General features: G+C 48.3%; 3 protein-coding genes and 1 non-coding gene across 10 annotated transcripts; all 4 read right to left on the reverse strand.

Annotated features, from left to right (window-relative positions):
* Window positions 1–2,582: 2,582 nt before the first annotated feature.
* On the reverse strand, window positions 2,583–28,304 carry LOC122386669 (putative polypeptide N-acetylgalactosaminyltransferase 9). 7 transcript variants are annotated; one of them, XR_006257422.1, is made up of 13 exons: window positions 28,107–28,240; window positions 25,962–26,445; window positions 20,212–20,378; window positions 16,427–16,591; window positions 11,792–11,940; window positions 10,533–10,715; window positions 9,138–9,323; window positions 8,381–8,509; window positions 7,989–8,096; window positions 7,483–7,611; window positions 7,082–7,256; window positions 6,044–6,744; window positions 2,583–3,412 (listed from the first exon to the last, which is right to left on the reverse strand). XR_006257422.1 is itself a non-coding variant. In XM_043376084.1 (12 exons), exons 2-11 carry the CDS (start codon window positions 26,402–26,404, stop codon window positions 7,095–7,097), a joined length of 1,821 nt encoding a protein of 606 aa, XP_043232019.1. In that variant the 5' UTR covers window positions 26,405–26,445; window positions 28,107–28,304; the 3' UTR covers window positions 5,985–6,744; window positions 7,082–7,094. The 7 variants fall into 7 exon arrangements, 5 of the variants coding, with proteins under 5 accessions (XP_043232019.1, XP_043232015.1, XP_043232018.1 ...); XR_006257423.1 differs by lacking the exon at window positions 28,107–28,240 and adding an exon at window positions 26,777–26,899; XM_043376084.1 differs by lacking the exon at window positions 2,583–3,412 and having other exon boundaries at window positions 5,985–6,744; window positions 28,107–28,304.
* Window positions 28,305–30,866: 2,562 nt separating this feature from the next.
* Window positions 30,867–32,600, reverse strand: LOC122386676. The gene is made up of 2 exons (XM_043376098.1): window positions 32,567–32,600; window positions 30,867–31,955 (listed from the first exon to the last, which is right to left on the reverse strand). The coding sequence occupies exon 2, from the start codon at window positions 31,948–31,950 to the stop codon at window positions 31,084–31,086; it is 867 nt and encodes a 288-aa protein (XP_043232033.1). The 5' UTR covers window positions 31,951–31,955; window positions 32,567–32,600; the 3' UTR covers window positions 30,867–31,083.
* Window positions 32,601–35,301: 2,701 nt separating this feature from the next.
* Trnar-ucu lies at window positions 35,302–35,374 on the reverse strand. The gene has a single exon. It is a non-coding gene; the product is annotated as a tRNA-Arg (tRNA).
* A 2,147-nt stretch (window positions 35,375–37,521) lies between these two features.
* On the reverse strand, window positions 37,522–41,810 carry LOC122386703 (cyclin-dependent kinase 5 activator 1-like). Its single transcript, XM_043376157.1, has 3 exons — window positions 40,893–41,810; window positions 40,065–40,211; window positions 37,522–39,303 (listed from the first exon to the last, which is right to left on the reverse strand). The coding sequence occupies exons 1-3, from the start codon at window positions 41,754–41,756 to the stop codon at window positions 39,136–39,138; spliced, it is 1,179 nt and encodes a 392-aa protein (XP_043232092.1). The 5' UTR covers window positions 41,757–41,810; the 3' UTR covers window positions 37,522–39,135.
* Between the last annotated feature and the right edge of the window lie 18,779 nt (window positions 41,811–60,589).

Here is a 60,589-nt window from a genome sequence, read left to right on the forward strand (position 1 = left end):
ACAGACATTTGCGACTCATCATGATGGCTACCAGCATGGCTCAGCCGTTGCCGTCCCTCATGTCCCGAGGTCAGTAGTATTGCCCATCAGGTAATCCACTCATGAGCCTACGAAAAAAAAAAACACAAACAGGACTCATATCGACATCATGCCTAGCACTACAGATAGGCCCGGGCAGCGCTTATCGAACAGCACTGCGGATCCGAAGGTTGGGACTTTAATTGTGAAAAACCGCCCGCCCGCCGCAAAACGCAAACACCGCAAAACGCGCAAAACGCACGCCCAAAACGCCAACGCAAATGTCGCAAAAAAAACCAAAAAAATCGCCCGCCCGCCGAAAACCGCAGAAAAAAACGCACAAAATGCCGCAAAAAACGCGCGTCCGCCGCAGAACGCAAACACCGCCGCCGCAAAAAAACGCCCGCATCGCCTGCCGCCAACCGCGAAACGCCGCAAAAAACGGCCGCACGCCGCGAACCGCAAAACGCCGCAAAAAACGGCCGCCCGCCGCAAACCGCCAAACGCCACAAAAAAAAACGACCGCCCGCCGCCCGCCGCTAACCGCAAATAACGAACGCCGTAAAAAAACGGCCGCCCGCCGCAAACCACAAAACGGCCGCCCGCCGCAAACCGCAAAATGCCGCAAAAAAAACGGCCGCCCGCCTCAAACCGCCGCTAAAACGGCCGCCCGCCGCCAAACGCAAACAGCAAAAATACCCGCATCGCCCGCCCGCCCGCCGTCAAACACAAAAACCGCAAAAAACGCAAACACCGCCGCAAAAAACGCCCGCAACGCACGCACGCCCGCCGCCAACCGCAAAACGCCGCAAAAAAACGGCCGCCCGCCGCCAAACGCAAACACCGCCAAAAACGCAAAAACGGCCGCCCGCCGTCAAATGCAAACACCGAAAAAACGCAAACACCGCCGCAAAAAAAAACGCCCGCCGTAGGCAAAACGCAAACACTGACGCATTAAGACAAATATGGCGCCTTGCGGCAAGTGTGGTGCATTCATATCTGCCGTTTAAGCAGCAATCCCTCAATCAAAGCGCACCCTAATCGTCCCATGTTCGACAAAGTTACGCACATTCTGCGATTTGCGGCAAAAATGGCGCTTTGAGACAAACGTGGCGCACTGCAACAAACATGGCGCATTCGTTCATGTCGGTTAACAATTCATCCACCCACCAAATTTTAGCCCAATCGGACTTAAACTTACAAAGTTATGTACATTTGAATATTTCACTATAAAATATCTCCGCAGCGGAGGTGCCCAGATTTGCACGTGTGCCACGTGACCACCGGTCGTGCAAGCAGGGCTTGTCCCCTCACCGATTGTTCCATTTCAGGCTTCCTGACTGCTGCTGTTTTCGTGCTATAAGGCCACAAGTTGGCTTATACACGATAATCTGGGAGGTACTCGACTCAAACACGTGGCCACGTGGCACGTGCCGGACCTGTGACAGCTTCACCGTTCACGCCACGTAATGACCCATCGACGTAGCCATCAGCATGTAAAAGATTATCCCGGCCGGTGTCACCGTTGATGAACAGTGGACGGCTAAACTCGAAAAACGAGAAAATTTAGGGAAATTTCACCTTTCTAATATATAATTTCCCTAGAATTTTTAATTTCTCATTTTACAAAAAATCCGAGATAGCAGTTTTCTAGCACCGTTCATTCTGTGTCTATACCCGTATTCAGATCGACTCTATCATAAAAACTGACGGCCTGACGGCTATTTCCCCCATTCCTTGCATTTCACAATGTTGGTGTATTTAAGAACAAAAATTGACCCCGTGCCACGGCACGTGCAATAGCACGTGCGCCACGTGACCACTGGTGCGACAAGCTGGACTCATCTGCTCACCGGCTGCACTGATTTGGTGTCGCTAGGTGGAGTGGTTTCGGAGCCATAGGACCCCCAGTTGGCCAATGTCGGATTTTCCCGGAGGTTACCCCATCAAACACGTTTGCACGTGGCACGTGCTTTTCAATCGCCCCATATCTGACCCATACCATGTGGTAGCCGACACCCCGGGGCAGAACATATTGGAACTTTTTCAAAATCTAACGTGGAATTTTTTTGCAAAATCGATTTGAAAATAATTTTTTGAAATCGCCATAGGCTCAGCATGGGGTAACTGTCCTTAACGATTACCCAAAATTTTGTTAATTATATTTTAAATAATTACCATCATGAGGTGGGGTCCCGGCCCGAGATTCGACCCTAAAAATATAATTCATTTCTAACGTGGAGTTTTTGCGCAAATCGCATTTTAAATTTTTCCCCATGTTAACCCTATGGGAAAATGCACGTGCCGATTACCCCAAAACGGGTTAATTATATTTCAAGCGACCGATGCCAGCTGGTAGCTCCCCGATACGGGACCAAACGCTGAAAATGGCAAGAAAATCTATCGAGCCGTTTTCGCGGGGATCAAAATGACCAAAATCGCGGCAGAAACGCTAAACACCCCCCTAGAGAGGTAGCTCAGGTTGGGATTTTCAATAGAAAATCACAATTCTAAAGAATAGTGATTGTCTAATTGAAAAGTCCCAACCTTCGGATACAAATCAACACAGACTGGAATACGTGCTGAACGAGCACGAATAAGGGAATGCACAACACGCTGTCACACCTTAGCCATGGCAGCTTTCAACTCATGCATGCCACTGAATCGAAAGACTAGATTTGTCGACAAGGAGCCGTCTCATTTGCGGGTAGGTAGAAACAGTGTGTGTAGCACCCTATCGGCGCATTCGATGCCAAATTAACACAACCAACATGAGCTGAATGTGGACGCTTGAGTGCCACATTGCTACTTATTTCTAGTGGGGATGGATTAGGAAATCCAGACGCTTGAGCGTCACCTGTGTAGCGTACAAATGCATCGTAACGCAAAAAAGCAGCCCCACGTTGAGCCTATCAAAAGTCACCTCACTTCACACACGTCCCATCACATTCACACATTGTCAACAAAAGCACTTTCAATCTCAGCGCAGTTTAGAGTCATTATACAATGCGGCGTAACGACGAGCATGGTGTTCCATCACGTAGCACTTCACTGGCCCTCGCGCACCAACAGAACCCTAGCTGGATGCCCCTCACCGAACACAATTTATCGTGAATCATAATGACGTCGTCTACATCACCGTGATCACCACGGTCAGTGATGCTTCCCGGCGGGGTTTTCCCCGAGTCTCCCCTCTGATGGCCGTCTGGGATCCACGGCCGCCAGGGTCGCGGTGGGACCTCCACCAGGTCTGAAGGTCGGCTGCGCCAGCTCAGCTCGGCTCACAGCTCCGGCCAGCGCAGCTGCGCCATCCGTGAGCGCTCCGCCGTAACTCTGCAGGCGGTCCCTGATCACCTTGGATCGGGGTAGTCCGTGACGAGCCCCTCCCAGCCGCCTGCGGGCACCGGTGCCGTGAGCTGCCAGATTGCTATTTAAAGCACCGCTTTAACGAGTTGCTCTCTCACACGTATACGAGCGGTCGGCGTTTTTGCTCAAGGCGACGCGTCATATTCTAGGACAAAGTTAGCGTGGGAGATGTTAACTGCGTGCATAATAAACTTCATGATCACCAATCAACAATCGTTAAAGGCGAAATAATGGAAAGGTGTGGCATAATTCCCCATCCAAGTTCGCAGCATTTTTAGCCCAAAGCACATCTCCGAGGGATGCTAGCGCGTAAGCACGAGTTTATTAATAGAAACCTGTGTATTGCGGCTGTACTGAGGGGAAACACCTCAGCCAGAATGGTGCATTCGTAGTTTTTGCAGGCGCGGCAAACGATTACGCAGAAATTATGAATTGACCTTTGTGCATGATACTATTTTAACCTTTAACCCTCGCCCTGGCAGGGCATTTTTCATAACACGGCCTGGCAGGGGGGGGGGGTCGATGCGACCCCCCCCCCTCGCGATTGGCTCCTATGGAACCTAGAAACACTAAATTTGGTAGGTAGGTGGGCCCCCTGGAGTTCTCGCCCCTGTGCAAATTTGGTTGCTCTAGGTCAATATTCAGGGGGGTTTTGGGGGGTATGAATGTAAAAATTTCGCTAAAAACAGGTCAAAAGTTTTTCGCTTATAACTTTTGATCTAATTAAGATAGAGCAAAAAGAAAAACACCAGTGAACTTAGCACGTCAAGGCGCGTCGAATGTTATACTTTTTAGCTTGCTTAAGTGTACTTAAAGTTTTTCTTAAATTTTAAGTAAACTTAAATTAATAAATTAAGTTCAAGTTAACCAAATTGCATCATATTGCATATCATTCGATTCGGCTGATCACCAGGAACACAATGATACCATTTTTAAGCTCTAGCGTCATTATGTGCCAAGTTATTGGCAAAAACGTCATTTGACCTCAGTTGACCTCATTTGACCTGACCCATGGATAAGCACACCAAACAAAGAAGCACCAAGTGACCTGCTGTTAAGTACTGTGGTTTCCAAGCACAAAAGTGATAGAACGAAGCGGATATCTCCAGTATTTTCCGAATTTAGTATTTTCCCATAGGCTTAACATTACGACGTAATGACCTCTAACTGACCTCAGGTCAGTGACCTCAGGTCAGTGACCTCAGGTCAGTGACCTCAAAAAACCCGAACTATATGTTATACAACTCGGTGAACTTAGCACATCCTGAAAGTTTGAAGGAAATCAGTCGAAAACTGTGAGTTGGACAAAAAGAAAAAAGAAAAAAGCAAAAAGAAAATTGAAATTTGACCATGACCTTGTACCGGTTTTTCTGACCTGGTGACCTGACCCAAGGTCACCTGGACCTGAAATTTTCAGATCATATGTAAAAAGGTTGCCCCATAGGCTGTGCCAAATTTGGCGGCGCTGCGCGCCGCCGTTTTTACGCTATCTTCGAAAAACCTTAGGGGGGGGTCGCATCGACCCCCCCCCCCTGCCAGGGCGAGGGTTAACCTCCGGCAGGCCAGGCTGTCCGTTTTCCGCAGTCCAGCATAGCTAAAATGCCGAAATGTTTGCATTAGGTATGTTTTTAACCTAATTGAAGGATAAGATTTGTTCCATTTCAGGATTCAGCCAGATTAGGTCGTTGTCCCTGTCATCCTGTCCTCAAAACAGATCACATGACAGGACCTTGCAATGTCATGCCATAAAGCTATGGTCAAAGGTCGTAGACCTTCTTATGTAAAATCATCAAAAAGGCACACTGATTGTACCAACGATTCGAATACGGAGCGAAACTTTGCAAGAATGCGTTATGAATGACATCTTAATGGTGTGAATGATTAATTTTTTTAATAACATCATCCATAAAGTGATATTTCAGGTCAAACGTTCCCGATTGATTCCGGCTGTGTGCAGACCAAAATGAGTTACCATATTGAAAAAAAAAAAACGCTTACTTATTCGGAATGACTATTGAGAGTCACATTTGGGTACATGGAAGGGCTCTTAATACAATCCGACCTGGCCTTAGTCTCGAAGGACAGCATGCATAGAAGCACCGGAAAACATCAAAGCGCTTTGGAAAAAAATGCAATGATAATCAAATCGGCTCAAAGGAACTGCTTTGTCAAAGGCCCTTTGGCACTAAGCTTTTTTCACCATTGACGCCAAACAATAGTGACCAAATGGCATAGGCCTCTTATTCGCTGTACAAACCACTGCAACTATTAGTTCGGCGAAGCTTCAGCCCGACAAGAAAACTTGAGAGGGTTCTCCCAACCAAACATCCCTGCCTCTCGGTGCAACGTTATCGAAAAACAGTATCCGCATCTCTGGAGGGCTTATATGTATCTCCTACAACCACCAAGGGCAAGATGAGGAAGACTTAACTCTGTGGTCACTCCCATCAAGGACAAAAGTATCGCAATAAGGAGTGGCAAAGAACACAAGATTCAGCCATACGGTAGCTATAGCGGGCTGTATTTGCTGCAAGGGATCAGAAACCGAGTCCCTTTTCCCGAAACATCGGACATGACATCTTCGACTTATAAAAAGGTACTCCAGGAGGAATGCGTAAGGATATTTATTAGCGCTGATGACACCATGTGTTATACTCACGGTCGATGCAGTGAGGCGTTTCACGAGGTACGAGGACAGCCGATGGAGGTCGATTGCCGGCAGTCTGAGTTGCTTCTGAAGGCAGATGCTGCTGAGTTGCATCGTGATACTCGTGAACACTGCACGGCAGCGGCCGACTAGAGCGTCATCTACTGTTGGTACGCTGTGCATAGTTCAGCACTGTAGCCGCACTGCATCACAAGAAGTTCATTTTCTTGACGACAGCGAGACAACGACACTCTCTCATCACCGTCGTTCTTGATGAACCAACTAATATCACCACATTGTGGATATGGAATGCCACTAGATATGTTGACGAGCATATCACAGAGCATTTCAACGCTCCGTTGTCGAGTAAAAGCCAGCCATTTCGCTGCACGGAATGAACACAACCGCTGGCCACAGAGCACTTACCTGAGTCGAGCTTCAATGAGTTTCGAGTCAGTCACACACACTTTATCTGCCCACATCACTCTGTCCAATCCACATCACTGACGTATGCCTATGTAGAGATGCCTTCAGAAGGCAGTCACTGGCACATACAGTCAAGCCCTCTGACCCGGTGTGGGTCGTGGTCACACCTTTGGTCACACCGTTTGACGACTGTGGCGCCACCACGCCAGCGGCAGCGCACCGGCCTACACTGTACCGACTGAGGTGGCAGCTCTGTAACCGGCGACGGTTGACTGGGTGACCCGAAGCTGCAACAGATAACATTTGCTGGGCAATAAATTATACAAATTTCATGTTCATTCATTTCATACTTAGGATAAAAACTAGATTTCAGGTTGATTCAGCAAGCCACAGAGAATTATATTTTACTCGTTGCGTCATCACGGTTAATTTAATTCGTATTGCTCGTAAAATGCATGGTATTTAGGAGCATCCAGCCCAGAAATTGCTTATAAAACGTCCCTTGGATGATCGATCGAGCTCGGCCTGCTACCTGTTTTATTCAAATATTCCTATTAAACGGATAATGTTTCATAAATGAACATTTAAAGTGCACGGAACTGACCAGTGACCAACGCAACTTACCAAATCAGCGACCTTATCGAATGTTTGTTGAATTTCTTAGTTTGGTCTCGTCGAAGTTTGCGAAAACCCAGCGTATCCTCGGGTTACTGTCATCACATTGTTCCATGGTAACGTATTTTCGATCTTCACTAACACCCATGCATTTGTTACTTGACCCATGATGAATAAAGTTTTTCTGAAAGCGTGACAGCATGGAATTACAATACGCACACAGGTCAAGAAACGTTTTGTCAATATGTCATGGCGAAGCTAGCAATTGCCATTATTGTTTTCCAGATGGCAGTTCCCTTCATTAGTCATTGTACAATGCATAATGCAATTCCCTCCATATTGCGACTCAAACAATCTGCCCTACATGGTAATATTGATTTGCATGACTGATATAATATTCATCATCTCACCTTGGGATTGTAAATCCAGAACTGGTTGCCCCTGCTTCCGTGGCACGGGTAGAGGGTCACATTTGTACCGGCATAGTCCAGACATGCCTCGTCGCGCCGTATTTCCCCATCCTTGCTCATCAACCAATACTGGTGAGACAAGAGGCAGGGTGAATGGTCACTTATAGGAGTGCAAAGTAGCCAGCGGGAGTAAAATTAAACAGTTCGGTGGTTGTACCTAGTGATTGTTTTCACTCATGCGACAATGCTTAGGGAAAAGGAACTTCATGGATCAAATTCGTTTTCGTCGAGAATGCATGTCATGATAGGTAAGACACTTGGAAAGTTTTACACAAACCGGAAACACAAAGTGAGATAAGTTATGAGGTGCTTTGACAGTGTTCCATTGATCATTCACCAGGCAATTACCGGCGGTCAAAATAAGCGAAAAATATAGCTAAACCGTTGATGCAGATTTACAACTGCCACCTTGCTGAGCTCGAACAAGAGCTGCGGTGTAATCTGACCTGATTTCCTCCCAAGTTGTGGCACGTGTAGAGTCCAACTGGCTTGTACATGTCGTTCACCGAATCGCACTGGGAGTCCACACACAGTTTGGTCTGCAAATTCCGAATCTGCCGGAAGTTAAAGAATTGAGAAAGCGTCATTGGCATATTCGGACATACGGATCTTACAAAAAAAAAAAAATCTGACCCTCCCGCGTCGCTAAAAAACAGAGGTGCTGCCTCTGTTGCCAGCCGATTGACCTTGCTACAAAGTAAATACCTGAATCATTCGTGAAAGCATGTTACCATTATTGCGGAAAGCATGAACGTATATATTTATATATTTCAATAGTGACACATTTCAAAACACCAATTGACACCTCAGTTAAGAAAAGAACGCAGTTTGTCCGTACCTCCCCGAAGGCCGCCGCCTCGCCAGGTACGAACAGCTCGGGAAACACGTTATCGAGGTACCACTTGAACGACTTGCACTGCAGCCTCTGCCGCAGGGCGCGCCGGGACGACACGTCACCGTAGTCGCCCTGCAGGTAACACAGGCAAAGATGACGTCATAGGTCATGGTCAGGTCAGGTCATGGGGTGGTTTAGTCAGGTCATAAGGGCTATGAAATATGACATCTTAAAACGGAACCCCAGGACGAATTTAAACTCGAGCGGTAGATGATATGCAAAAGCGATAGCCATTTCAATCGAAATAAAAGAATAACCTATTGTTCATGCTTCAAGATCAAGCCAAATAGCACTGGAAGACTAGCCAATCGAGTGCTGCTAAACAAGGTCAAAATACCGAAGGTAAAAATCAGCCCGGACTGGTCATTGTAGCCCTCCATACAGCCTCTGCAGGTTGCGTCCGGACCGATAACATCGTGAGCAAACCGGTCTCCAGAAAACAGCAAGCAACTACACACTTGTTCGTCTTTGGTGAGCTTTGGATATAATATGAGAAACCGGCAGCCAAGACCTCAGTCGGCTCTTTGCGATAGCATTGTGTTGCTACTTGCTAGCGACCAGCCACTGAAGAAGAACGTTGGTCAATTACTTCAGTCAGTAGACGTAATTCGTTCCCGATCGTTTTTTTTTTTCTATACCAGCAAGAGCCCCGAGATTAAATGATAAGCTAGTCCCCTCATTCGATCACGCTAATCCTCACCAGTTCATGGTTGATTCTGTCGTAGAAGTAGTTTTTGTACTCGTCCATCCAGACCTCGGCCAACCGCACGCTGTTGCGGCGCAGCACGTTCACTCCGGAGCGCCACTTGTACGGCGAGCGCTTCCTGAAGATGTGACCCACGTGACTGCAGGGCACGATCTCCAGCCGGCCGCCGCACATCCACACCTGCGCAGACGAGAAAAGGGAGGCTGAACCCTATTCCTGGCGGGGGGGGGGCCTCAGGAGCCCCCCCCCCCTGAGGTTTTTTGGTTATATCTCCCAAACGCGTTGAGCTAGGAAGCTCAAATTTTCTGACTTTTCCTAAAAGGCTTCTACGCAACATGTCTGAAAATTTTGAGTTGATCTGACCTCAGGTCAGGTCACCAGAGGCGGTTTGGTGACGCTACCTCAGAAAAGTTTGCAATCACGCCAGAGCTAGAGTTTTTGACCGATCAATTTCTTCTCTTCAGGGTTTAGTTAGGGTACCAGTATGTGCAATTTGAGTATCTCGGAATTTTGATATCGGTGACCTAAGGTCAGGTCAATTTCGCGACCTCCCCATTATAAGTCAATGGGGGAAAAATCAACTCCCTGTTTTTACCACTAAAACGGGTCGGAATGGCCCCATATACCATACATGACTTCATATACGATCAACCTTCACTACCTTGAGGTCTGTTTTGCTGTTGGGCAGCTGTGAGGTCATGTGACGTCATCAAAGGTCACCAAAGGTTTTTGGCCAATAACTCCGTACAGGAACAAGATACAGACGCGTGGATGGTCTCATTGTGTTCAGCTCGTCAAGACGCATCGAATGATATACATGATGACCTCGAGGTCACGTGACCTGAGGTCAACCTTTGACCTTGACCTTTCGAGGTCAACATATATATCATTCGATGCGGATTGACGAGAGGATCACGATGATGCCCTTAGTTTGTTCCTATCTTGACTAATTCGAAAGTTATTCGAGAAAAACTCTCTCCATATCTAGTGCCGCCATTTTGACTTTTTCGACCCCTGTGACGTCATCTTTGACCTGACCTGAAAATGACCTTAGTAAAAATTGTAGATCTTGGCCGTGCGTATCCGATGCCGTTTACCGCTTGTCGCTATCTTGCTTCGTTCTCGAGATCTCAGGGGGGGGCCGAATCGGCCCCCCCCCCCGCCAGTTTCTTGTCCCGGCGGAGCCCGCCAGGAATAGGGTGAAGGCACATTCGAGACTAGAGCGATGGTCTTAGACGAGCGTACACATAAAAATAAAACGAATTGATGCCCCCCCCCCCCCCCCTTCATTGCACGTCATGCAAGCTTGCAGATTGTTTTACACGGAAGCAGTCACACTAAACATTATGAGTGCTAAATTCACACCTATCAAACCTAAACCAAGCGTACCTTGAAGCTGAGCTCGAGGTTCTCTCCGCCCCAGATGTCGAAGGCCGGGTCGTAGGAGCCGAGCTTCTCGAACCAGCGCCGGTCTATGGCGAACAGGCCGCCGGCCATTGTGGGTGTGGCCACCGGCTCCGAGGGGTGCGAGTGCAGCTTCCGCTCCCTCTCCGGGATGGCGTGCCAGTTGAACTGCTCAGAGACGGTTTAGAACAGAGACATTGTCACTTCTAAGAGTTATCCTACTCAGAGACGGTAGAATGCATGCATAGCGGCACTTCTCACATTTATACTGCTCAGAGACGGCAGGTTAGACTAACATAGCGCCACTTCTCACAGTTAAACTGCTCAGAGGGAAGAATAGGGACATTAAGTGACTTCTAACCGTCAGAAACTGCAGAATAAAGACAAAGCGAACTCCAAACAGCGACAGTCTATGGTTTCTGGTGATGGTCCTTACCAGCATGCCGCGTCTACCAAGGTGCGCTTCTGGCAGGCACGTTATTGCTTATATTTTGAGCATAAGCAGTAACAAAAATTTTTGTTTTGACGATGTATAGAACGCACCAACAAGTGGCAATAATATTTCACATTATTTTCAGCATTCTACTTTACACTTCAAACTCGATGGCAGCAATCTTATTTCACGGATATTTATTTCAATTTTCAGTTCACTTAAGTGTACATACACACACTAAATTACAAAAAGATGTTTAAGAAAATTAAAGTTGTCAATATAGCACTGATCAAACAAACCAATTTCACGGTTGGAAGCGCTTTAACCAAACCTTCAGATAGTCCGTCGACACGAAAGAGCTATAACCTCAATTGGCTTCAGATTGAAAGAACACACGAAAAATGGGATCGATTATTCTTCACATGTTTCAGTTTGCTTTCACGCTAAACACAGCTAAGATTCGTTCAATCAATATCAAATCTACCAATCACTCGTGCAGTTTCCAAGTCCTTTTGCAGCGCACTAGTCTTCTTTACTAAAAAGATTGACAATAAATGTAAAAGAAAAATATTCAATAAACTGCATTATTGCAATGACAATGAATTCACTGGCAATGCATCCGTCCAGCTATTCGCTCACCAAACAAATAAAAAATCCGTACGTCCATCTATCCGTGCATCCGTCTACCTGTCCATCCGTCCATCCGTCCATTTATCTGTCCACTCCTTACATCCCCGTCCGTGCTCTCATCTCTACTTACACCCTCTCTAAACCCTCTACACCCTCTACACCCTCTGTCCACCCTGCTGACCTGCAGGTTCCAGTCGAAGCCGCCGACAGAGGTGCCGCTGGCCCTCTGCCAGTGGTACTCGAACGTGTCGTCGTTGATGACGTCGATGACGGGGCAGACGACGGTGGTGCGGTTCCGGGCTATCCTGTCCAGCAGTGGCTCCAGCCACCCTGGAATCAGGGCGCAGGGCGACGTCACGGAGTGGAACAAGCCTATGCATAGATGATAGAACTCCGATTGGAAGACTTGGGATGTTTCAATCACCTAAACATACTACTGATATAACAAAGGGGACTGTTTGCTTCCTAATTGTGTGCAAAACTACCGGGATAAGTGGATGGTTATAAAGGACTTAACGCAAACATTTCAGTGGATATTCATAGAAAGTTAAACAATATGCTTGAATCTAAGCTAAATTGCTTGATTTGTGTTCCGCAAAAAAAAAAGATTTATTAATTAGTAAATAACCCACATGTTTGTGACATCAGTAAATGACTCATTATACCAATTACGGTCATACTGCTATCCAGGGAGCATCAGCGTACCACGTCATCTGGTATTGCTAATGCCGGGCTTATTACTGTGAAACATTCGAAAACTGTCAGAATAACTGTTTCCGATAACGGTGCTTAAAATCAATTTGAGACGAGTGATGTGAATTCGTACTTAAAATGTTATTTCCAAGGTTTCAGCTAATCACATAGCAACATGATATATGCTGTATGCGTATTATTGGAAGGGTGAAACTTATATTGACATCACTCTTTTTTTGTACATGCTGACATTCCATGATATTCCTGACTAACAGCTTGTAAAGAAAACGCATGTACACGCATTACACAAGTTATATCCGATTACACTTCCTGAGATCACTCTCTCTTTGATCCGACTTTTGTCGCTCGTGACTGGATGTACACTGTAAACCAAATCTACAAGTTGGCTCCTTGTTACAAGTTTGGTTCCAATTCGCATAGGCGTCACCTTGTCGATTCACCAGCCCCAGGCTTGTTGGCTAACAAACTAACAGTTTGTCTACAAGTTTGGTTCCAATTCGCATAGGCGTCACCTTGTCGATTCACCAGCCCCAGGCTTGTTGGCCAACAAACTAACAGTTTGTCTACAAGTTTGGTTCCAATTCGCATAGGCGTCACCTTGTCGATTCACCAACCCCAGGCGTGTTGGCCAACAAACTAACAGTTTGTCTACAAGTTTGGTTCCAATTCGCATAGGCGTCACCTTGTTGAGTACTAGTCTGGGCCTTGTGAACCTACCAACTTCTGGATAGGCATAGCCGTTTCCTTGTCGGTTCAACAACCCCTGGTTTGTTGATGAACTAGCCTTTGACTGGGCATTGCTAGTTTACAAATTGTCAACAAGTAAGTGTACTAACGCTCAGTTCGAACTTGTTCTTCCTTACAATCGCTTTGTTTGCGTTGATAACCTTAAGAACTTACGATTCGCGTTCGTTTTCAATTGCCACGATACTGATTCAGGAAATATTTTCTATACGGACAGGTCATTTTTTGGCTGGAAGTGGTGCACAAAATCATGACTGGCATCAGTTATTGCTCAAAGGCTTGTGCTGACAAGAAACGAAATACTGATGGGTTATATAATCGATGAATGCATACACCACATCCATTCGGAAGTTTCTGGAATCATTAGTATTTATTACGGTCACGTACCTACATCACGTAGTATGTAATTAATACTATTGACTGGAGACAATTCCAAGTGCATATTTTCGAATGGATGTGGTAAATGCATGAGGTATAAGGTATACCTATCGTGCACCGTCAGCATATAAGTCTTTGAAGCAAGAACTGCTGCGTATGTGGAAGAACATGGTTTTGTGCATCGCATCAAGCCAGCAGTATAACATGCCCGTATGACGAATATTTCCACATTGACCATAACAATCATGGCAGTTGCACGATCACGCAGATAATTCGAATAAAGCATGATCGCCAACCAGATTAGCTTTTACAGCCCATATATGTCCATCAGTTAAGTTAAAAATACAAAGAGTTGAATTAAAGGCAAATAAATGTATTTATATATAAAAAAACACCGACCGCAAAACATCTGCTCACATGTGCATGCAAAGGTCTGGCCCACTTACATTGCGCGCGCAGGGGAAGGGAGGCGTCTCGACCGCGGGTATAGGCACGATTAGTGCGTCCCGCAGGCCAGAGCGGGCCTCACTCACAGCACGAACACCACAGTTCACATATTTCACTTTTTACTGCACAAATGCTGGAACAGCCCTCGTCGCTGATCCATGCTGCACGGCGGCCGCGCGACAACTGCTGGTTTGAACGGTTTGATACCGCCGCGCCGGGGCCGGACGGCGACCGCTGATTGGTCCGCCAAGTCTGACGTCACGGGCGCAGCTGACCATGTGTATGCTGACCAGCTGACCAGTACAAGTTAGGCGCCGCACAGTGGCCCTTTTTCAGAATTAGCACGCATTAATTCCCACATTACCTGAAAGTGGTGCAAGACATCACCACGTGATCAAGGACGTATTCCCTGCCAATGCAAAGACAAGAAAAGAAACGAACTGCCCAAGGAGATTCGGCCCAACAGCGACAGGCCGCTCGGCCCAAGATTTGGCGCACGTTCGCACGGCTCGCCCGCCGGCCCAGGCCGCTCCGAACGCAAGTGTGGCGAGCCCGCCAGCCGACCGCGCTGCACTGACCGCCAGGACGCCTCAGGGCGTCACGTGACCGCATCTGCAGCTGTTGCCAGCCACCGTTAATCGGCCCCGGCCGGGCAGCAACTAAGGTCAGCGCGACGCGAACAATACAAACACATAGGCGCTTTTGACGTTAGATCTTAAGCCGACCACGGGACTTGTGCGGCTTGGACATCAAACGCGACAAGAAATCGGACAGTTTTTCTTGAGCACAGCGTTATGCCTATATGACATTTCAATAAGCACATCTTATGGCAAAAGTCAAGTCACATTTAGGCGCCCACCAGGTGACACCAGCTTCGAGCCAGGTCAATGAGCTTAGTCGTATCGAATAGGAGCCACAGCCGCTCGCGGACTGAACTGGCTCACGTTATTCGCCGTAGAAGCAAAATGGCGCAAAATGGCGCTATGCCCTTTGGTGGACATGGTCAGAAGAGATCGGCGATTCGAACGATGTATAATACGATATGTCCCAGAGTGTGTTACTTAACATAAAGCTTCATATGTATGCCGCCATCTCCAGTTAATAATTGTCCTGTTATTGTGTCCACAATATTCGGCAAAAGTGGTCTATTTAAGTTTATACAATGAAAATTGTGGTTTCTAGGGCTTCTACGTAAACTCAGCTTCACAGCCATGCCACTAATTTTTAATATTTTCTCACCGAAAGCCTTACAAATTGATGTTCATCTCACCCTACTTTTTAGGGTCCGCCGGTGGTGTCCGCGCGCCTCTCGACAAACTTCGATTTTGCGGTCAGTTTTACCAAAGATAATGATTTTTTAGGAGGTAAAAATGGCACCATCGGATAGTTTGGAATGTTTTGCACACGATTAGACTGCTTGTTACTCAAAAGAAGAAAAAAAATATTTTGAATTTATGCGTGCTAATTCTGAAAAAGGGCCACTGTGCGCCGGTTAAATAACCATGCGGCAACAAGTTTCCAAAACTGGTTAAGAAACAAACGTTGAAACAAATGTAGAGTTGGTCTGGATATGAGAAGTTGGTGTGCATAGTAACTATTGACTCGTAGTTGTCATCTGACAAGCAATGCACCAGACAACGGCTTGTTTGAAAAGTATCAGTTGGTAAACATACCAAGAGATGATTGGTTATATTACACAAGACTTGTCAATTTGGTTTACAGTGTAGTGTCAGTGACGAAATCTCGACAATGTAATTTTGTTTCCGGATGTGTCATTTCCGTAACCCAGTGCCATTTTTGCGACTACCATTTTCACTGCACGTTGGCATATTCATTATTCACATGAGGGGTTTGGCTGACGCCATCTATTTGAATGTGATCATTTTCCAGGGAGGTCGTTCAGTGCATGGTTCTGATTTCAGATGATACAAAAGCAACCACACAATCGGCACTTCCAAAATTTCCCATATCATTCAAGTAGACTGTTCTGTTTTGGCTTATATCATGTGCTGGCACTGTGCTCGTCTTTTCTGTACACAATAATGCCCAGAAAACCGTTCAGAGTCGATTCTGCTGCACATTTAGGCAGGTGGTAGGTGGTGGTTACGGGTGGAGCGGCATCCGAAAACTGTCACTTGCCAAACAAATGGTCTCCAAACAGCGGCAAAAGCGCCAAGGTGCGTAAAAACCGCTGACAGGTCGGTCAATCACCGTGACCGGAACGACGCCCGAGGGAGAGGTGGGTGGTTACTGGTTCGGCTCTGACCGCTGCGCAGAGAACAATAGATTCATCGGGAAAGGGTAGAAACAATAGTGAACGATTGTCTTCCCAACTACCAAAATAGAGGGACGAATGTTGTGATACATAGATTGCATTGAACATTGATGACCAGTGAATGCCAATGCGACTTTACGATTTACCGAAACCATATCACTCTCGATGCACTTTCATAGGAAGTAACTCACGCTCGCAGTCAGCACGCCCCTGTACAGACTGTATGTGTATTACTGTAGAGTGTATTGTATATCTCACCTTCCGTGCACTCGCAGTGGCTGTCCAGGTAGGTCAGCACGTCAGCATTGGCGTGACTCGCCCCCAGGAGACGGGCGCGGATCAGACCCTCACGCTTCTGAGTCCGCACAATCTTCACACGAGGGTACTGTGACATGTAGTCGGAAAGGCGCTTACCCAGATATTCTGAAAGTGAAAAGCCATCAAAGCGGGCTCAGCAAAAACAAAGATCATCCGCTTTTTCCACAGGCATTGATTGGAGATCAACACCACAGATACGTAAGATCCTCGTGCACAAAACACATAATCTTCGTGTACGCTGTCAAAGTCATTCATCTGAACACCATGCTACAAACGACAGTGCATCGTTCGTTCGTGCGTCAGCCGACAAATTGACACGCCACAGCGAGGCTGACATCCGGCTCCAACCGCCACGAGCTGTCACTCAATCCACCTCTCCCTCCCATACAATCACACAAACGACCCGCCAAACTGACTCGACTCCATATACCGCTCAGGTTCCCTGCCATCTCCTTCCCTGCCACCCCTCCCTTCACTTCCCTCCCATATCTCATATTGCCATTCGCGTGCCGGCCCGGCCGCCAACAGCCGCCGACCGCCCAGCCTTCTGATTGCCGCCCATCCCACCGACCCCCTGACGAATTTGAGCCGCTGTTTGGCAGAGGAGCGCCCTTCGGAGGCCCACACTGCGCGAGGACGATACACTGCCTCTGGATGGGCTGCGAAGTCTGATTGGGCAGCGCCCGTCTGCGGGACGCGTTCTGCCTGAGGGCAGGGTGCCGACCGCGCGTCAAAAGGCGGAGCACGCTGCTGGCGGCTCGTCACGGTAGATTGGCGCTCTGATTGCAGGAGCTGCAGTCAGCGTTAACAATTGCTCTGGCCGTGGAGTCGGTACAAACTGGTATTGTCTGTACGCACTGAACTGTACAAAGCAATGCTAAGAGGCCATTAGGGTAAGGGCGGGTAAGAGTATGCGGGCGATAAGAGTACGCATCAGCTGTTTCGGTTGCTTAGCAACGCGGGTTTGTCGAGTTCATGAAGTGACATGAAGCCGCCAGTGCGTGCATGTCACCAACGGAACGTGGGCGTTGAGCGGCGACGCTGTTGAGTTTAAGGCGATGAATATTATTTTCGAGCGTTATGATATTATTATGATATGGTACAATAATTTTGATACTTGGCAGTTGAGATGAGGTACATTTCCGTGATTGTTGTGGGAAACTTGTGAGGTTATCTGGGGAAATACTGTACAGTGCAATATTCTGTTTGCGAAGTTTTGCACAACGTTTCGGGGTTGTTTTGTGCGCGAATTGCATGTACGGTAAGAGGACGCACTGTTCAGGAGGGTAAGAGTACGCAGAATTATACATTAAATCGAATATGCAGAAATATATAATTATTAATCTATCTTTCAATGACGTTTGTTTTGTAGGTATATCATCAACGGAGCACTGTGATGCAGATGCGTACCCGAAATTCTTCCAAATACGAGTTATTCTCCTTTTTGATTGTGCATTTTTTTAAAGAAACACACGACATGATTATTTCCTGATTTATAGACTTGAAAGATTTATTTTATATTTTTCTTTTGGGATACTAGAATTAACTTAAATGCCTTCTGAGTTTGAAGTTAAGCATTTGGACAATGCAAGCTGCATAGGTGTGTGTTCATATGCTTGCGTACTCCACCCGCCTGGCGTGCGTACTCTTACACACCCCATATGGTAAGAGTACGCAAGTGCAACGGTTCAGAAAATGTCAGTTTTAGACCACTTCCATTTACGCTGAAGGATCGTTGCCCCATGGGTTGATGGCTAATTCAATGAACTTTAATATTCCCTATTTGCGATTTCTTTCCTTCAAATATTAAACAAATGAGAGCAAGAAATCCACTAAGTGCGTACTCTTATACGACTTCACCCTATGTTACGCCTAAAATGATATTATCAAAAGCAACCGTTCAAATCAAGTTAATCGAAGTTTACATTGACTACACGCGCCTGGCTTAACATAAGTCGAAATTTCACCTCTTTTCGCAAATAATTCACCAATTGGCAAGTGGAACAAACTCTTATTGCCACCATCACCGAATCGAAAGGACGCACATCGTCTGTGAAGTGACCCCAGCTGAGGCCCTCCTTAGCAAGACGACCTCGTCCATCCTGACCGAGGGAAGCCGATCTTAGAGCAGGATTCTCGCCTACACTTCGAGCCTCTCACACTCACTCTGAACATTGTCGATATTCTAGAAATTGCTTCAATTTAATTAACGTTCTTGTGGACACTATTGTATGCGATGGTCTCTCTGTTTGCTTCGCTGAACTTTGATGAGTTTCAAATTTGTTGATCGCGTGTTGCAAATTTAGTCGCGATGAATTACCCTATCATACTGTGCTAGTAGGATCTGCTACTGAACCAGTCATCTGACAATAATGATGGTTGTAAGTCATCAAGACGGGACAAAGAACACGAATTCTTCACTATAATGCAATGATGGTGAAAATTATAATGACCAGCGTGAAGCCCCCACTGGCAATGCAATGCACAGTTAATAAAAGGCAGTAATCTCCGATGGTGTTCCGGGCGTCCGTCGTTTGGAGTCTTTCTACAGCACTTCTTAACAAAAAGTGCGAGCATGTGTTTTCAGTAACGGACTCAGCCTCACTAACATCGCAACACCATCGCCCATCGAAGGTCAACAAATAGTTCACTCAGACAGTGGCCTACACATTTTACGCCCCTGTTATTCCATTCGAAATGATCAGCGTCAGCATTGCAGAATGCAGACTAGCACACGCTGTCACCTGTCGATGCTTCCGAAACATTTTTATTGTGTCTCGCCATCGATTACAGGCCCGTCCGACTGGCGGTATGCTAAGCGCCGTCACAAACCTGCACTGGAGCGCCAGATTACGGACTGGACCGGCATACGACCAGTATGGGCAGACGAACCGGGGAGTCCGGTGCGAGTCAACGTACTCCGCCGGGTCCAAACCGGCAGTGCGCCGTATCAGCCGGGCGGGGTTTCGCCGTAGAAAGTCGAGGGAAGGATTATTCGAATAAAATCGCAATTCACGACTGGCGTGGTTGATATCCCTTTAATGCATCTTGCAAGGGATTGCATTTACAAGGCGTGAATATTTAACCACAATTTCTTACGGCATTAAAAGGCTGAAAACATCTTGTTTCTGATAGAGAACCTTTCCAAAATGGTCGAACTTGGTATCCATAGAAGCAAAGAAAAAATAAATAACTTCCACCGACTGGAAAATTAAATGAAACCGAATAAATGAACAATCATGAAATGGCTCGTGTTTCCCCTCGCTCATCCTACGGTACAGACGGAACGCATTTGCCAAACGGCGAAAATGGGGCATACTTTGATCAGCATTTCTGCATTTGCTTGTTTTAAAGACCTTCACTTTACCCGCTGAAATGTTTTATAAGACGTCGCGGTGGCGAGGTGTTTCTTAGAGGGAAATAAGCTGTAAGAAGCGGCGGAGCCGGCGGACGCTCTAGCATATGCTCCTCCGGCAATAAAGAGACGCTGATATATGCACTGCAGGCGGGCCACAGCGCAAATTTCGCTGCCGGACGGGCCCATAAACCCGTAATAGTGTCAGCCTGAATCGGGTACCAGCTGCATTCGCCGCACCTTGGAAACACTCAGCTTATTTCAGAGCGCAGAATAACGCGGCAAAACGTTAGACGATTTGGACAGAAGCAGATATCTGAGGCATGCGTATCATGTCGGCAAATTGAGAACGTTGTCATACTCTACATACCGTGGCTGGAGAAGTCGTCGACCAGGATGAGTTCCGTGAGCAGGTGGGCCGGAGAGCGATCCAGCACAGAGTGGACAGTGCGCACCAGCGTCGACCACGCCTCGTTGTGGAAGCAGATGATTACCGCGGTGTCTGGCAGGTGGCGGCTGAAGCGATTCTCGCGACACCTGAGGACGGAAGCTGGTCGGTCAGAAGGGTTACATGTTGACTGACCTTCAGGATCAGCAGGCCACAGCAGTATTACAGATACGCGTCTTCTATTCAAGCTCCATTTCACCACACGGAACTGATGTGATCCTTGGAACGGCTATAACATCGCTCTGTGTGGTGAGGAATGCACTATGTGTTGGCATGTTTGACGTTTCATGACGCTGCTGGTGGTCTACAGAGGAAGTCAGACGTAGTCCATCAGCTGAACGAATAGATCGTGACCGGAGGATTAGAGATTCTTCTCATTATTGAAATGACTCAGCACCCGGTAGTGCTTTATTATTAGCCTTTTACAGAAACGTGAGCGATGTGCCATTTATGGGAGCAGTCACCATTGCACCCATTGTTTAAAAATTAACAAAGTAGTTTTCAGCAACTGAAAATATGTTACGTCACTGATGTGCAGAGCTGATCAGACGTCGCACGGCACCGATCCTATAGCGCTGATGTTCGATAGTGAAATCTGAGCCTCCTATATGTTTTACTTATGGCCTAGACAGCACGCAGCTCTGATGTCCTGAGAACGCTGAACAGTGGCCGCAACCATTCATCTTTGTCATTTCAGATGATTTACAGTCATCAATCGACCGATCGTTCGCTAAGCTCTGTGGGAAATCGAATAAGCCTTCCCTAATAAGGCCGCCGGGACTCGACCGTTGCCATTTGCCAGTACTGAGTATACACTCCATGGATGGTTGCCAACATCGGCCAGGCGCACGCTGACGGATATCTTCTGTCATTGGTCCAGTAATGCCAGTTAACAAGTCAAATATCGCTTGAGCTCCAATTAAATGGCATAAAAATGTGTTTATCTATCGGAGAATGATAAGTATAAGGAGCAACTGATGCCTATGGTACTCATGGGCAGACTTACTCCCGTTTGACTAACAACCGAGCTCGGGGAAAGGGGTATCAGTGGCTGGTAATCAGTGACAAAGATGGAAAAACGACGGACGTAAAGAACCTGAAAACTTGGGTGGTCATTGACTGCGAATGCCTATAGTAAGCACTATATATATAAGCATTATATATAAGCACTAAGAGTCCACCAGCAGTTAAACCTACCAACCAGCACGCTGCCCACTAAACACATGCTGAACCACGCGCGCCAAACAGGTCCTGTGATTCGAGTATGATCAGCAGAGCAAACATTCCCCACTGCCGGTCTAACTACAGACAGACACACAAACGCCGTGCTGGCGGCTGGGACCAAGGTGAAGGTTACACGGCCTGCTGTCGGCGAGCGATGACGAGCGCTTCCGAGAAGACGCCTCCGGGGGAACGGGACATGAGGAGCGTTCGAATACACCGCTCGTCTGCGCCCAGGCAACGTATTCATTAGGCTCGCTTTGCCAGACGATGAAATGACAGATTGGCGAGGAGCTTGTGCATTGCGCGATGGTGAGTTACGAATAAGAGGAAGAAGGCAGCTTATTATAAATTTGAATGTTAGTAACTAAAACACCACAACAAAGAGCGGCGATCATTCATTTCAATACTGAACAAAACATTCAGCTTGAAGACCAACATAAGGACTTTGCCTTTTCACACCGTTTAACCCTCCGGCGAAGCTTCATCATCAGGGAATGTAATTATTACCGACCAGACGAGTTCAGGACGCCGCGCGGGCACCGCTCTGGCCTTGTATCCACCCACGAAAACTGACGCTACGAGAGTGAAGAGCAGCCCCCAAGGTCACAGCCCCCGTTAACAACCGACTGGTTACCAGTCTGGAATAGACATCGGCCTGCTCCAGTTCGCAGTCGCCTCGATTAACCCTCGCCGGCCGAGGGGGGGGGGGGGGCGGGTGCCGCCCCCCCCCCATAGGGTTTTTTCGCGATAGCTCCGAACACGCTGGCGATAGAGAGCTGAAACTTGGCATACCTGACCTTTGATCCAAGCCGGATCTTTTGACACCAACCGCATTTTTGGGTCAGGTCAGGTCACTGACCTATGACGTCATAAGTGAACCTCTGCACGGTCTTCAGATGTCGCAACTTCGCAACGCCCTCACTGCCAGAGGAGATGTCACAGGGAAATGAAACTTGCAGGATCTAGTATCCATTATGAGTCCCACAACTTGTATATCTCGGATTTTTCCTAAAGGTCATATGAGGTCAGGTCATTTTCGTGACCTCACCATTATAAGTCAATGGGGAAAAATTCAAACTGCTATTCTGGCGCCGGGAACGATCTCCAACTATCTCAAGCACACAGAATCGTGATTTGATGCACTCCTTGCAAGGTTAGATGCGTCACTTTTGCAATGTTGACCTTGCGTGACGTCATTTATGACGTCATCGAGGTCAAATTAGTTTTTCGTCAATAACTCTTGATCAAATTGAGCTAGCGAGTCGGGAAAGGCACCAATGGGCTCAAGAAGGCCTGCCGAATCGAATGATATGCGACATGACCTCTTTCGACCAGCTTCGTGACCTGGGGGTGCTGACCTGACCTTGACCTGAGGTCAACACCCCAAGTTGACCTGACCCGGACAAAAAGTATATCATTCGACGCGCCTGAGCGAGGCGAACACGATGCTGCCAAAATCGGCGCTCTGTGACCGTTTTTTGCGAAGTTATTCACCAAAAACTGAGCCGTACCCTGAGGCACTTGACCTGACCTCAGAGGTCACCGGATGACCTAGGACCTTAAAATCGGGTACCAATCTCTGCGTCTCGTAACGGCGCACACGCTCGTTTTTTCCGCGACGCGCTAGCTCCACCAGGGGCGAAACGGCGAGGGGGGGTCGTACCCGCCCCCCCCCCCCCCTCGGCCGGCGCGTATGTAGAAAACCAATAGGTCCGGCGAGGGTTAAGAAGGTAAAAGAATGTTTTCGCCTTCGGACTTTTGCCTTCCTCCAGGCTCCAGACAACTAACGTGAGATGATGGATTAGTATTATACATATGCGCTCCAGGCTCTATATGATTTTGGAAAGGCATCGGGTCTTAGCTTTTATGAGCCCCATGTTTGTAGAGAATTGAAGCATGAGCGATGAATATGGAAGCTGTTTATATTCAATTCTTGTTTACTTCTTTGAAAAAAGGCTTTAGTCCATCTTCCCTTTAACCATTATTTTCCACTAGCACAATAATAACAGCTCATGTGTGGTAACCAGACACCTAAAATGCATCAACGAGACTAACGAATGCATCCTGTTTCGTTGCACTGATCAAATGCGACAGGTCCGTTCAGAAAAGCAATACACCAAACCACAGAACCACAGAGCCACCAGCATTGTACGGTTTTAGTGATAACTGGAACTGGCTATCTGATGTCACTGAAAAAAAATCCACCAAAAAAGCGTGACGTAAGCCGCAGCGTATACGTGCACCGCAACCCTAAATGAGAAACCGTTATATACGGTCCGAATGGCTGGTTGTACTCGTAAATGGTTGGACTTCGAGTTGTCGGCTCAAAAAAATGACGAGATAGTTCAAACGAAAAAAAAATCGAGATAGACTAGGGAGTGACCAAGATGTGACAGCGATGCTGTCAAGAGCTTTCTCATCTCATCACGCTATATATAGGACTTCCAAGCATGCGTTTTACAAGCATTCTGCAGCGCACACTGTATGCAGCCCTCTGATAGAATCTAAAGCTAAAATTGCCGCTACACTGTCGTTTGGTTCACCAGTCATCTTCTGCCCGGAGCAGCGCCTTGCGCGACGGTTCCAGTCAAAAGTTCGCTCTGCCTACGCTGAGGTCGTCGACTCAGTCCCCGTCGGCTCTCGTGCGCAGACTAAACCGCAAGGTCACCGAGGTCACACACCCTGTGCAGTGTGCAACGCAGCGGCTGAGACCGGCGCAACGCAGCGGAAGAGGCCGCCGTCAGTCGGGGTGGGACGGGAGGCTGGCTCGAGGCCCATTCAATAAACGTGAAAGAAATGATTAAAATTACATCGAACTCTACTTGTTTCTTTTTTTTTGTCAATGAAGAGGCCATACTTCGATCAGTGCTAAGCAAGGGCACTCGTATACCGAGCTAAGCATAACTCGGGTGAGATAACTTGAGTGGCATCACCCCTGACCTTGACAATCAAGAAACCAAGCCAATAACCCATAAATAACGGCTCGCTAATCATTATTCTGCGTTCGGGGCTGTACTTTCTTGTCTGAATTCCGGGTGGGGCCAAAGCCATTGGCCTCCAGGGGTGTGTCAAGGACCATTCATCCCCATTAATCCGGCGGCTTGGTGATTGATCTACCTAACCCGTGCCGGCTTGTCGAATTGTTAATATGTATGATTAACAGTGATGTTATAAAGAATCACAGCTCGCGAAGGAAGGAAATTATGTTCGTCGTGATCGATTAATCAGTGGCGGCACATTGCCGTAACGATCACGATATGGGAGAGCAACTTCTAAGTAAGCGCTAGCTGAAAGGTACCGTCTTCCGAGTGCTTGCGTCAAATGCGGATGTGTTCCTATCGAAACCAAAATGAAACCAGTATCATAAACTTCAAAACGTTGTGACTACAGAATGTCGTGGGGTTTAGTAGACGGCAAATCATTCAAATGCAAGTTGAACTTACAAGATGAACGCATAACTCAGCTTCCATTACCGGCATGACATTAACATTTCTGCGGAAACCTGTTCACAGACCAATGACCCTTCCTCTGCAGCTGATCATTCCAAACGGTACTTTTACAGCCACTTATGAAGCTGTCCACTGTACTCGGCGCACCCGCAGCGCATTGGCAGGCACACCTCAGCCAGTGCCAGCGTTTATCGCATACAATCAGCTGGCGTGCCGACATCTCCAGCTAGTGAACTGACACCTCCAGTCACCAAGCGGGTGTCGTTATAGATGGAAGCTATATCTCCATATGCCTGTGTTTCGCCACGCGAGTATTTCACAGACAGCTCCCCCAGATGTCTTACGAGTTACGAGCCTTACAAACCGGCAAAAGATATTACAGGGAGTGACCCATCTTGAAAAGCAGCCGGTATCCATCTCTGAGCTTCGTTAACGGGCGAGAATACAAATCTTCCCCACAGTGATGGGCTCGGCCGGGGAGCTTCCCGAGCCGCGGGAGGGGCCTTGAGCAGGCGTCACACGGGGTCAAAGGTGGCGCCTCCCAGGGTCACCGGACGGACGCCACAGTGAAGTGAAAAACACGGGCGTTGGACGAAAAGCACGTCCGGGACGCCCATCGCCGGTAAACAGCCTGCCCATAGTGAATACGTGTGCTCGAATAATTTGCACACTTAACCAAGCAGTACCCAGTACCTAGCCAAGCAACAGCCGCCTCACTAGCGAGATCCTTAGCTTCGCATGGGCAGTGAAATTGATCGCGATTCAATACGACAACTGGGAGTGAAATTGTTATTTCGATGTCTGATAAAAGGACTGCACCTCGCAGAAAGTATGTAAGATTGAGGAACCGGAAGAATTATGTGAGTTATACAGGTTTTCTTATTTGAAGACAAGTTTTCCTGTTTGAACGCCAACGATGACATGACATGAACCACCGGGACCCGGCGAGACATCTCATTCGTGAGCCACACGAAAACTTTGGGACCCAAAGACACTTACTTGTCATCACGGACATCCGGCAGGGTCCGGTGCACGGAGATCTGGTCGCTAACGTACTGGTTGAACGCGTTGCTCGACCAGCCCTTCTCCATTGCCTCTTTGTCCTCTTTAGACAGTTTGTCTTTGACCACTATGACCGGTTTCCCCATCTCTCCGGGTCCACTGGGCTCCTGAGGAGGCAGAAGGAATCCCCTCTGTTCGCCGACTGGCGGGTCATCAGCTGGGCCGGACCCCGTGGCCGTCTTGGGCAGCCGCGCAGGCAGCGAGTCCACACCACTACCCCGCATCAGGCGCTGCACAATGCCGCCCCGGCGGCCCGTCTCCAGCTTCTCCAGCCGTGTGACCTGCTGGTCGACGAAGAAGAACAGCAGCAGCGTCACCCACACCAGCGGAATGGTCACCAGCGCCTTGAAGCCGAGCGAGCGGCGTCGGCAGACCGCCATGGTGACCGCGGCTGGGCGGCTGGTGCGACAGTGCCGGCGGCCTGCAACGAACAGTTCAGCGGTGATTAAAGGCAAGATCTGATTGGAGAAGCGCTCTTATCGTCTGTGCGCATAAGCGTGTTTTATATGGAGCTTGTCAATCTGTTCATTAAAACATCCGAGCGAAATCTTTTACAGAAAAACGCAAAATAGGATTATCAAGTAGGTCTATTTTGCCCCCCCCCCCAAAAAAAAACTTACCTAACGTTTAATAAAGGTGAAAATCACCGCCCATCACAGTAAGTCACATTCCGTTCACTTTATTTTACGGGTCAATATTTACCGTATAAAAAAGCACTGAGTGTTAACAGCATGCGTTCACGCTTGACTAACCTTACGAATATGGACTCTGAGCGTTGAAAGGGCACCTTCCACTTACTCTACCCGAACTCTGTAAACGCTGAGCCTTATGGAGCCTGCGCCGTCTTCGCCTGTGCCCGATCACTTATTTTCTTTACTTCATTCGAGTTTATTCGAGTCTCGTTAAATGCCAACGCTATTTCTGCTCGTGATCTTTTATTTGCGGATACTTCTATGAAAAAACATTGCACTCGTATGCCTACGTAGGTAAAATGTTCTTAAATGTTCCACCGAAGAACGTTATGATAGAAACAAAGGACAGTGAGTACATTGATCTAACATGCTTCCAGCTCTATCACTTGCAATCGCATAAGCGTACAATAGACCCAATTAACCTTTGTACGTCATTGTTACCATGCTGTTTTGGGATTAAATGACCGCAATGCAAATAAACCATAACGTTAGGAAAGAAACAATGTACATTTTGTGCTGATTTGGTCCAAAACAATGACAAGTATTTTATCAGTACCGCGTGATCACTGATCAGTGTTCAAGTTCATTGGTGCTTTGAATGTTTGAGCGGTCGAAAAAAATGTCATGTCACTGTTGGGACCTTATACTTGCCCTGTCATTCCCATTTCTTATAGGTTATGTAGACCTATAAGCTGATTATAAGAAGATTATTTCCCAGTTGTCGAAGAAAGTCGGTAGTCACCCTAAACGAAAGGCAAAGTCATTGATAACTGAGGTTTATCAGATTAAAATTAATTGATCATAGTCGAAGTTAAAGCATCCAATAATAACTCCTTAGGCTTGGCTCGATTTGAGATTCGCTAAGGAGATAGATCTCTTGATAGCGAATTCAGATATGTACAAAATTCGATGAACATTAACAAAGTGAAACAGTCAGATCCAAAACACACTGAGATTCTCATTCATCTTTGCTCTGAACATGTCGACCAAATCTTAGTCCCAGTCTGAAGTCACACCCCTGAAGTAGAAACTACTGCAACTTCCGTCCAGTCAGTGTCGGTCAAATGTACGAACTGACAGGCGACAGCATAATCATGGAACCGGCAGTCCTGTCTAGTCCAGGTCATTGAATTGAACGATCATTGAACGAACATGTATACAATAGACGTCTTATACTTTGATACGACAGGGCTCTGAATCTGAGGGGACGACTGTAAACAGCGAACATGAAATACCTACCGATAGGAATAGCTTCCTTCAATGCTTTACGTCCACATGCAGTAGGTATGCACTTAAATGATGCAATGCAATCAACAGACATTTTGAAGTCATAGCCCTAATCAATTGTTGCACAAACGGAGTGAAAAACTGTCAATTAAGCCACAATTACCTTTCTCTGGATCCTTCCGGGGTGAAGCCTCATCTCTTTCACCAGACCTCCCCTCACCCCGAGTCACGCCGTTCACCTCACGCCGGCCCACCTCACACAGACTCCCCGACCCCACCAGCACAGGACCCGACTGACGGCGACCTGCCGACTCGACCGGAGCAGCCGCACCGGCCTGGGGGGCTGTGACGTCAGCCACCACCGCGCGAGTCCTCCCCGCGCCGCGCCGTGCGAGCTGAAACTTCGGAGGTGTGCGCGCGGGGGAGGAGGGGGAAGGCGGGAAGGGGCGGCGACCAGAGGAAATGACCACTCCCCAACCAACCGCGAGCTAGCCTTGAAACAGGGCCTGTGGCACCCAGCCGGTTTGGGATGGTGCTGCGTAGGTATAATGCGGTCAGAAGATGGATCTTCACTGGAGATCTTATCGGGGTCCGGTAGCCTTGAGTTGAGCGTGGTGTTTTGCTGGGTAGAGACTATTGTAAGGTGTTTTGGTAGCGACGAAAGCCTAGAGGTAAAAACAACTTGATCCGACTAAACGAAATTCTGTGAAAAAAAGAAGTGCGTTCAAATATGTCACCCACAAACACTTTTGTACCTACGATGCCAACATGGAGGCACGGTAATGCTAAATTAAGTGTCCACAGTAACGCAAAAAAAGTGCTTATAGGAAGACACTCGTCCACGACGAGCATCATGCCTTGTAAGTACGTATCCAGTTCCACCATCGAACTCACTACAACCAGCATTTGCTCAAACATGCGTATTTGTTGAACTCATGCGGCAGGCCTGTCTCGGACATTTACTGCTCCTATACCCCCTTCCAACTCCCCCCACCCCCCGAAACCTTAGTCCCCCCATGTCGACTATCAGCCGCCGTGCCTGGCAGAGTCACGGGATCTTGACCCGAGGTCACATTAGACGATAATACCGGAAATGATTTTCAGCTGCATGTGAACAGCTGCAGGCCGGTGCCGGTTCACGAGGACTGCGAGCACGTCAAATTGATGTAAAATGCTGCTGTAATAACTAATAGCTCGTCATTGCTTTGCAAGTCGTGCCAATTAATGCGCTGCTTACTTTACCATATTCCTACAGCTAACCACCCGAAAGCGTCTTCCTTTAGGGTTCATACGTGAATACGTGAATTTGCTTGAATCTTAACCCGCGCCCCACTGGGGTCTGCGTATAACACGCCCTACTGGGGGGGGGGGGGGGGGCTCTCCATAGCCCCCCTCCTAACTCCGAAACTACTGGGCCGATCGTCAAAATTCAAACGGCGTCTGATAGCCCCGGAAAAACTATCGAGCGAAACCTAATTTCATTGACCTCGAGGTCACCGATGACGTCACAGGTCACGTCAAAGTAAGAATTATTAGCATTTCGGCTTGTTCACATTTTGGGCTCTGGCCGCCGTCTTACAAGCCAGATCAGGCTCATTTTTGGTTTACACACTCGTGAACAGATGCTCTAGATACCTTGAGGGTACCAAACTTGTACTTTGATTTTCAGGTCAGGGTCAGGTCATCACAGGTCACGGAAATATTATATCATGCGTCGGTCATGTGACACATGTTTTATGGTCCATTTAGGCCATAGATTTCGAATTTGATGTCGTCTGTGTCATTCGAGGTCATTTTGAGTCGACTTTAGCTTAGGCCAGGTCACTTTCAGGTAAAAAAAGGTCAAATTTTGAAGTTAAATTTTTCAACAAAAAGGATGTCTATTCGATGCAGTTTGAGCTCAGGAACATAATGGTGCTATTTGTATTGGTGTACGATGTCAAATACGTACTGAAAAACTGATTTGAAAAATTAATAATTGTGCATTTTTTGCAATAATGCGTATAACTTAGCCATTTTTGAAGATATTTAGCTAAAAGTTGCTAGGGTTAGACAAAAGCATGCGTTCTGTCACATATATTCCGGTTTTTTTCGAAAAGTCAAAAACTTTTTGAAAATAATATAGAAATATAAATTTTGAATATTATTACATAACCTTTCCAAAATTTTCAAAACTTTGAAAATCCGAGATAGCAATTTGTTAGCACAGTCAATTCTGAGTCCTTTCATGCAAAGAAATAGGATCTAGCTTAAAAAATGAGCTCTTGATAGCGATTGCCGTGGTTCAATGTTTTGCGTCGAAATCGGCCGAACATGACGTCAGTCTGACGTCATTTCCGGCCGACCTATGGTAGCTACAAAGTTCAAATTTTGACACAAGGTGTAAATTGGATGCAGCCGAAGGTACTGAAAGTTTGGCGTCGATACGTCAAGTGGTTTGGAAGTTATTGCAGAAAAACGGGAGGGGGGCTATGAATAGCCCCCCCCCCAGTGGGGCGCGGGTTAATATATTGCGATCTGTACTCGTCAAATCGTTATGTGTTTTTTTTTTCAAGCGATCTTTAAATCGTTTTTGATAAATATGTAGTTTTACATTTTTAGTACATTTCAGTGGTAGCCAAATAGGTAATCAAACACTTTCTGATACAAACAAACGCATCAGTTCATGACATTGCGTAGTATGTTTAACTGTTTGTTTTTAATCGTTTGGATGGTTGGCATGAGTGAAGACATAGTCAAAATCGATGTGAAAATGATCAATAACATGCCAAAAATTGTATTGGTTCTTTAGTTCACCAAAGAGAAACAAAAGAGACAAGCTTTTGACAACATTGTCATCATCAGGTCTAAAGAACCAATACAAATTTTGGCATGTTATTGATCATTTTCACATCAATTTAACTGTTTGACGCAAGATGGTGTTATTGTATTTATTTACACGTTTTGTATGCACGCTTTGTATTAAAATTCTTCTCACATAGTATCCACATAATTATCGTACATCAGTCAGCAAAATTTTCGTTGCGAACATACCACGGCCGGGCTGATGGAACTTAAACATGCTTCAAAAGGCTGATATTACCCATATTCCTGATAGCACAAACAGCAGCTTCAAGACATGCTTACACCTGTATCACCCTTCATACAATTCTGCGGCCGACCAACAGGGTGCCGTCTCCGTTGGGCGCGAACGGCACGCCCTGGACCACCTCTGCCGGCGTGACCTCCTTGACGGTGACGGTGCCGTTGGTCCACACGGTGACCAGCTGGATGACCTTGCGCTCCTTCTGCACCGCCACCAGCTGGGAGGACGGGCTCGGCACGGCCGGCACCTCCGTGCAGCTGCCGCCCACCAGCTGCGCCAGACGACCGCGCACAAACTGAGAGAACTTGAGCGCGTCCGGACGGTCCACCGGCCTCTCGTCCCGGGAGAGGAAGAGGACCGACGCCACCACGAACTGGCCGATGGGGTCGGCGGCGGTGAAGTTGACCTGCTGTGCCTGGCGGTACGCAAAGCCGGCCCACATGTCGCGAACGATCGGCACAGTCAGCCGCACGCAGCTGGGGACATTGCGGGCGATGGAGAGGGAGGCCAGGCTGAGTTCGTCCGGGGCCAGCGGTCGGTTCAGCAGCGGAGAGCTGGTGTTGGCCAGGATCTCCGCCGACAGGTCGAGCGCCGCCTGTCTGCCGGCTGCGGCGCTCAGTTGACCGGTGGCCGCCTGTAGCGCGAACTCCGTGCGCACAGTGCGGCCGTCGAGCAGGATGTGCGCGTGGCCCGACAGCCTGACCGCGCGCTGCACCACGTAGGACGCCTCCGGGTCGTTGAGGTCACAGGTCGGCGGCATGGGCGGCGAGCAGATGGTGATGTTGAGCGCTACGGGACGCAGCGCTACCAGGTAAAACCGAGCCTGAGGTACGACCTCGCCCGCTGAAGTGTTCAATCGCAGGATAATGGAGGCGTGAGAGCAGCTCACCAGGGCGAGCAGAAGTAGCAGCAGGTGAGCCATGGTGCCTGTGGCGGTGCAGGGTCTCTTGTCAGTGATCAATGGTTGGACTCAACCCCATCCGGCAACGCCTTTCTTCATAACGAGGACGGCCAGCGGGTGAATACATACCACCCCTCCTTCAGTGAATAGTCATTAGGTGCTTAAACGTGAGGTGCTTAAAAATGACAAAATTGCGGGGGAGGCTACGCTTCCTTAGCTAATGCGGTGGCTCGAGATAATTGTTGACCGGTTTTATATCTTTAAGAAAAACATAGCTAAGATATTATTTCATGAAAATTATAATAAAAATAGCATTAAAAGCAAAACATGGATAAAGTTCTCCAACGCTTCCTTACCTATGCGTCTTACTAGTTCACTAGCCTTCGGATTACGTAAATGACTTAACTGTAAACCCCTCCACTATGGCTAAGTTGGCTGAGATAAAAATATTATAATATATAAGCTGGCTATATATAAAAATCGCTTGTTTCGCATAAGGGGAATAGGAAATGGAGTGAACAATAGCTGATAAAACTTGTGCGATTATCCACTCTTGCTATGTTGAATTGCTGCAATCATAACCAAAAATTTAGTTACTTGTTGGCTCCACCGATAACCTCATAACACAAACACTCACCAAGTGCGTGCGGCGTGTTCCGTGAAAACTGGAGGAGAGGCCGTTTTGCCACGTCTTTATACCCTCTCAGAGTGCGACAGGGGCTGGCAGCTAAACACCAGTCGCCAAGGGGTCGGTCAATCAGACGTCACGGGTCATTTAGGTCAGTCAGTCAGATGTCACTTCCTAAAGGCCACAAACGTCACTCGCAGACAGCGGTCGCGCGCACTCGGCTAAACTGGCGATCGACGCACCAACGACGCTTTGTGGTGTGTGTGTGACAATTTCTATGGGAGAGGTGCACATGTTTACACATATACACTCATGTCCTCGTTACACTATGCGTCACAAGAGAATGCGTTAACGTATTTTCCCATGCTAGTTTCATGCTTCTCAGTTCTCATGCTTCAACTGGTAGCCTAGACTGGATTTAACCCGCGCCCTGCTGGGGGGGTGTTTGAACACACACCCCCCTTTGTGGTTTTTCGCGAATATCTCAAAAACGGCGGCGCGGAGCGCCGCCGTTTTTGGTACACCTTATCATACATCAATTCTACACATGTTCTGAAAATTTCAGACCAAGATCATTCAAGGTCAGGTCACCAGGTCACTTGAAGTGACCTCACCTCATAAAAAGTTTCAATGTCTGTCATAGCTACACCGAGTGACCGATCGCTTTGAAACTTTCAGCGATTGCTAAGAGCAATAGCATGTACAAAATGTATATCTCAGAATTTTGATATCGATGACCTAAGGTCAGGTCAATTTTGCGACCTCCCCATTATAAGTCAATGGGAGAAAATTGAAATGCGCCTCTTTTGGACGAAAGACATTATAAACACTCCCAAACACTGATTTACAAGTGGTTTAGACACACTGAACATGAAAATGGTGTCCGTGACCCCTGTTTATGCCCTGAGGTCATCTTAGGTCACGAATGGTATCTAACAGTTTTTCGCAAATAACTTTTGATAGAGGCATGCTAGAGCGATGAAAACGCCTTAGATGTGTTCAGCTCGACGATACGGATCGACTGATATGCAACATGACCCTTTCCGGTCAGGTCATGACCTTGACCTGAGGTCAAATTTTCAAGTTGACCTTTCAAGGTCAAGTTATAGTTCATTCGATGCGTCTTGACGAGAGAAACACGATGCCGGTAAAAGTAAGCTCGCACAAGGCTTGGGTCAAACGTTATTGCAGAAAAACTGTTTCCGAAAAAATCGGCTATTTTTGCAGTTTTTGCCCCGTGCAGGCAAAACCGTTGACGTTAGGTCAAATCTGAGAGAATTACTCAGAAAGGGCGTTAATAGGGCTATCGAATGCGTTTTTCCGCGGCGCTGTAGCTCTATTGGTTCCCGAGTTATGCGTTGGCTTCTTGGAAATTGTCGACATTCGACCTGGAAATCGGCGAAATTTTGCCTTCAATGACCTCTGGTGACCTGAACTTTGACCTGACCAAAAAATTGACCGAAGTGATTTCCTCATTATTTTTGACATTCTTTCGAACGCCGCCTTCCGCGTATCGCTACGTGGCCCAGGAGCCGAGTTAGAAGGGGGGGGGGTCAAACACCCCCCCCCCCCCCCAGCAGGGCGTGGAAATCCAGGACCCCCAGCCGGGCGCGGGTTAAAGTCTAAGAGCAATCGATGACCACTATGGTCAGGTCAAATAGCCGAGTGTATGACTCCGGTTTGGAAAATAACTTCATAAAAATGGTAATGGAACGGTAATTTTAACATCGTGCTTATCCTCTCACGTTATGCTCAGCCATCTTGAATGCTATACTAACTTGTCCATGCGAAAGGTTATGACTTCAGGTAAAAGTCAGGTCATAGCCGCTCAGGTCATGAGGCTGGCGACAGATTACCGTTAATCATCGTAGGTCAGTTACCTGACCTAACCTGGAAATGTGGTTAGGGTCACTGTGTCACAAGAGTCAGCTTGAATATACATAGGTGAGGTATGTCAACTTTGAGCTCTTTATTCTTAACACGTTCCAAGCAATCGCGAGAACACCGTCACGAGGTGACAACTGACACCTCTCGGCTGGGAGGGTGTCAGATTCGATCTCGAATGACTAATGCTTTGTAGGGTGCATCCCCCTCCCCGTAAAGACCAAAACCACCTTTTCTGGATCCACCGCTATCGATCGGCCTTTTCTTTTGACCGGCACGGGCTCCGCCGCGGTCTCAGGAAGTGGGGGGGGGGGGGGCAACCCAGAAATGCACACCCTCCTACCTTTGGCTGCATTACGGAAGTGAAATTATTGGGGGTTCGGACCCCCACGACCCTCTCGATGGCGGAGCCCTGCTTAGGACAGGTCCGCACTCCGCACTTCGCACTCCGCAGAGGCGGCGGTCGAGCGACGCCTGGTGGCAACTCTCGCAAACAACCCGTAGATGGCAGGACCTTATTCGTACCATGGTGGCAGCACCTCACTGACATTTGCGTTGCAAATAAGGGCTGAAAGGGTCAGCGGAAGGGACTTTCAGTTTCAGATTTCAAAAATGTTTGATTATCTGTATTCTGTAACAGCGTGTAATTTGTGATCACAATATGATCACAAGGACATCACTTATAACGTGATACAAAAGGCAGTAGTCTCAGAGACAAGGTCACTGCTTGAAATGCGAAAAAAGTTTCCTTTTGTTTTGTTTGAATCTTAACTCAGTTGTGGAACTTGTTCAAACAAGGTTGTGAAATAGCTGCTATGAGATAGTGATTTTGATGATACAACTGATAACTAAACGAAAAGCATCCCTGCCGGGATTCGAACCCGGGACCTTTGGATTAGAAGTCCAACGCGCTATCCACTGCGCTACAGGGACAGCCGTCGACATGGGTCCTAATTGTTTCTTATAAACGATAATGTATCTGCGTACATTGGTTATTCTCGACGTATTGCTCGTATTGAATTGTAAATAGGCATCATCAGTTTACAAAAAAAAAAAAAAATGGTCAACCATCATCACCCGTCCTTGTCTGCCTCATGACAGACCCATCTGCATCCTTACCCACATAACCCTTTCTGGGATGGCAATGGGTTGTGACGGCAAGTCCTACGATGGATTTTGGACTGCACCCTCTCCGGGGTGACCGTTTGATTGGCAGCGCGAGTTGTCCTGTCAGTTACCGTCATCACCGGGACGGTCTCTGCCGCTGCGGCGCACCGTCGGTGGTCCGCAGTACTTTATGTTCGCCCCGAATGCTTACGCCCTTACTGGCTACTCTACACATTATCTCGTAGTTCTGCAATGACCCTTTCAGGTGAGGTCATTGCATTTCCCTTTAAAGTTTTAATCCGTGACCGGGTGGGCCTCTCAGCCAGCTTCGCCATGGTAGGGGAGGGGTGCCTTTTTGGCCACACCTGATTATCTCGGAACTGTAGGTAAGCAAGCTAGAAAGATGCGTTAAAAAGCAGTATAGATAGTTCGCTTTGAGACCTTTCATAATTATACCAGTCATTTTTGGTCAGGTGGCTGAGGTCACTGGAGGTCACCAAAGGTATAATTTTCGCAAACAAAAACCTGGCAGGTGGGGCCAAAAACGTCCCCACCCCCAGCCGGGCGATTAAGGTCACGGTAATCTCACGACCCGTGTCATTGCCGACCCCTGATTATTCCTAAAAATTAACTTTACTGAGCCTATCTCTTAATTGTAACGGTAATCAAACTATTATCGAGAATTGTTTATGGACAGAACATTGTTCAGGCAAATCTTATTTATCTCGATACCGGCAGTGCCATCACAGAACAGGTAAAACTGCAAAAGACATGGTAGGTATTTTAACGTTTTGCAATGCCATGCTAACACATATTCATGTGAGCGATGTGAACTATGAAAAGGTTTAGTCATGTTTTTAATGCGGTTGCTTTATTTCTATCGCTGTATTTTTAAACTAATGAGGTAAAAATAACTCGTAACTCGTGATGTACATAGTTCCCAGGTCAAGTTACAAAGGTCAGTCAGGTCACAAAATTCACACGGCTCTGAAGCATAGGTACGACTATTGCGTGCTTCAAACGATGCAATCAACTTTGCACTACAAGTTCATTGACGATGGTTGTTTTGAATGCAACGTCAATTAGGGCTTCTGTCAGGCCAATGGTCGTAATTCAAATATTATTGTATTCGCATTAAAAGTTACATTTAACCCATACCGCTTTTGGCACAATTCTTCCCGCAGATTCTTGGCCATCTGCTGACCATTATTAGAGGTCTGAAATAGCAGAACGAGGCGCGGTCACTCTTATCTTACTGTTCTGCCTCTGCACCTCAGCGGTCAAGACAAGGGTATAGCTGTGGAAATATCCTTTACATGTAAAGGATATTTCCACATGCTAACTACAGTAAACATATGTAAGACTGATGCGAGAGAGGGCATTAGGAGTCTTTGGCTGCATCAGGGATGCTAGGCCTGCAAATATTTTCAAGAGAATGAGGCGTGGATGGTTCCTTCATATGCATATCAAACATTTTTCATTAATTAACTAAATGTCGAATATCGATAAAATGAAAGACTTCAAAAATTGGCAACAACCCCTGTTAAATTGCGAGATCGAGAATAGCAGGTGAACGTGTAAAAATGTGGAAGCCGAAAGTGTGACATCATCGCCGCTTATCTCAGACGCATCTAATCTTAAACGCTGTCATCCTCTCAATCATTAGGCCCCCGTTGCCCGCGCCACTATCACCAATTGTGTTCGCCTCAGTTGGCTGTCAGCGGCCGAAGCCACTCGCGTCGGCTCGTTTGTTGGGTTGGACAGCCCCCCAAAAACGCAAAACCGATGGAGTGATAACGACGAGGTATGGTCGGGATTAAGGATATGCAGGTTTGACAAATCTCGAAGTCGCATCTATTAAAAAGGTGAAGGTGGGTGGGAAACTTCTCGCCCACTCTCCGCTTCACTCCGCTATGAGTTGATTAAATGAGAAAGGAGAGAAGAAGCAATTCACATCACACACAAAGCACAGCTGAAACATGTCCAATTTATTTTTGCGGCAAACTATCGGTACGATTGGCACAGTCATTTGCCTCTGCGTAACCCAGTCAAAGGGACATGCTCGTTCCTCAAAAATGCGTGCCACATTCCATCTTCACCAGCGCACTGCAGTCCAGCGTTACTGGAACTCAATGATTATCGTTTCGCCGTTAGGGCAGCTATTTTGTTTACGTTGCGACATGCAGACAACGCCATAAATAATTACATAAACATGGAACATAGCTTAAGTGGTAAACACCCACAACAGCCCTTACGGAACGCATGATGACAACGATTCAGAAACAACGGCTTGCGCCTCAAATGATGAGAAAACATTAAACAATATATCATTTTACGACAGCCTACATAGTTCGCTACTAGCAACATCCTTATCATAACAGTATTGTGTAGATCAGTACCTAACTTTTAATTAAGTTGGAGCACATGCATTTGCACGAAAGTCAGAATCACGCATAAAAGGCGTCTACAGAGCCTTGTACGCCTTTTCCACAAATACGCAATGACATTGCACACCATTCCTCACCCTATTTTGTTTTGTTTTCAGTCATGAGTGGAATGCCAGCTTGTGGAAATTAATGTAAACTGTCACTTCAGACGTATCATTCGTAGAAATAATGTTAGGAAGAAAATGGACCCATCCCAGTAATAATTACGGCGATGCGCAAAAAAAAAATTATTGTATGGACCAGACACTTTTCTTTTGAGACTCACATAACCACATCTACCTAAAAATATACGAACGGCAGCTACAAGCTACGCTAAATCTCACTGAATCTCATTGTTTGAATGCAGACTTCAAACATATAATGCCCAGACGAAACCACGTACAGACCTGTAATGTGCGCGCAATTAATTTGCCGCACAAAGTTTCAGACAGTATATGGTATATATCTGATGATCACACTCATCAGACAGCACAGGAAGACAGACGAACAAGCGGAGATAGAACACGTCTCGGGTTTACGCTTCATCAAACGAGACTATTTTGCTAGTTTCAACCGGATTACCATCATTACGGTGGCTTGGCAGTAGGATGATGAAGAAAAATAAATAAATTTTGAGCACATTCGAACCCTTGACTTTAATGTCAAATGGATCTTTTAAAACTCATTTTAAGGAATCAAAATCGTTTAAGATAATTGTGGGGCTCCATAAAGGAAAACTATTGACTCTTTTGAGCTACGATTTTAAGTTAATTAGAAAAGTCAAACATCTCTAAAAAAAATGAAAATTGGGATATTTGTTTAAAAAAAACTATCTCTTTACGTAAATATTAAATAAGTAGTCATTTCACAAGAGCCAAGAGCTCGCCACACGCCGCCTCAACACGTCCACAGCGCACGGCTAGAAAGTTTTTAAGGGAACAGCAGCGGCACAACATGTCGCATGAGATCACAGGTTTCTGGCGATCACACACTGGGGAGAGTATTGCCACTTGCCCGGCACACAATATTCTAGACGCGCTCGAACCAGGTTCCCGGCTCTCATCCAACGACGGAAGAGTCAGGTCGACGGCGACAGCCCCGCGCATGTGGGGTCTCGCGGCGACCGTGCACACCCACACACTCCTCGCTCTCGCGTCGCCTTCACTCGGCGCACACGGCCTTCAGCTCGGTGAAGACGTCCGTGAAGAACCTCGGGTCGGAGTTGATGCGCAGCATGTCGCCGCTCAGCCGGTTGATCATGTCCACGCACCGGTCCCAGAATCGGTCCCTGTTGGACTCCACCAGGAACGGCTTCAGCGGGTACGAGATCTGTCCGACAGAGACGGTGTGCCGTCAAAATAGACATAAAATACTCCACTGGGACTGATTAAGTCAAATTGTAGTGTTGGCAACATTATTTGGTGACGTTTACTCGGCCCGAAGCCACTGAAGTCATCGTCCATTGCGGGCAGCGCTCGATAGTGTGCTATGCGGCACAGCATAATATCAGGCGTTCGATCCTGGTGACATCTAGCGGTAAGGTCTCGCACTATAGCATTTGTTACAGTACTAAAGCTTGATTATATATGGCTGCAGAGCATATTATCCTTGTTTAATGAGGAATGGAATTGCCTAACTGAATTTTACTATGATGTTTTAATAGCGTTAAAGCTTCGAAGGGCTGTACCGTTTTCCCACGTAGGTGGGAAAACCTATTGCATTCAATCTACGAACCATTTTCATCTCGACAGATTCTGAGACCTGATACAAGTACAGTGGAAAGAAACCAATATATTTTACATGTCACCAAAAATGTAACTCGAATTTCTGTTCAGACGGCAGAGGTTTCGCCTCATCGGGCAGACGCATAACGCCTTTCACACTCGACGAGTGCGAGAGAGGATGTCAACGCAATATAATGACTGATGAGGTTCCGGGATGCGGTCGTTGCCATCGCAGAAGCATTGAAGTGTGGTAGCTTCAGACTTACCATATTCTTAGCACAGAGATCGAGTGTTGCTATGTCAATAAGATCGACATGTGATCTCTAGAGGTGTCATATCACATTATTACCTGGTGTTGTTTCTCACCTCGTTCCCCATGTAGGAGTAGGAGAGGTAGAGGCTCGTCAGCACCACGGCCTGCAGCTCGTGCTCTGACGTCACGTCCGCGGTGACCACCTCGCGGACCAGAAGGTAGACGAACACCACGTTGGCCGGGTTGACAAACGAAATATCCTGCCAAACAAACACAGTGTTAGCTATGAGGTAATGGGGATCGGGCCATGAATCTTAGTATTCATATCTGTGGTGCCACTTGTCACCTATTGCATTAGAAAATTATGTTTTTAGGTTTAGAGTGTCATTTGGAGCTGCATAAAGATATCACAGCAAGGTGCGCTGTGACGCTGACGGAGAGCTCGCAGGTTGATGAGGGTTGAAAACAAGGACCCATACAGAGTGGTCTGTGGGACAATGTCAGTAATGGGTCGATATGGGCAGCTAAAAACGACGCACTTTGCACCGTGCGATACACAAGCACACGTCACTAACACGTCACGTCACTATCGACCTGTTTACCTGCTATTGATGTGTGCCTCCGCCTGTGCCAGCTCTGGCGCAGCAGGCTGCCATGCGCATTATCGACCTATATAAGCATTTGTGGTATTGCTGGCCTATGCACGCATCTGCTGTGTCTGCGTCAACCTGTCATTCCGCTAACAGTAAAGGAGGAATCGAAGAGCGCATTACGATATAATTTGCTTCACATGTGCCGGGGTGTTCCTGTTAGCCCTGCAACAAATACTGCAGCAGTCCATGTAAATACTCGACTTTTATTTGCCTCTATAACTGCCAGCTCAAGCAGAGTATGGTTCACGCCATATCGTCTGTACCCGTGCCTGTCACGTAGGCGCCTACCTGCCAGCCCTGGAGCAGCAGCGAGCGGTCGACGGTGCGCAGCCACATGATGGCATCCCCGGCCTGGAAGTCGCTGAGCTGGGTGCAGCGCCGCTGCAGGAACATGCCCAGGCAGCGGAGCAGCTCTGAGGTGGACGCCTGGATGACGGTGCGCCGGCCCGGACTGACGGCCGCCGCCGCCTGCGTCAGCACGGCGCGGGGCAGCCGCTCGGGCCGGGTCGCAGCGGCCGTGCCGCCCAGGCGGACCACGTCCAGCCCTCCCACCGGCGGGGGAGGCCGCACTGCATAGCACGCGGCCGACGACGACTTCTGGATGTTACGGTTGTTGTCGACCAGGGGATGGATGGCGTCCAGCGGCTGTCGGAGCGTCAGCATGCTCTTAGTACGGTTCTGGCTAACATCGAGCTTCTTCTTGTTGGAGGAGGAGAAGCGCTTCCAGCTGAGGGCCTGGATGAAGTTGGAGTGTTTCTTCAGACCCTTGTCGGCTGGCGGCGGCTCCAGGAGCACGCCTGAGTTCTCGTTTGGCACCAGCCTGCTGCGTCGCGGCAGGTGGTACATGGTGTCGTAGGTAGGCGGGCACGGCGGCGGCGGCCGCCGCTCGTGGGGGCTGAACGACAGCACGGTGCCCATGCCGGCGGCGCTGCCGGTGGATACGTTGTCGGAGGAGGGGCGCCTCGCGCCGCCCGATCCTCTCACGCACGCACACGCCAGCTCACACCTCTGGGCCGCATCGAGGGCACAGCGCGAAAATGGCCGCCCCGGACTCGCTCCCCGCCTTCGCCGGTCATCGATTACCGCAGCCGCGCCGACGCGACGGCCGGTTGCCATGACAACGTGGCCCGACCGCCCCAGGCGCGACGGCATCGATTTTGCAACCAGCCTGAAGTCGGGGGTCGGGTCGGGGGAGAGACCAGCGATCGACTCGAGATGGTCATCCGCCTCTGACGGAGGGCCCACGGGAGAGAGAGGGGCGGTGCTGCGCAGAAACCGGCTGTCTCCGGGTCTGCTGTCCGTCTAAAGGTCATTGTATCACAGGCGGAGAGCAGTAATTGCATGGAGCTTGTTAAAGTGACGCTTTTCCTGTAGTAATAGCTGCTTTCCATCTCAGCACAAGCATTTACTTACTTTCTAAACATAAATCACTTTTCAGCCAGAGATCAATAGTTCCAGCTACAAAAAAAAAGTTATTTAAGTAGCTTTTCTGTGCGATACTCGTATTGCTTGTGTGACTACGAAAACTGAAAGGCGTCCCGGATCTGGAATTATATTGCTCAATATTGGGTTTCAATTTAGACGCGCTCTGGGGGCGAGAGAATCCGTCTCGTCTTTCTTTGCCTTTGAGGTAACTCATCACTGCGCTCATCGTCTCTATTTCGGTCATAATGCATGTTGCACAATTCCATCGTAACCGTTGTAAAGGGATCTTTTGACCCCAACATTACGGATCAGTTATAATGGAGAAATGAAATACGATACAGCATCCGGGCATCGTATCCCAGTCCCTGCCAAGCGCAACGCGTTATCTGTACGACTGCACAATGCACATCATGACCAACAGATCATTGACACCACTCCGCACTCACTAGTCACCAGAATACTCCATTCGGAGATCGCTTAGCTGTCCTGAACAGAATATTATATAATAAAACGCACTGAGCAAACGAAGTCGCAGCTGAAGCTAGATCCAAAGTCCGTATGTAATGTGCAGACACGTGCACATGTCAATGTGTTATGAATATGTCAAAATGTCACGTGCTGGTTTTCAGTCGAAGCAACGTTCACACCGATTTTTTACGATCGTGTTTTTGACAGTATTATTGTCAGCGGCGAGGTCCTTGCCATCTAATCCAATAGCATTTCAGAGCCATAAGATGATGCAATAAAGAGACACAATCTTTTGATTCGACCACCGAGTGGTGCGGCGCAGCGGCTGAGCCCGTCACGTTGGGAATCACGTGCCCCGGCTGAAGGCATTGCGCCCAGCCGCTCAGACGGTTACCCCGGAAGTGTAAGTTCCTTCTGGAGAGTGGAGCTGACCGGTGCTCACTATATCGATCGCCTGGTGTGGGATGACCGTCGTCCCCGACCATAAATGTGACCATGGATAGTAATAGGCAGGTCCTGGATAGAGAGCACAGATGAGGAATTAAGAGCTGTTTTCACGACAGGTTATCTGGCAAATGCATCTAATTTGACCAAATCTGCATCAAATCTTTTATAATAAATATATTCGTATCATGAATTTATTTCAGGGCTTTAATCGAAATTACTGTCTGATAATGTGAAAAATGAGGCATATAAGCAACTGTGCAGTCCAGACTGCAAGCCTTTAAGAAATACTCACTGAACCTAATTTGTTCAAATATGCACCAAATCGGCACCCAATCTGCACGAAATGTGTACCAGATGGCTGTCGTGAAAACAGCTAATATTAACTTAACAGGTACGGTCTATTCTCACAGATAGATTTTGCGAGAATCATTAATTGAAGGGGAAGCACAACTGACAACACATCATGAAGGGACGATCTTCATGTTGATCTGCTTAGTTCTTACCATTATTAGGACAATGTCTATGGCCATTTTCACTCATCCCTGGACCCTGACCAAAAGTCTTTTGACCCGGACCGTGAATACGTTTTTTTATTAGCTCGTGCTTTTGGTAACCATGAAGTGGTAGTTATAATTGCATGGTGCTGCAGTTTGCACTTTCTACATATCTACATCCACAGGTGAGCGGCCAGACCTATACCTGTTCTCGCCGGCCAGACACCAGCTAGCAGCAGGCGCCGGCTAAAGGTCATCATCATCATCATCATCATCATCATCATCATCATCATCATCATCATCATCATCACTCCTTTTATTCTCCTATCGTCCATCTCTATACCTCTACATCCACAGTCGACCGACCAGAGCTAGTCGTTTTCGTCGGCCAGACACCAGCTGGCAGCAGGGGCCGGCTAAAGGTGGCTCTGCTCGCAGCCGGGGAGGCAGGCAGTGCCGACAGCCGACAGCCCAGGGACCGAGAGAGTGCCTGCAGAGTGCGCACTAGTGTTAGGCCGGGCAGCCGGGGGGCTCTAGAGCGCTCCAACGGCTGGCATGGTGAGAAATAAGATAGTCCATACATGCGCCATGTGCTACATCAGCTTAATAAATGGTGATGAGCCATGGGCGTAGGAACGTCATGAAAAGTGGGTGGGCCACCCTGTCAAGGGGCCTCCTTTTCCAGGGGGCCTCCTATTTTCAGGGGCCTCCAACTTTTGCCTCATCCTGCGACCTGCTGGCTGCTTTCAAGTATGACCTCCAAATCTAGCTTCTGAGATCGGGCAGATGTACCCAGGGGCGTAACCGCTAAAGCGAACAGTGCGGAAAGTCCGCACCATTTTTAAAACTTCTTCCCCTCCGATTTTTTTTTTTAGAATCTATTTGCCGCAAACGGCGCATGACCCCTGAAAACCCTTACACAAATGTCTGTCTTCCTCGTTTCCCAGGTGCCCCCATTAGCTTCATAGGCGCCCTCTTTGGCATATAAGCGCCCTAATGTGCCTATAGTCATCCGAGACATCCCTATATGTCCCACAGTCGCCCCGTTGTTGCATACAATGTGCGCTTATCATAGGCGTCTCTCTCTTATGGACACTTGAAGGCCATGCTCTTTTGTCATGCCGGCGCCCCTGTTTCTTATGAATGCACCCCCATGGCATTGATCAATTGCGATTTGCAGACCTCTATTGCATGTGGACGCCCATATATGTAGGCCTCAGAGGCGCCCCTCTTTCGCATTGAGGCGCCCCTATAATGGGCTTCATAGGCGCCCCTCTATTGCACGTAGGTGCCCTACTGTCTCAGAATCGCTCCCCTTTGGCATGCAGACGCCCATCTTTCGTACGGAGGAGCCGCTGTGGTTCTAGAGACGGCATGGTGCTCCCAGACGCAGAGGGGGCTCTCGGAGTCGACAGTGTGGGACCTTCAGTCGCTGATGGGTGCCCGCCAGCGAGTTACCCAAGTGTGGAACTATAGGCGACGTGCCGAGCGAATGACGTCACACCACGGCCAGTGCCGGCGCGGCGGCAGACTTGCCGAGATTGGCATGGTCTTAACTTGGCGGAGAAGCATCGGACGCCATACTTCTGCTGCAGCTAGTTCATTGCATTTAATTTTAGCGCATTGCTTTTCTTTCGTGTGTATCAGCTATCAAGTCCTTCAAATACCTAATATGTAGGACAGGTGCGTGTACCTAAATTTAGTGTATGCTATGCTAGTGGATTGAGAATTGGGGGGGGGGCATATCTGACACACTTCTCAATGGATTCTGCCATTGTTTGGTTGCTTATGGCTTTGTGTCTTCGCGCAAACCATTAAAAGGGAGGACGTCATTTGTAAAGGTTGTTAGGTGCACTCAAACGTTTAAGGATAAGCAACTGCTCATCGAATTTCTGGCGAGTGGTGGTGGAACGTTCTGTTCACAAATGAGTAGGTCCTTACCTAGTACCTACCTACCCAATGGCAAATAGCTGGGTCGCGGTCAATACGCATTATTCACGAAGTCCCTAATCTTTAATTAGACTTAAGCCCTTAAAAATTGCAACATTTTCGTCTTTTTCGCGTTGCATCGGTAAGCAAATGAGAAAATCTGCATCTGCTTGACAGCCCTCTATTCAACAAACCTTTTCCACATCGCATCATTCCCGAACATAATTTTCAAACATGGGTATCCTCCCCACAACAAAACTGAAGCAGTTTCCTTCGGCTCTAATGCGCCGCTCGCCCAGGGAGACGGGAATGTTATACTCTCGGCGGCCCAGTCTGCACTCTGCAGCACACTCAAACTTGGCGGACCCCCAGCGCATGACTGCACGATTCGTATTGTTGTGATGACAGCAAATGAATTGACTGGTGTTTCGGAATCAACAGGCGGCGCAGCCCAGTGCCTCTTAAAATGAATTAGTGGCGAATGCATTATGCAGAGAAGAAATAGATTGAGCAGATGACCAACCACACTGAATTAACAACTTAACATTACGCTTTACATTTTCATTCGTGCATTCATGGAAACAAATGACTTGCGACCCTTCCGCCTTACATAACTCGCCACTCGGCAGAATACCCCTGGTTCGGCTAAACTACGCTGCATTTCTTCCAAGCCTACCTAATCATTTTACAATTAATTACTCAGCTATGCACAAGCACAGGCATATAATTCACTGCTGAACTCCTTTCTCCCTATCATCTTTTTGGCACCGTCAATCGCCATCTGCGCTTTCCACTGTCCAGCGAATAATCCGGCCTTTTCCAGTTCTCCGGCAGAGGCTTCCAAACTCAGGCGAACTCGCCTAAATTTCGCGATTCAATGCACAGGATCTGTACAATTAAGTTTGAGAGCCTCTGAATTGGCTCGGCGCGTCTGCGCAGCGCCGTTGGTCCAACCGAGTACGTGAGTGACGTCATGCTATAAGCGTCAGCCCCCGACCAAAGTCACCAATCAGAGCCCGAGAATCGACGGGTGAGTGAATATAGTTCCACGCTTAGGAAACTCGCTGCCCGCCAGATGTGGACCCTCGGAGACGCCGGTATGGGGCCCTCAGAGATGCCAGTATGTGGCCCTTAGAGACACCGGTGTGGAACCCTCAGATACTTCAGTGTGAAGCCCTTACAATTGCCGGTGTGGAGCTATGAATGCGCTGGCTTAAATCCCTCAGAGGCCGGTACATGGACATAAGAGCTCAGTGAGAGTTTGCGTGGTGCCTTCAGTGGCCTTGTGGAGCCGTTAGACATCAACATGGTGCTCTCAGGAGCCGGTGAGTCCTCAGAGTCACCGGTGTGGGGCCTTCAGAGCTCCAAGATACTGGTGTGGGGCCCTCAGAGGTGTCGGTGTGGGTCCTTCAGATGTACATATAGAGCCTTGAGATGCACAGGTGTGGTGGCCCACAGAGGCGCCGGTGTGGGGCCCCCAGAGCCACCGATATAGGGCCCTAAGAGACACTAGTATGACCCTCAAAGGCGCCGCTGTGTGGCGCTCATAGCCACTGGTGTGGAGCCATCACAGGCGGGTGGAGCCGTTAGAGGCCGAAAAGGGCCCTTAGATGCCTACAAGGAGCCTTCAGAAGCCGGTGTGGCACCCTTATGGGGATAAGCGTGTCTACTTAGGAGCCCTTGAGGTGCTCTCATGAGCTCTGTAGGGCCCTACCGAGCCGAAATATGGCCACGGCCAGTTGCCGCCGCGTGGCTCTTCGGACTATCATTCTCAGGGGCCTCATCTGCCTAGTTTGAATAGAAAGGCCTCTCAGACCATCAGTCTCATGGGCCTCCTCTGGCTAGTATAAATAGAAGGGCCTGTTAGACCATCAATCCTAGGGGCCTCTTCTGGTTAGTATAAATAGAAGAGCCTCTCAGACCATTAATCTCAGGGGGCCCCTGTGGACAGTATAAATAAAAGGGCCTCTCAGACCATCAGTCCCGGGGGCCTCCCTAGAAAAGTGTAAATGTGGATAGAGGGCCCCCTCAGATTCATTACGAGTGGACCTCTCTGACTATCAGTCTCAGGGGCCTCTTGTGGCCAGTATGCATATAAGAGCCTCTCAGACCATCGGTCTCAGGGGCCTCTTCTGACTAGTGTGGACTGTGGATAGAGGGCCCTCCCAGACCACCGGTTTCAGGGGCCTCCAGTGGCCAGTTATATGAACAGAAGGGCCTCACAGCCATCAGCCTCGGGGGCCTCTTCTGACTGGTGTGAATATGAGGGCCTCTCATACCATCAGTCTCAGGGGCCTCCTCTGCCTAGTGTGAATATAAGGGCTTCCCAGGGCATCAGTCTCAGGGGACTCTTCTGACTGGTGCCGGATTGAGGGACCTCCCAGACCGAAAGTTTTGGGGGTCTCCTGTGGCCAGTATGAATAGAAGGGCCTCTCAGTCCATCAGTATCATGGGCCTCTTCTGCCTGGTGTGATTATAAGGGCCTCTCAGGTCATCAGTCTCAGGGGCCTCCTCTGACTACAGTGTAGATGGATAGGCCTCCCAGACCATCAGTCTCAGGGGCCTCTTCTGACTATTGAGGATAGATGGGCCTCCTCTGACTAGTGAGGGTAGGGGGCCTCGGCTAGACCGCCAGTGTCAGGGACCTATTCTGACTAGTGTGGATGGAGGGGCCTCCCAGACCAGTGTGGATATTGGGGCCTCCTCAGATCCACTAGGGCCTCTCAGGCCATCAGTCTCAGGGGCTTCGACTGATAAGTATGAACAGAGGGCCTCCTTGGATCCATCACGGCCCCTTGGAGTCCGTGCGTGGGGATTCGTGGAACTTATTTTTACCGAGTTTGTTTATTCTGGAAGGTGACGACGTCCTCTCAAACCGAGACGAGGGGCCTCGAGTAAAAAGTGGGTGGGCCAAAACACATGGTTGGCCCCCCACCTCGAAAAGTGGGTGGGCACTTGCCCACCTGGCCCCCCCTGTTCCTACGCCTATGTGATGAGCTGTCAATGCATACCGCCAAAGTAGGTAGGTACCTACATACATATGCATGCTCAGAGTGGTTCTATGTTTGTGATATCACCTCAAGTCATACCTAAAATCTTAGTAAAATAGCGTTTAAAGGGAATATTTCACTTTCCTTAAATTAATTTTTTGCCACAGTTTTACGACTTTTCAAAATGAGAAGAAAAGATAATATTGAATATTTATCAGAAGATTTTTATATTTTTTCTATAGGAAAACTCCTTTTAAATCGTTGGTAAAAATTATTTGCCTCGGAAGCTGATAACGCATGACCAATCTAAATTACCAAGCTCCGACCAAATGCATAGGTAACTGATTGACTGACGATGGGCCGCCACCACATGGGTGACTGCATCCTTGACATTGTTCCGTAAGGGAATTCCTGCGTGAGGGAATAATTTCGGAACGAGAAATGGAATATCTTGCCTAAAATCGTCGTTGAGCCGTGAAAGCTCCCGATTTGTGCTAGCCTCAGCTCAAGCTATAAAGCCATGTTATTTCAGTTCAAACCTTTCCTTGAAACCTTGAGCCATCACATCATTTGATAGTCGAATGGAGACTCATGAGAAGTTATAATTATGTATCTCTAAGCCTTCTGTTGAGTGACGTGGATATACTATTCACATATGGGCCAGTTTCGAACAGCTTATGAGAAAAATGCACACTGCACAGACATTAAATTTTCGTCAACCAGCTTGCACTTGTACACCAAAATATTAGGGCGTATCGTCTCACACTTGGCTGGGTTCAATATTCGTCTGGGCAAACACGTCAAGGCTGTTCAACAGGCGTGTCTAGCTGGGACGCGTATACGCACTCGCACGTCCTAACATTTAGATACGTGAAGTTTAACAGACTCAACCAGCTTGCTCATCCGAGAAAAGTATGTTTGCATGTTTCAAGAGGCAAATGCCGATCCCTTAAATTAAGGAATGGGCATCCGGGTATAGTTACTACAGGATTACGTAACAATAGCCGTTTTCACGACGGCCATCTGGTACACATTTGGTGCAGATTAGGTGCAGGTTAGGTGCAGATTAGGTGCAGATTTGGTCAAATTAGGTTCAGCGTGTTTCTTATAAGTGATCAGTTTGGGTTGCACAGATGCTTATATACCTTTTTCATATAATGAGACATTATTTTCGATCATTAAACTGAAATAAATCCATGATACGAAGATATTTCTTTTAAAAGACTTGGTATAGATTTGGTCAAATTATGTGTATTCCCCAATCGCCAGTTAGCCCGTCGTGAAAACGGCGATTGTTCAACAAATATCGAATACCTATGCATTGACTTCTGGCCATTTCAAATACATAAAATTGAAAGTTAAGTTTGAGCTAACGTGATATAATACATACGTGTTTTTAATTACAATTATTTGTCAAATACTTTGAACTTGAAAGGTCAACTTGAAAAGTTGACCTCAGCTCAAGGTCATGACTTGACCGGAAAAGGTTGTGTTGCATATCAGTCGATCTATATCGTCGAGCTGAACACAGTTAAGGTGTTTTCATCACTCTAGAATGCCTCTATTGAAGTTATTAGCAAAAATTGTTCTACGCTTTTCGTTACCAGAGATGACCTCAGGGACATAAGCACTGAAGGGGTCACGGGTGCCATTTTCCGGTTCAGTGTGTCATGTTTACTTTTACCTCAGTCCTCGGTGTTTGAGAGTGTATAGAATTATTTCCGTCCAAAAGAGGAGCCTTTCAATAATTCTTCCATCGACTTATAATGGAGAGGTCGCAAAATTGACCTGACCTTATGTCACTGATCGAAATTCCGTGAGATACATTTTATACATACCGTTGCCGTTATGAATTGTTGAAAGTTTCAAATCGTTCCGTCACTCGGTGTAGCTATCGCAAGCATTGGATCTTTTTATGAGGTGAGTTCACTGGACGTGGCCTGGTAACCTGACCTTGAAAGGTCTTGGTCTGAATTTTTCACGAAATCCGCCGTTCCTTAGATATTTGCGAAAAACCGCAGGGGGTGTTCACTCCCCTCCCCCTTCCCCCCAGCAGGGCCTGGGTTGCCCAATTTCGTTATTGCGTAACATTTTGACTCGAATGATTTTGAAGGTTTGTACAATTCTATTAATTATCTTCAGAGTGTTTTAAAACAAAGTGCGTCTTGAAAATGACTGTTTTCCTTGTGTAACCATTAGCAGTAAAATTACCGATCACGCCAATACCTTGCACGACGCGCGTGATTGTGCGCTGACGGATTCATCCCACGTTTATGTACGATGCAGCGCGCAATGTTTACACAGTCACCACACCACTGCGAGCAGAGATGTTTTCGCTCATCTCCTCGTTGTTGCTGTTACGCAAGCTGCGACAGAACGGAAGTGCCGAGCATCAGTGCGTATTTGTTTGTCCTGTGTGAACTGTGCTATAGTAGTTGACAGTGTTGATGTAACCGAGCTGCTGGACATGCACAAAACAGAGGCCGAAAGGAGAGCGTGATGGAATAATCTGCAACTTTCAACGATGGCTCAAGATGAAGTCATGAGGAAGTTGGATTGCTTGTTTGCGTATAAAACTTCATAAATAGCACTGACAACTTTATGAAATCGTAAGTGAGAAGTTAAAAAAAAAAACTTCTGATTATTTCAAACTTAAATATTATGGCCACTGTGGTAACTTTAAGAATCTAATTACGGAGCGAGCGAAGCGAGCGTAGTCTTTCCTTAGGCCGCGTTCCCACTACGGCCGTTCAACATCGTAAATTGCAAGAACGGGAGAAAACGGACGAGATCGTTGATCTAGAGACTTTTCTAAAAAAGTTGAACACTTCCCTAGATCTGGTATACGGGGCAAGATGGGGAAACATCGTGAGACATCGGCAAACGGCTTGGACAAAGCCGGGTGAGAGGAGCGATGATGAAGGAGGGATCGGCACAATAAGCTATTGTAAAAAAAAAAATCAGAATATAGGTAGTTGACGTGGTAAAAGATCCCATGCAACTGAATGAATGATAAAATTAGAAAAACTTAAAAGTTATCAGCGTGTTGAAAGTACGCGAGCATGAGAAAATATATCAACAATGTCAACGAAAAGCATTCACGGCTGTGATCGACAATCCATTGACTTTTGAAGAGAAAATGTGTGCAGTTGATATAACTCATTGTGGTTTTGCTGTGAATACCTTCGGGAAGCTGTAACCGATAAATTGCAAGCTCCGATGATTTCTTAACCCTCGCCCGTAAACGGCGATCTGCCACCTTCGCCCATGCAGGGGGGGGGTTGGTGCGACCCCCCCCTTGGCGTTTGAAAACGGAGCGTCGTAGAGCTTAGCGGAAAAGACCAACGGATTGCTCTCGCCGAGATCTCGCGATTGGTGGTATATTTTTTGGTCCTAGGTCAACATTTGACCTACTTTTGACCGGTCAAAGGTCAAATTTTCGGAAAAATAGACTTTTTTCAACTTTCCGCGGCGATTGCGGCAAAACGGTGGGAGATATCGACTTGAAACCTTCACTATCGTGTTCCTTGATCAATTCTCTATCGTTTGGTATGTATTTCGTTTCCCTAGCTCTAAAAATGGCGCGTTGGGAGCGCCGGAAGTCGGCAAGGTCACAGTCGGCGGCAGAAATTCGAAAAATCAAAATTTAAATTTTTGAAATCTGATTGTATTTTTGGATTTGGAAGGTCCATTTGCTCCCTATAGAAGCTAATATTGCTGCATATTCCCATTGAGGTGACAAGAATTAGCAAAATAGTGGTTCGGGCGCTTTTCAAAAATAGTACCGGACGCTGTTCCTCTTGTGACGTCATAGCTCCGTGACCTGACCTGACCCGGTCAAGTTTCTTATACCATATGATAGCCAATACTTGCCCCAAAATGCATGGGAAGTTTCATCACGATCCATCAACCGATGTCCGTACCACCGGCAGGAAACCTCGGGCGTTGGCACTCAGTTTGTGAAAATCCGGCCGGAGGCTGTTCCCTTTGTGACGTCATAACTCCGTGACCTGACATGACCCGGTCAAATTTTTTTCATCAAAAGATGCGCAAGGTTTGCCCCATAAGGTACCCAAATTTTGGCGGCGCTGCGCGCCGCCGTTTTTGCACTATTTCCGAAAAACCTCAGGGGGGGGGTTGCACCAACCCCCCCCCTACATGGGCGAGGGTTAACAGTTTATTGTGGCAATCCTCGATAAAACACCTAGCAAGTTGAAGCAGGCTGCAATGCAACTGAATTCGCCGCCACAGGTTCAGCGATTTAGGTATACGAGTACAAGTATGTATATGGAGCCGGCATTCCAACTTACAGCAGTGCTCACAGCTCATGTCACCATCATCATGTGACTACGCCATCTCGTCAGGCGATGCTAGAATTGTATAAAGGCAATTATACTAATATCAACTGAACAGACGAGAAACACTTATGAGTTCAGCAAGGAAACTGACGCCGTGTGCTCAATGAAGATAAACGAGTGTATTCGAGCACAACGGTTCACAGCAGATGGTGGCAACTGTCGACGTTTGTTTGACTCTGCAGTGTGGCGTGGCATTACAATGCAGCGGTCTTCCAGAGGAGAGCTTGGCCTAAGCGTTTGAGATCCCAAGCCTGTCTATTGAATCTACGATGCAACTCTTGGTAGCTGGCGCGCAACCGGGTGGCTACTTTATCTATCTCCGAGATTCTGAGTTCCGGAGCGGTGCTACGAAAAGAGGGAGATGAAGTGCAAGTCGCACCTGTTCTGACATAGCGAGCATCATTCGCTCAAGAGTCGCATGCGATGTGCAATAACAAGGACCAGACAGCCCAATGACAATCACATGCTTCGCATGTGGTCATCCCAATCACATGGCGCGGTCCAGATGGCCTTGATCCAGAAGACACTGATTGTTTGAGCCTCAAATGAGGCCCTCAGTGACGATCCGACGGCGGAAGCTGCGTGTGTTGAACGAGGAGTCGCTTTTGCGAGGCTTATATCTCAGCAACCACTTGACCGATTTACACGCGGTAATTTTTGTAGGGTAGCTTCATTCCTTCTACCAAGTATTGGACTATTCCCGATGCATGTGGGTGACCCCTTATGCACGTGCCACGTGCAAAACGAAGAGGTGTCAGTTTTGTAATTGTTGCAATATCTCGGTAACTACTTGGCCGATTGCGCTGAAAGTTGGCATGTAGGTAGGCACCCACTAGGCACGGCATATACATGTGCCAGAGTTGGGGTGCTGCTGCACGTGCGCACGTGCAGGGGTCGTTTCCAGATCTCGGGAACGGCTGGACCGATTGCGCTCAAATTTGGTACACGGTTAGGGACCGGTTAGTAGGGTGCCGTGCACAAGTCAGTTGGGACCCATTTTGCACGTGCGCACGTGCAGGGTGCCGCTTCCAGATCTCGAGAACGGCTGGACCGATTGTGCCCAAATTTGGCACATCGCTAGAGACCAGTTAGTAGGGTGCCGTGCACAAGTCAGTTGGAGGTACCTCCTCGCAATTTCGCACGTGCAAGGCCCACCCTCTCGCTCGCTCCGTTAGTCGCCCCAAAAGGCGTTATACTGGTATGATATGACATTTCAATACGATACACACATTATGCAAGCGTTACAGCGAAATTTATGCTTCTTGAGACTGATTTATTTAACAAATTATCAAGCCAAACCAGCCCATTAGCATGAATATTAAACGCATACTCTACTCGTCTTAAAAGCTGCCTCAATAGTAAACATTTTAAATCACGCGAAATGTGAATGCTGAATCAGACCCGCATTGGAAAGTGGAAAAACTCAACTGTGTTCAAATCACATCTCCGGTTACGGAACCAACACACGAATGGGCTATGAATGAACAACACCACCCATCGCTAGGTAGAACCTTTGATCAGGCAATAACGCTTCCTACCGCTCGCCGTATTCCCTGGACCCGACTGCAGGCAGGAAAGCGTCTCTCTGTCTCTAACTGCATGTCTGCCTGCCTGCCTGCCTGCCTGCCTGCCTGCCTGCCTGCCTGCCTGCCTGCCTGCCTGCCTGCCTGCCTGCCTGCCTGCCTGCCTGCCTGCCTGCCTGCCTGCCTGCCTGCCTGCCTGCCTGCCTGCCTGCCTGCCTGCCTGCCTGCCTGCCTGCCTGCCTGCCTGCCTGCCTGCCTGCCTGCCTGCCTGCCTGCCTGCCTGCCTGCCTGCCTGCCTGCCTGCCTGCCTGCCTGCCTGCCTGCCTGCCTGCCTGCCTGCCTGCCTGCCTGCCTGCCTGCCTGCCTGCCTGCCTGCCTGCCTGCCTGCCTGCCTGCCTGCCTGCCTGCCTGCCTGCCTGCCTGCCTGCCTGCCTGCCTGCCTGCCTGCCTGCCTGCCTGCCTGCCTGCCTGCCTGCCTGCCTGCCTGCCTGCCTGCCTGCCTGCCTGCCTGCCTGCCTGCCTGCCTGCCTGCCTGCCTGCCTGCCTGCCTGCCTGCCTGCCTGCCTGCCTGCCTGCCTGCCTGCCTGCCTGCCTGCCTGCCTGCCTGCCTGCCTGCCTGCCTGCCTGCCTGCCTGCCTGCCTGCCTGCCTGCCTGCCTGCCTGCCTGCCTGCCTGCCTGCCTGCCTGCCTGCCTGCCTGCCTGCCTGCCTGCCTGCCTGCCTGTCGATCCATCCATCCATCCATCCATCCATCCATCCATCCATCCATCCATCCATCCATCCATCCATCCATCCATCCATCCATCCATCCATCCATCCATTTATCTATCTGTCTTTCTCTCCCAATGGGCTTATCCGTCCATGACTTTATCACGTGACGGAAACATTACTGGTACGTGATCTTTGCGTGACGGATGAGCGAACGTGCGTGACGAATGAGTGACAGGTGGAAACCCACACCAGTCTATTCGTCAGTTCGTTTTACGACGTCCATGCTGGCTCAAAAGCTGCGAGCCTTCCCACTTTGAAGCCATCCTACTGTTAACGCCAGACCCCTTGAGACCCTAATTTTTCGCGATTACTTTTAAATGCGTGAAGGAATTTCAACCAAGCTCAGGACATGGCCGTTTCAAGACAGGCCGAAACTTTTACAATTTAGATATTTTATCGCCATTTCAATATTTCAGCAGTGGCGGCGGAATAGGGGGTGCAGGGGGTGCAGCTGCACCCCCATCGAAAAACATGGGGGTGCAAACATATCTTTTTGCACCCCCAAAATCCGTACAAGGGGCCCGTCGCACCATCCAATACATTTTCTTCTGAAAGCCAGTGATCGGGAAACGAACACTGATGTGGAATCATCCGGGATGTCCAATTATGGTCAGGAGAGCCCCATGCTAGTCTTTGGGGCCCCCACACCGGCTAGAAGTGTCCCGAGCCGCGTTTGATGCTCCATGCGGCATCTGAGGGCCCCCACGATGGCCTCAGAGGGCCCTTTTATGATGATCTCTAAGGGCTTCCACGATGACCTCTGTCCCCTGGGGCCCTACAACGGCCACTAAGGGCCCTCATGACGACCGCTGAGGGTCCCACAGAGACTCCAGGGCCCCAAGGAGACTCAAGGGGCCGCGCTGGCCTCTGAGGGCCCCTATGACGGCCTCTGAGGGCCCTTACGATGATCCCTGAGGGCTCTCACGACGACCTCTGTCCCCTGGGGCCCTATAACGACCACCAAGGGCCCTAATGACGACCGCTGAGGGTCCCACAGGACTCCAGGTGCCCCGCTGGCCTCTGAGGGCCTCTACGACGCGCGACGGTCGCTGAGGGCCCTCGTGACGGCCCTAGACCCAACTCAAGTCTGAGGGCCCATTTGGCTTCAGACGGCCCAGCGACAGCCCCAACACAGCCAGGCTGCAGGGGCTATGCTGGCATCTGGGGGCCTGCAACGGTCTATTGAGGGCCCTAACGATGGCCTCTAGCGTTCTTACCAAGGCCTCTGAGAGCCCTGCAAAGGTATCTGAGGGCCCATGAAGACTCTCACTATGGCCATGGACCCTCATGACGACCTCTGATGATCCTCTCGAAGGCTCCTAAGGGTCCTCACAACAACTTCTGAGGACCCCAGGATGGTCCCTAAGGGGCTGAGGGCCCTGACGACGACCTCTCTGAACCCTCACGATGGTCTCTAAGACCCAACGGAAGCTCCAAAGGCCCACGCTGGCGGCTGAGGGCCCCACGACGGCCTCTGAGGGCCTCGACGCAGGCAGGCTCCAGGGGCCATGCTGACCTCTGAGGGCCCTCTTGACGGCTTCTAGGGCCTAACGAAGGCTTCAAGGGCCAACGCTGGCCTCTGAAGAACCCTACGACGGCCTCGGAGGGCCTCAACTTAACGCAGGCAGGTGCCAGGAGACATGCTGGCATCTGAGGGCCCCGCAGAGTTCAGATTCAGAGGGCTCAACGACCTTTGTGGACCTTACGAAATACGAAGGTCTCCGAGAGCTCACGCAGGCTCCCAGAATTCCACAATGATTCTCAGGCCCCATGTCGGCTTGTTGAGGCACTTTATCTGCTCTTGATGCCCCGTCGCCGGCCTCTGAGAGTCTCAATGTCGGAACTTATGGAGGCCATGGGCTCTACACCGGCTTTTATGGCCCCTACATCGACTCTTGGGACTCATGACCCATGAAATGTGGGTCTACGCGGCTTCTAAGAATCCCATGCTGGTTCTAGTAGCAACCAGCCGGATATTTGGGCTCACACGCGAGCTCCTGGGACCCCGTGCATATACCCCAGGGGTCTACCTGCCTCTAAGACCCCACACATACTTTTGGGGCTCAAACGCTTGCCCCTGAAGGCCCCACTGACACTGAGACCCCCTTTCCCCTATTCAGTCCTCCATACCGGCTCTTTAGGCTAAGCATCGGCTCCTGTGGCCTCCATCCCGGCTTTGGAGGGCTTCCATACAGGCTTTTTTTTGGGGTCCGATGCCGGTTTCTGAGAGCCCTCAAAAGACTTTCGGGCCTATACTGCCTTCTGAAACCTTTCAGCAACTTTCAAGGGACCGACCCTGATCGGAGGGCTCATTCAGTCTGGGGAGTCATGTAGGTCTCTGGAGGAGTCTTTATGTGGTCGGTTTCCAAGGGGCTTCTAAGCACGGTCTTCTTGGAACGGTCTCGTAGGGCCCTCAATGGTTCACTGCGGAATGCGGATCCAGAAAGTGGCTTGAGACGCTGCGGGTGGTGGCTAGACTAAAAGATTAGCCGATAAAAAAAAGAAAAAAACTAGCTGCATTTGCTTCTTTATGCTTTAATTATTTGAAATAGGTAGGCACACTGCAATTTCAAACCTTTTACAGAACTTATGTGTATGGGGATAGTTTTCCAAAATCTTGGTTTTTCATAAATCAATAATAATCACTCAAAAAAATGAATGGGGGGGGCCCAAAACTTCCAGAGGGGCCCCTTGAGAAAACTTTGCACCCCCATCCAAAATTACCTTCCGCCGCCACTGTATTTCAGGCACTTGTCATTGACTCGTAATGTTAAATTTCGAGCAAGATTTTCATCCGGTGTGTAGAGGCTATCACCAGTCAGTCTGTGATACGTTATGACGTCACAGCTAAGCCCCGCCTCTGTGGTCTTGGCCTGCGGCGGTTTCGGGCCGGCGCGCGGTCACTCTCGCTGTGGCGGGGAGCGGGGACGGGCGACGGTCGAGCGGTGCCGAAAGCCAGCGGAGTTGTGCGTAGCGTCTTGGCTGACAGTGCCCAGAGAGCGACATGATGACTAAGGAGTCATAAATGCTCAATGCGCATTGCTTCTACAATGCTGATATGTTCGCTGATATATTTTTTTTTTTATAAGCTGCATATGACGGGCAGATGGCATATAACTGACATAAGGTTAGGAAATATTCACCTGTATTTAAAGCCTATGGCGTTGCAGATAATGCGATAATGGGATGTCGGATGTCACCAAGTAGCTGCCGATTTGTACATCGCTATGCAACCATCGAACAACGCAATAATAAGTTAATTGCCTGAGCTTCACATCATACGGCTCGCTCGTATTTCAAACAGATACCCTACATCGAAAATCGTATTTGTTAGGAATCGTTAACGTTTGTTCGAAGCACGACTGAGTAGTAGGTTGAGGAGTGATGGTCCTCTTGGTCCTATATACAAGAGTCAACAAGAGCCTAACATTTACTTGACCGTCTGCTGCAATTGACTCATAGCACGTGAAGCGTCAGCGAAATTCATAGTCCTTCACAGATGGCAGGGGTGTCGTTTGTACAGAGGTCGCTGATGGGCACGGGTCAATGCCGCAGTCGTGGGCGGAGCCTAATGTCATATGACGTAGAAAGCCTCTATCCAGGATGGAAAAACAGTTAACATTACGAGTCAATGACAAGTGCCTCAAATATTGAAATGGCGATAAAATATCTAAATTGTAAAAGTTTCGGCCTGTCTTGAAACGGCCATGTCCTGAGCTTGGTTGAAATTCCTCCACGCATTTAAAAATAATCGCGAAAAATTAGGGTCTCAAGGGATCTGGCGTTAACAGTAAATTCTCCACAGTATGCCACAGGGCACAGAAGCTCCTCGATCCTAGCATTCCGTCCCTTGTTTACCGCGTCATAGCGTGGCATGTTATGACGTCACGACAAAGACCGGCCGTGCTCCGGACCCATCCAGTAGGTAAGTACACATGTGCTCATACGGTACGTACTACGCCGTGGTACCACGGTACCCCATCGCTGTCCGAGGATCAGCTCACAGGGGTGCAGTGCCTGTCAGAGACGGTTTCCTTGCCGGCACGACACGGTCTGCTAGTAGACGTCAGGTGTTTACGACATACGCAAAGCCGCCCCACGTGCCGAGGAGAGTTCTCGGGCCCCATGAGCGGCGACTGCTATTGATAGGTTACATCAGAAAGCTGGACTGTCCGGCAGAAAGGTGTTGAGCAATATGCGTGATGTTGCAAGACATTTGGGACAATCACAACCTTGGAAAACCTTCAGGGGCACCTGTTGCTTCCTTGAATCAACCAAAATTTATGTTTGGCTTGGGTCGACATTTCAGCAAACGCCTTTGGTGTTCATATAGTTTCACGCATGCTTTTTGCGCTCATTGGACTGGAAGATTTGGGATTCTTGATATTAAAAAAAAAAATGTTTAGCACCGAATTATGACCCTGACAAAATAAGTATCTGAGACCCACCAGCTATACATCTCAGAGGACGGCTGACGGTTCCGAGGACAAATCCCCGAACAACTCTGCTCGGATCCGGTGTGAACTGGCTGATTCCCTCCCCCCCCCCCCACAGTTGGCTGATTCCCCTCACCCCCCCCCCCCCCCCCAGTTGGCACGATTCACGGGCTGCCAATTTGAGCGAGCGTCAGTTGGTGGCCCGCACACCCGCCGCATCGCTGATGATGCATAGGAGCACACACGCTCACTGAGTGATCGACCCGGTTCTGCGGCCCAAACTTCACGTCATTATTCGCTACATGCCAGAATGTTGCCGAGTGCTGGCTTGGAACAATGAGCTGTTATGGTGGAACTTTTTCGAAACCTGAGCTCTGTACACCAGGTATACAGAAGTCTATGCCTGAACTTTAACTTCTAACCAGCTTCAGAATTAATCCTCGCCCCGTTGGGATATTCAGCCATACGCGCCCCGCTGGGAGGGGCAGATTCTGCCCCTCCTCCGTGTCTAACTTCCGACTCGATGGTCGTAGAAAGACGGAAAAAGTGGCAATCGAAAACTCTCTGCAATACGGATCTTTGGGGCAAACATATTTTTGCCTTGGTTGGTAGGTCAAGGTCAGGTCAAGGGCTCAAAATGCAAGTTTCTACATTATCGGCTTTGGAGCGCAGATGGCGAAGAATGGACAGAGATTGATTATCCAAAACAAGTACTTAGGCTACCAAACAAGATTCGCTGCATAAAATGCCATGTAAAGGTCAAGGTCAAGGTCAGGTCAGGTCACCAAAAGCGAAATATATAATAGGACATGTTCGACACAATGTCTTATAGGTCATTTTACTCATAGATCTCAATACTCAATAGGCACACTCAGTTAGTGATATGGAACACATTTGGATGAGTTTCAGATCGAGGTAAGGTCAAGGTCAGGTCAGCTAGGGTCAAATTTTGAAGTTGATTGTTAAGATCCAAAAAGGTGTCTGCCTGATGCAGGTTTTCACAACAAATCGATGGGTGCTATTTTTGTTCTTGTACGAGGTCAAATACTTTCAAAATTTCTCTTTTTTGGAAATGTGTGTCGTGGTGTCATAAAAGTTTGAATAACTTCTACATTTCTTAAACAATTCTTCTAAAAAGTGGAACG

This window comes from Amphibalanus amphitrite, unplaced genomic scaffold (assembly GCF_019059575.1).
Source record: "Amphibalanus amphitrite isolate SeventyFive unplaced genomic scaffold, NRLGWU_Aamphi_draft 000259F_arrow, whole genome shotgun sequence".
Taxonomy (NCBI): domain Eukaryota; kingdom Metazoa; phylum Arthropoda; class Thecostraca; order Balanomorpha; family Balanidae; genus Amphibalanus; species Amphibalanus amphitrite.

Coding starts and splice junctions, on each gene's coding strand:
- LOC122386669 (XM_043376084.1), bottom strand. CDS start 26,404: ATGGCGGTCTGCCGACGCCGCTCGCTCGGCTTCAAGGCGCTGGTGACC. Junction 10,716..11,791: donor GCTTCGACTGGAACCTGCAG/GTCAGCAGGGTG, acceptor GTCTCTGAGCAG/TTCAACTGGCACGCCATCCC. Junction 8,510..9,137: donor ACAGAATCAACCATGAACTG/GTGAGGATTAGC, acceptor TGTTACCTGCAG/GGCGACTACGGTGACGTGTC.
- LOC122386676 (XM_043376098.1), bottom strand. CDS start 31,950: ATGGCTCACCTGCTGCTACTTCTGCTCGCCCTGGTGAGCTGCTCTCAC.
- LOC122386703 (XM_043376157.1), bottom strand. CDS start 41,756: ATGCCGTCGCGCCTGGGGCGGTCGGGCCACGTTGTCATGGCAACCGGC. Junction 40,212..40,892: donor TGCTGCTCCAGGGCTGGCAG/GTAGGCGCCTAC, acceptor TTTGTTTGGCAG/GATATTTCGTTTGTCAACCC. Junction 39,304..40,064: donor ACTCCTACATGGGGAACGAG/GTGAGAAACAAC, acceptor TCTGTCGGACAG/ATCTCGTACCCGCTGAAGCC.